This window comes from Thermobia domestica, chromosome 14, assembly GCF_964235325.1.
Source record: "Thermobia domestica chromosome 14, izTheDome1.hap1.1, whole genome shotgun sequence".
Taxonomy (NCBI): Eukaryota; Metazoa; Arthropoda; class Insecta; order Zygentoma; family Lepismatidae; genus Thermobia; species Thermobia domestica.
The window spans coordinates 130,635,929-130,708,017 of record NC_137467.1 but is presented as its reverse complement, the minus strand read 5'-3'; the positions used below and the strand labels follow the sequence as shown (position 1 = coordinate 130,708,017).

The window sequence follows — 72,089 nt, the reverse complement described above, 5'->3', positions numbered from 1 at the left end:
TGCAAAGACACAAAGTTGGATGATCCATGCTTTGTGTGTGGAGATAAAAATGGATCCCGTAAGTTTGATTTCCAGGATATTGACGGATTTATTAGTCACGTGCTAATAAGTCGGTCAATGTTCAAGAAGATCATAGTACTTTCTCATAATGGAAGTAACTATGACATGCAGTTCTGTGCAAGAACCTTAATAGAAAAACATGATCTCGTACCAAATGTAATAATGACGGGTCAAAAAATTGTGGAAATGAGACTTGGAAATAAAATTTATTTTCGTGACACATATTTGTATATGGGAGTCAAATTGTCCCGGCTCCCTGAAGCATTAGGTTTATCTGGCAATTTGCGCAAGGGATATTTCCCATATTTATTTAACACATCCGAAAATCAAAATTATGTAGGCAAAATTCCGTCTTTAGAGTATTTTGATGCAGACAGTCTCAGCCCGAAAGAACGGGGACAATTAATCGCCTGGCACCAAGAACGTGCGGAAAGTGGCGAGGAGTTTAACCTGCAGAAGGATATGTTGGCTTATTGTAAAAATGATGTTAGAATTCTAACAGAAGCGGTCATCAAGTTTAGCGATATTATTGAAGAGAAAACTGAGGGTTTGCAATGTTTCATAACATCATCAACCATTGCAAGTCTTGCAATGCGTACATATCGTACCTTGCACTTACCGGAAAATACTATTCCTATCATTCCCGCGTTGGGATTTCATCATAAGACCAAGTATAGTACAAAAGCTATGCAATGGCTTATGTATATGGAAGACCAATTAGGGATAGAAATCCAGCATGCTAGGAGAGGTGGGGAAAAGTATATTGGTAGGTACAAGGTCGATGGATGGCACGAAGGACTCAACGCTGCCTTCGAGTATTACGGATGTTTTTTCCATGCCTGTCGCCATTGCTTTCCCTTTAACCGTGACGCGGTTTTGCACGATGCACAAGACTCGTACAATACGATGAAAAAACGCTATGAGCAAACCATGCGCCGCCGTAAGTACCTGAAAAGTATAGGTGTAAACCTATATGAAATATGGGAATGTTCTTGGGATAATAAGATAAAGACGGACAAGGAAGTGCAAAAGTTTGTTCAAGAACGTTGTACTAATCTATTTGATTTTCTTATTCCTAAGAACTGTTACAACGGTGGTCGCACGGAGGTCTTTCGTTCTTACGTCAATTGTACGAGTGATGAGCGTATATCTTATGCCGATGTAACTAGCCTTTACCCATGGGTAATGGCGCGTAAACCTATGCCGGTTAAATCACCTAAGATTCACACGGGACCGGACTTTCCAGATGTGGAAAGTATTCACGGTGTAGTCAAATGCACAATTGTCCCTGCAAAGGACCTCTATTTTCCGATCTTACCATACGTTGCGGGAGGTCGATTACTTTTCGGCCTTTGCCGTACATGTATGGAAGAAGAAAACACTAATGAATGTACTCATAGTGACGCTGAGTGTGCTCTCACAGGAACATTTTGTACTCCAGAGTTACACCTTGCTCTTAAAAAAGGTTACAAAATAATCGATATACATGAGATATGGGAATTTGAACTCTTAGATCCTGAAGAGGGGAATTCAGGTGGGCTGTTCGGGACCTATGTGAATTCCTTCCTTCAGATGAAGCAGGAAGCCTCTGGTTTTCCTGCTTACTGTACCACTGAAGAAGACAAACATAAATATATCGAAGAATATTATGCCCATGAAGGCATACGATTAAATTATGATAATATTAGGACGAACCCTGGATTGAGGCAATGTGCAAAACTATACCTCAATTCATTGTATGGAAAGTGGGGGCAGCGCACAGATATGTCACAGAGTATAATCGTTAATGATGAGGTCACATTTCTTAGGTATTTAACTACGGCAAGGTATGAAATTCAAAGTGTGGTACCAATTGATGATGACCATCTCATTGTCACATACAGAGACATTGAAAACGAAAACGTTCCGTTAGCGTTTTCTAATGTGATACTAGCCGCATTTATTACTTCGTGGGCTAGACTTAGACTTTACGAACTACTGACGACTGTAGGACCTGACAGAGCAATTTACTGTGACACTGACAGTATCATGTATCTACAGAAAAAAGATGAGGAACCCTTGTTACCGCTCGGAAACTATTTGGGTGATCTTACAAATGAAATTCCTGAAGGTTGGGAGTTTACAACCTTTATAGGTCTTGGCTGTAAAAACTACGCCATGCGGCTAACAAATGCCCAAGGGGATGTTCGCGATATATTCAAAATTAGGGGGATAACACTAAACGATAGAACCTCTCAAAAAATTAATTTTGAGAGTTTCTATAAATTAGTGTCTGGACAATTAGAGTCCACAGTAATAGAAAACCCAAACAGTATTGTTCGTAGACCGGGGTTCCGGATCTTTAGCTGTAGAGAAACAAAGACACACCGTGAGGTCAACAAAAAACGAAAACGTATTGACGAACCTGACGTAACTGACGATGAACCAGTACAAAAACGTGCAAGTGTACCTTACGGTTATAGACCAACGAATGAATGAATGTGAGTTGTATGAATGTCTCTTTTTTTTTTTAAACCGGCTCGTATATTCTTTCTTTAAAATATTTAATTTATTCCTAATTTATTTTAATTTATTCATAATTTATTTTTTTTCATATACCAGTGATTTTTTTTTCATTTTCAAGCTTTAATTTTATATACCAGTGATTTTTTTTTCATTTCAAGCTTTAATTTTATATTCCAGTGATTTTTTATCCGTTTCATTAGTATGTATACTCCGAACAATCAACGATTGTGAAAATATTAAAATTCACATGTTCGAAAATATGTTAATGTATGAGTGTGAGTGTGTGTATATAAAGCAGAGTCTCTATTGTATGCATTCATTTGATTACAAGATGTTAAAGTTTCAACATCCCTCTACTATTTTAGTTGCTGGTCCTTCAAGGGCTGGTAAAACTTGTTTTGTAAATCGTTTACTTAATGAATGTGATCAAATGTTTAGTATAAAATTTAATGATATTGTTTGGTGTTATGGCGCAGTAATACCAAAATTAGATGCAAATGCAAAAATACGTTTTGTAGAGGGGATACCTGACATGAATAATTTTGAAATTAAAGAAAATTCATTATTAATACTTGATGATTTAATGTCGGAAACTAATGGCGATGTTGCTAATTTATTTACAAAGTATGCACATCATAAAAAGTTAACTGTAATATTTATTATTCAAAATTTATTTCCAAAAGGAAAACATGCACGTGATATTAGTTTAAATGCACATTATATTATAGTATTTAAAAATCCACGTGATAAATTACAAATACAATATTTAGCAAGGCAAATTATGCCTCGGTATAGTAAAGAAGTCGTGAGTGTGTTCGAAGAAGTAACACGGGAGCCTCACACTTATTTATTATTTGACTTGACACAAAAAACAAACGATGCATTGCGAATACGTACAAATATTTTTCCGAATGAAATCATGCATGTGTACGCTAACGTAAAAGACATGCATACAGAAATTTTTGTTTAGTCGGCATCAAGATGTTGAAGGTGAAACAACACTACAGCACGCTCCGTGCTCTGTGCAAATGCAAAAATGCAAAACGAAAACAAATTTTACAAAATGCTTCAGGGGATTTAATAAGAACAATATCTCAAGTAGCTAAAAACACAATAAAAGGAAACATTCCTTTAAATTCTCGTCAGAAGCAACGTTTACGTAGACATAAAAAGATCTTACGTGCTCTATCTCAGCAGCGTACTGCATTAAATAAAAAGAAGAAGTTGTTACTACAAAAAGGTGGTGCGCTTTTACCGTTAATCTTGGGACCACTTCTTGCAGCAGTAGGAAGTAGTATTTTCAGTCGTTAAATATGTCAGAATTACGTAAAATGATTTTAGTTCCTGAAAATGCTGTACATGAAATTCAATCAAATCTTAAATCCATAGATTCACATCAGTCACGTTTAGATGAAGAAATGAATAATATCTTAAAACGTCGTGATCTTAGTGTACAACAAAAGTGGAAATTATATCAACAAGCTTTGCATCGTTATTTACAGTATACATCTTCTTCTTCACATAAACCTATTACTTTACCTATCATTCAAGAAGAAGAAGAAGAAAAATTATCATCAAGTTCCAAACAAGATAGCAATACTTCTATTTTACCATTTGTATCAGACATTTTACAATCAGTACCGAAAACACTTCGTAGGAAAACAGATCTATTATTAAAACAGTTGACAAGTTCTGATAAAATTCAGTGGGATAAGTCTGGCATTGTACGTATTCAAGGAAAAACAATACCAGGTTCAAATATTATAGATTTAGTAAATGATGTTGTTCGTACAAGGAAATATTCAAGAAATCCTTTAGGTATTCATGAATTTAAAAATTTATTAGAAGATCTTAATGTTCCTAAAGAATTTATTGGTACACCTATTAGCACACCAGCATCAAAAGTAAATAGTAGTAGTAGTAGTAGTAGTAGACAACGTATTCGTAAAGTAAGAAAATCTACTAGTCCTGCAGTAGTTGCTAATTTATTTAAACAGTGGAAAGAATATAGTATGTAAAAATGACAAAATTATCAAAAATATATTATGATTATTCAAATCCTAATTCTTTATCAAGTATACAAACATTACAACGCAAAACAAAGTTATCTAAAAAGAAAATTAAAAATTGGTTAGCTTCTCAAGATGCTTATACATTACATGCGCCAGCTCGTAAAGTTTTTGAACGTAAAAAGTATTATGTTAGTGCACCAAATGAAACATTACAAATGGATTTAGCAGATATGCAAAATATTGCAAAGTATAATAATAATTATAAATATATATTATGTTGTATTGATATTTTTTCACGTTACGCATATTGTGTTCCGTTAAAAACAAAGAAAGGTCCGGAAATGGTAAAAGCAATAACAAAAATTTTTAAAAATTTCAAGTTACCCGTGTTTAACGTACAAACAGATTTAGGCGGTGAATTTTATAATCGTCATGTAAAACAATTGTTTAAAAAATATGAAATTAATCATTATAGTGTTCATTCCGAAATTAAATGCGCGTTAGCAGAACGTTTTATACGTACATTAAAAGAAAAATTGTATCGTTATTTTACTGCAAAGAATACTTATCGTTATATTAATGTATTAGATCAAATTGTAAAAAATTATAATCATTCATACCATTCAAGTATTAAAATGGCACCTGCACAAGTAAATGATTCCAATGTGAATCAAGTGTGGGAAACATTATACGGAAATAAAAATAATAAAAAGAATATAACATGTAAATTTAATGAGGGTGATTATGTACGTGTTAGTAAGTATAAACATGTATTAGAAAAAGGATATTTACCTAAATGGTCACAAGAAATATTTATTGTTGACAAATGTATTAAGTCAGATCCTGTCACTTACAAATTAAAAGATTGGAACGGTGAAGAAATTAAAGGAATATTTTATGCACAAGAATTACAAAAAGTAATTATAAATTCAAAGAAAACATATCTCATTGAAAAAGTATTAAAACGTAAAAAAGGGTGGATGTATGTAAAATGGTTAGGATATCCATCAAGTATGAATTCGTGGATTAGATCAGATTCTATTCAGTCTGCAAAATGAATTCAAACTTTACACACGACTTTTACGTTACTCTTCCTTCAAATGCAAGTAGCAATCTTTTTGAGAATAATACTACATCATCATTTCGAGTTAAATTGGCACAGCCTATTGATTTAAGTGATGGGGAATGGGGTGTTGCATTAACACAAATTAATATTCCGTGGAGTTTTTACAATGTTGGTGAAAATGAAGAAATTATAATTACTAGTGTTATCGATGATAAAGTTGAACGCTACCATGTTCCAATAACACCGGGATATTATTCATCAATTGAATCAATTCTACAATTAATTCCTGAAAATGTTCGTATGTTACACTATTTACAAAATAAAAATCAAGTTGTTATTAAACATTCTTTAAAATTAGAAGATCAATGTATGATTGGCGTTACACCGGGTTTACAACAAATTTTTGGATTTATTAATGAAAATACGCTTGATGTTAAAAATGTTATATACACAAAAGTTAAAAATGTTGATTTAATATTAGCACGTGGAAAATTTCCATGTGATTTAGATTATAATATTCCCAATACAATTAATGTTTGCATTGATATTGTAAAACAACAACAAAATATAGGTCCATTAGTTCGAAAACTTAGTGTATATAATGTACAACACGGTCATGTAAAATCTTTTGTATTTCACACACCACATTATGTTAAAGTTGAAAAGAAATATTTTGATACAATAGAAGTAAACTTAAAAGATGAACACGGGTTAAAATTACCATTTCGTTTTGGAACTTCAAACCTAACACTTCACTTTAAACGAAAATGATTTCTGAAAGTATTGATGATAGTTTTTACATTACATTAGTTTCAAATGCTAGTGCTGATGTATATCCTACAAATAGTCCAACACATTTTATTAATCAATTAAAAAATAATATTCGTTTATCAGAATCCGATTGGTATGTAGGATTAAGTGAAGTACATATTCCATTAACATGTTATAATGTTACCGCGGGTGAAAACGTTATATGGTACAAATTTAAAAATGCAGAACCTATGAAAAGTAAAATTCTTGTTGGATATTATCCATCCATTCATCATTTACTAGAAGAATTAAACGCTATATCGAGTTTTATAAAATTTAGTTTTTCAAATGTTGTACATGTTGAATGTGATGAACATGTAGAATCAGTTACATTGTCGCCTACATTAGCTTTACAATTAGGTTTTTCTGAAAAATCAGATCTTGTAAAAGAATCTCATGGATTCAAACAACCATACATAGATATCGGATATCCACATCAAATTTTTATTTATACAGATATTATACAATATCAATTTTTAGGTGATACAAAAGCACCATTATTACGTATAGCAACAATCTCTGATATTAAATATGGAAAAGTTCAAACAATTACATTTGAAGATATTCATTATATGCCACTTGCAAAATTTTGTTTTAATACAATTGAAATACTATTAAAAGATCATGCAGGGCGAAATTTGCCATTTCGTTCTGGGACACTGACCGTAACACTACATTTTAAACGCTCTCCGTCATCTTCTAAATAATAATAATAATAAAAATGAGAGCAAGACGTGTTACTTATCATCGTGGGCGCGGAATACCATATTTTTCAGGACCTGTATATCAAAGGGGACATGGTATAGGTAGTTTCTTTAAAGGATTATTCCGTTTTGCTTTACCATTTCTTAAACAAGGTGCAAAAACTGTAGGACGTCAAGCATTACAAACCGGTATGCAAGTTGCGGGTGATGTATTAGAAAATCGGCCATTTAAAGAATCGGTTCGTGCACGTGTAAAAGAAGCTGGTAATAGTTTAAAGACAAAAGCAATTAATAAAGTTGGACAGTTGCTAACTGGTAACGGCAAGAGACGGTCACGCAAGAGGAAAGCTCCTGCAATTGTAAAGTTTGGACCACCAACAAAACGTAAACATATACAGGACATCTTTTCATAATGGCGTTCCTAAATTCAAATAGTTTTGAATGTTGTACCAATGAATTTGATTTCTTTTCTATACCAATGACACAAACAGCTATTGAAGCAACTACAAATGCTGAATATCGTCCTATTTCCACATTAACCTCAGAAGGACCTATTGAATTTGTTATTCCGGGAGAAACAGGTGAATTTATTCATCCTGCATATCTATATCTTTATGTACGTTGTAAAATTACTAAAGCTGATGGTACAACTTTAGCTAACGATGATGTTGTCGCACCCGTAAATAATTTCTTACATTCTTTATTTAGTCAAATTGATATTTCGTTAAATGATAAATTAATTAGTTCTTCATCAGGATCTTATCCTTATCGTGCATACATTGAAACATTATTAAATTATTCTCATGATGCTTCTCAAACACATTTAGCATGTGCCATGTGGCATAAAGATACTGCAAAAAATTTTAATAAATTAGATAATACAAATGCTGGTTTTCAAAAACGTGCTAATAAGGTGAAAAATAGTAAATCTTTTGAAATGTATGGTCGTCTTCATACGGATATTGTAAGTTTAGATCGTATGCTTCCTAACAAAGTAAGTTTGCGTGTAAAACTACATCGTAGTAAAGATAATTTTTGCTTAATGTCTGCTGAAAATACAAGTTATAAAGTTGCACTTGAGGAAATTATTCTTCATGTACGACGTATTGATGTAGCTGCAGATTTAGCTATGCAATTAAATACACGAATGGGTTCGGAAACAGCCAAGTTACCTCTGACGAGAGTGGAAACAAGATCTTATACTATACCTGCACAAGTAAAGTCTTACAGCCTTGATAATCTTTTCCTGGGTAATGTTCCTAAAGGCCTGATTATTGGTTTCATCTCCAACACAGCCTTCAATGGGAAATCACATCTTAATCCCTTTGAATTTCGAAACTTTAACGTTAACAAACTGCAATTACAAGTCGGTTCAAAATCATTTCCTCCCAACCCCCTCACACCTGATTTTAATAATAATTTATACCTTCTAAGTTACTATACTTTGATTTCAGGTACTGGTATATATTATCAAAATTATTCACATACTGTTACTCTTGATGAGTATCCAAACGGATATGCTCTGTATGCATTTATTCTATCTCCAACAGGAACTTTAGATGATAACACGTGGGATGTAGTACGCGATTCCCCTGTAAATTTAAAAGTATCATTTTCAGAAACTTTAACTGAACCTGTTACATGCATTGTGTACGCACAATTCGATTCTTTAGCACAAATAGACAAAGACAGAAATATTTATACTGATAACACCTTCTAATTTATTTAGTTGAGTACAATGCGGGTTGTTGTTCACTTCTCGGCGTATCATGATAACGAAGATGAGTTTATTATAAAAGAGCTAGCCATTGTAAATCCTGACGTTCCCTTTTTTCAAAATTGGGTTTTTAAACCACCATTTCCTTTAAATAACTTATCTGAGCCAATCATAAGCACAAACAAATATCTAGGTGAAAATGTGTATGGCATTACCTGGCACGAAGGGGATGTAGAATATTCACATCTTAAGGAAATTCTTCAAACATATTGTTCAAATACTACAACCATATACACATACGGAATAAATAGAAAGTGTTTTCTTCAAGAAATTCTTCAAAGAGAAGTTACAAATTTGGAAGAAATAAACTGTCCAAAGTATACTGCATTAAGTTTTCACGTTCATCGGTGTGCACATAATAAGCATCGTTTCGGACAATATAGATGTACTGTTCATGAAGCATTACTGTATAGTGAATATGTGAAAGTGTATGATTATGTGTTACATGTGAATAACAGTGATAATTACATACCTACTACAATTAAAAATAATCTTTATCATGTATAGTGATGAATTATTAAAAGTGTTACTAACTGATAAAGTGACTGGTGCAAGTGTTACTGGAATTTACCCTATTGACAAACTTCCTGTAACGGTAAAACCTCCTGCAGCACTTGTGATTAATCTTGATACATCTGATTCTGCTGGTTCCCACTGGGTTGCAGTGTACATCAATAAGAAAAAACATGGATACTACTTTGATAGTCTTGCTATGGACATTCCCAAGGAAATAAAAAACTTTTTGTCGAAAAATACTAAAATGTACTTTACAAATATTCAACAATATCAACATGATAATTCTGTGTTATGTGGTTATTTTGTCTTATATTTTCTGCATCATATTATTCGCACTCAATCATTTGAAAAGTGTTTAAAATTGTTTAACAAGAAAATTTTGAAAAAGAATGATGCTATTGTTTATAAACATGTAAACAAATTTTTAAAAAGAAAACACAAATAATTTTTTTTTATTTTTTTTTTATTATTTTTTTTTAAAATTTACATTTTTAATTTACAATAAATTTTTTAAACTTACACCCATGCATTTTATTTACAATTCCTCATTACAATCTTGATAATGCATTAGTTAATGCTGTTGATCTTTCATATTTCCACCAATAATTCAACTGTTGTGCATTACGATATGCACATCCTGATTTCTTTACAATACTTGTGTGAAAAGAACAATATTCATTAAATGTATTTCCACATAATTCATTTAATGAAGGACAATGTTTTGTTTCTAAATCAATGACATTATCTAATGCAAATATTCTTTTAATCCAAAGAGATTTCTCTAAACCTTTACAATAAAAGGTTGAATTCTTTGCGCATAATTGATATACAAGGTTTCGTATGCATGATACAGTATATCCAGTTTTGCTATTCCATTTCAATCCATGCAAATTTAATGTTAACCAGTCAATTTGTTTTTGACATCCTAGTGATAATAAATTATATTCAACTGGTGATTTTACCAAGCAATGGAAATTTACTGTATCATCGCATGCAGTTAAACAAAACTCACGAATAATAAATTCGTTATCAGACATTTTAAAACCTTGAATATCAATAATATACTGATTTACACATGGTGAAATTTCATTTGAATGAAAAATAAAAAACGGAATTATCTGTCCAACAAATTCTGTATTTTGTAAAAGATCACACGTTTTATGCATAAAGCATCGAAATGAGATTTCACTATGTTCTTGTTCAAACACTTCAAAGAGTTCACTAAGAGTTTTGTCAAGAGATAAATACTTCACTGCAAATGATCCAGTATTATGAAAATGTCTACATTCATGAGGAAGATGTAACTTGCATTCCACGCATTCCAATGGATTATTGTTGTGTAAGTATACTTTTATAGTTTTTAATACACAGTTCACATTAATGTTTTCACCATTACATAACACACATAAAACACTAGCACTATTTGAATACATTTTTTCAATCTGAAATATTCGCTTTCCGTTTGTCTTTTCTTATGAAGATCTCTAGTAATTCCGGTAAATAGTCTGTATCACTTAATAAATCCACATAGGCGTCATAAAATTTTTCTCTTGTTAATAGTCCGATAATATGCGTGTTTGCGTACAAATAAAACACATCATCTTCAACACTAGGACTTGCTATAATACTCCAAGCGCGGGTTTCCAATAATTCTGGACGCGTGGTCATACAATCATGATCAAAATCATGATTAGATCCTGTCGTACAACCCTCACATATTAGTGTTTCATTAAAATTCCATTTTTCAATAGCCTTCTTTATACATTCGCGATCCACTTTTTCACTATTACAACAACAATCTAAAGCCCAAAATCGTGATGTTCTTGATAATACAATTGGAGATGCTGGCGGTGTTGGTGAAACTGTTAGCGCTGGTGAATCTATTGCATCAAAATCAAATTCTTCATCTGACGATGATTCGTATATTTCTGTTTCAGCATCAGATATTGCTTCAATATTGCTATTGCAAAGATCCTTCTTCTCATACGACTGCATGATGTATCTTTATATATTTTGTCTCTTATAACCTGTATTTAAAGTATTTTCATAACCGCAAGGTAATCACGTGTTCGGTATTCCCAACATTAAAGTTATTTTTATTAGTTTGTCCCCAATTTGTGATGTTTATCTCCCACGTCCGCAATCTTCCTTTTGTTCACCTACCGCGGCGCCAAAGTTATTTCTATCAGTCTGGCGGTATTCTGTAATGTTTACCAATCGTGTCAACGGTCTTCCTTTGTATTTGAATTCAAGTTTTAGCAAGGCTCTGCAAGCACACATCACCACTCTTACCCAACCGGGTTTCCAAAAAGCGCGGGAAAAGTTCAGTTCATGTCTTAAGTTCATCAGCAGCAAACGTACGGAAACCACGCTCTGTATATACACCATCATAGTGTATCATACCGTACACAAAGTTTTGCCACGTTCACAACATAGTTGCTTTTAGGAGTATGCTATGCATACAAACCAACAAATTAAAAAAGTCACGTATGAATAAATATTTCCCTCCCATCATACAGTATTCAGCTCCAATAATAAGGGTCCCGGGTTCGATTCCAGTGCGTATCACACATTATAAGTGTTCTGAGCTTCTAATAAAATGGTTTCCTCCCACTTTATGAGATTTCATAAAAATCAAACCGTTAAATGTATATTGTTCGTGTAATCTTTTATTCTCTCTCTCACATATTGTTCGTGTAATCTTTTATTCTCTCTCTCTCACATATTGTTCGTGTAATCTTTTATTCTCTCTCTCTCACATATTGTTCGTGTAATCTTTTATTCTCTCTCTCTCACATATTGTTCGTGTAATCTTTTATTCTCTCTCTCACATATTGTTCGTGTAATCTTTTATTCTCTCTCTCTCACATATTGTTCAACATGTTATACATGTGAACGAATAAAATATTCTCTCAGAATGACGTATCAACAGATTTAATTCAAATTTCCATTATTATTATTATTATTTTTAAAAATAGCCAGTGTAAAGTCTCTACAAACACGTATACAAACTCGAAAAAAGATCACATGACCTTTTACATGTCAGCACAACTAAAAACAGAAATATAACAACTTTCCAAATCCATGTCATCAACCCCTAATGACCTACCAATCCGTTTGACAACATCCATTAAGGAAACATGTTAGAACATCATTATTACGTAAAGTACCGCTAACATTCCAGCTTTCGGGTGTAGAAGTACGTCAACCACTACTGAGATATACAAAAATGATCGATATTAGTGTCGAATCCATAGTTTTCTGGGTCACTGAGATGAACAGTGACACTTTCGATACCGCTTAAATTCAAATTCAGCCCTGCAACCTGGGGAAGGAGGAGAGGAGAGAATTCCTTGCTCTCCCATGGCCAACTTCATGCGGCAATGTCTCGAGTTGGAAATCCCGAAAATTTAAATGTTCTGGTTGAAGAATGCAAGATAAAAAAAAAAAACATCGTCTACAGCAGCAAATACTTGTTCCATTTAGTTAATCACAGTTTTGACATGGAAAGTAGTCATGTCTTAGTCACAAACAAATTCCGTATCATTGAAGTTCGAAACAAGTTTTTTATTTTTTAAAACAGATATAAAGAAGGAAAATCAAGAAATAAAGACAAAGGAGCTAGTTGCACTGGAATTGCAAACTGATATATGGAGATTGAAGCTCGACATTGAATTCTATGGAAAGGATTATAATCTTTCCCCTGCAGGTATGTTTGTATTATCTTTCACTAACATAATAGATTGTTATTAAAGAAGAAAAAAAAACAGACACAATGAGATTGTATTTGTAGTGTTTAGGCCTTTCAGAGTGCGAGTGCCCTTTCCCTCCCTTTCATTGTTCATTAGGGGGTAGCATACTTTAAATCGATTTGTTCTTTCAACAGAAAGGGGGCTGAAAATGATGCCATTGTGCGGGGCGGCAAATTGCCTTCGACACTGGCTCCCACTTTCTTCATTCCACTATTTCATTCATTATCATAATACCCGCTGTCCTTTGCTTTTTTAAAAACATAAACACGAGATGTTATAGGCCTACTAAAAAAAATGACATTGTCTTAAATAGTGATTAACATTCCCTTACAGTACCAAGAGTTTATTATGGTACGGTTGTATATACTTTGTTATTATGCGACAGGACAGACTGCTTGTAGAATTCGAACAATTACTTGGAATTTTGTCTTATGGAAGTACCCTGCACGGGAACTGCATCTGTGATCTCCCGCGAAGAAACTACACAATTATCTAACTAGCCACGAAGGGATAGCGTGTTGGATATACAGTATGTTGAATTGTAGGCCTATCTATTCGTGTTTTTAAACATGGCTTAAATAACCCTCAAGCTTTCTTACGCTCATTTATGTATTTGTAAAAGTAAGTGAAGCAAGCATGTGCCGTACCTCACAGTTTCTACCTGGAAGTACATAAATTCTTAATATATTATACGGTATTTTCTTCGTGTGAATTTCTTATTTGCGTGTAACCAACTACGTGAATTTGGTTGTTTTTTACGTAATCACATGGAAACAAATAGCTATATAAATACGAGTTTCACAATTTTTTGAGAAATTCGTTCAAGTTAGCACGCAATTATATGTTTCAATATCGTATTTCCTTGTTCCTGTAGACGGATGAAATCTGCCACCAAGTCATGAAAAAAAAGAAAAAAAAAAAAGATTTTTCCACGATTCACACACGAATATCTTCAGACTACCAAAATGAGTGGTGAGACATCAAACCAGATGTTCACCTGTGTGTCTCCCTTAAAACATATTATCAAGGACTCTTCAGAAACCTTCAAGCATTCTTTCTTTGAAACTGAAATATTCGTGAATTCCATTTCCTTTCCACAACCTTGTCATTAATAAGCTTCCACGGAGTTCCCAAGCTAGACTTTCGTTTTCCGGAGTATCTAGCCTCAAACGAGGGTGCACAATCGTTGTTATACGACTGTATACGGCTTCCTATTCGTCATAGGTTTTCGTGGTACCTCGAAGCGAGGTTAGTTAGAGCTCCTTCTGTACAACGGGGCATCGACCGCCTTGGCGTGTCGCTACCTCGCAGGGGAGTGGTAGTTGTGAAGCCAACAGCACCAATACACTGCTAGGCCTTTCATCGTAACGCTGGTGATTCGCCGACCATTGGTGTACAATTTGCCGACCAATCATTGGGAAAGTGCTGTCGAAAATATCCAATGTAAGTCCACAAATTATCTAAGATCTCTACAGATCGAGTTTTTCGGAGTTTGCCGGCAAGATTTGATTGTTTTTGGTTGAATTTTAACTGGATTGATAGGTTTCGATCCATCTTGACGAGAAACAAAGCGAGGAAGCCATGTTTGTTATTAGAAGTCTGTATTTAGGGTTAGTAATGGCGTTTTCCAAATATTCAAGTAGGTCAGAATTTCCTTCTTCGCTATTAGCAGAATAATGTTATTATTCTGTCTGTGATTTTTCAGTTCGTGATTTTGATGTGTTAATTTTTGGTATGTTATTGTTCAGGGCAAAATTGATGTATACGACGTATTTTCTGATAACTGCTTATTGCATGAAATGTGTTCATTTTGTGGAAATTTCGAAGAAGCTTTGCCTCGACGTACATGAATAAATCGAGTACGTGTGCGACAAGCTTAAATTTGTGTGTGTGTGTGATGAAGAACAACTATGATTTTGATTAGACTTTGTTTGCTCTAGCATTCGAGTGATCCTAGAATTACGTGCCCGACTATTCGTATTCAGGAAGTGTTGCATGAAAACGTATTAGTGTAGTGTAGTGATGGCTGATACCATAGCTAGCGTAATAGTTGGTTAAAGTTATGAGCAAATCATACTGGTTATATCAATTTTGCTGTAATTACTTTATTTCTTAAAGGTATGTTTATTTACAACTCCATGTACTTACGTCGCAACGATAATCTGTAGCACGTCAGAGTTCCTAAATCTATAACACGAAGGTATGACTGTGTCCTGTAGACCTATAATACTAATTGAAACTATTGAACGAAGAAATATGTTCATCTGCCTCGTAATATTTGCAAATTATCCTAGAGTTAGCAGTCTTCTAGTAATAGTATGCTGCCCAGTAAGTAAATCTTGGTAACAATTCAAAAAAACAGTGAAATTTCCAACTGGTGCGTTACTGAATTAATACAGAATTTTGTGCTGTGGCGTGATTCCTATCATTCGGAACATATTTGTTCAAATTCTGATGATGCCAACAAAAAAACACTATTTTAATTCTATCTGCAGCAGAACCAAGAAGTTCTTAATGCAATACTGTATTATTGCGTGTTAAGTTTGGTATGTGGTAATTCCTTCCTCAAAAGTGAAGATGTAACAGGTGTTCAAGTTTCGCACACTATAGTTTGGAAAAGTTACAGGTAAAATTCAATACTCTGCATGAAAATTCATATTTACAAGCATCAAATTTCTGCAGGAGACAGAATTAAATAAGGTACAAAGGAATACAGCGGTATTGTATGTTTACAAGTGTAGGGGTACTAGCGTAAAATCATTGCAAATGCCTTACGATGGATAAATAAATGAGTTCATATGAAAGATGGCTGTAATAGATACTATTTTCCGCCGGTAGTGTACTTTATTTCTACACAGTGTACAGAACCTGTATTTTGTTTACATGTGCAGCGTTACTAATGCAAAATAATAAGTGTTACCGGAACTCGTATCGTTTTCACTACTTTCGCTTACGCGCTCCCTTCGGACGCACCCCCGCTCGCCTCCAACTTCATCTTGCGCTAAGTGGGTTAAATAGCCTTCGTGCTTTCGAGTGACCACTTAGCACAGGTTGGTTTGTGTTTTGGACCAGTTTTTAGGTCATGCATCCGGACACCGTACATATACATGAGTCGTAAAGAAATTAAAACTTTTCAACAAACTAAATGGGGTAATGCCATGCCACCAGCGCAGATCTTTTGAAGAACAATAAGGAAATGGAGAAAGGAGCAAGGATTTACTTTGACTCGGACAGTGACTTCAGCTGGTTCTTATAGGTTCAGTCACGTCCTGGAAGTGTTTGTGCCTCAGTCACTTGTTGGTATTGTTTGTGCCTTTGATGCTGTCACGTGGTATGTAGTCTGCTTTTCACACAGCTTTACGTTAGGAAACATAGCTGAGCGAGCGTTGGCGAGTGAAAGGGGTTAGAAGCCCCACAGGGCTCGTTTTATTCCACCTTTACCCCCATGTTAATACCACGTGACATTACGTCACGATCGGGTGGAGCAACTTCAATGTGACTCCTAAAATGCTCCGGGAACCGGGTCAGATGAATCTGTTGCAGTCACTGACCGAGTCAAGGTAAAAATTTGCCGAGAAAAAGTCATAATTTTTCAACAGCTATTTCCAGTGGTGCGTTTTCATAACTTGACCTGCACTATGTTAAATTACGGTCAGTGAGGGTAATTATGAGACAGATTTTACAAATTTTCCACGTTACTCGGCGTACATTGGATTTGAAAGCAGTTAACGTAGGCAGCAGTTTATGATGCCAATAGAATAACAATTTGCTGTCAAGAAATTTTCTTTTATCTCATAAGTTGAATATCAAATTTGTGCTGTCTCATAATTTCCCTCCAAAAGTGTAATATGAGACATCGGGTGGGTAATTATGAGACCTATTGTTCCCTTGTTTTGCTGAGTTGCAAGAAAATAACTAAAGAAAGTGAAAATAACTACTAATGTTATTCTAACATTTTTGTGAGTTGACTATAATAGGCCTATAGACTAGTAGGCTATATTGGGGAGAGAGTTTCACGTTACAGAACAGGCTTGTGAAACAGATTTAGACCAAGTTCTAGGCTGTTCACTAAAAAACAACTTAGGCTGCTGCTATTTCTTTAAAAAGCCCAAGGGACAAACTCAACTCAACTGCTGATATACCAGGCTTCCATTAACGTCTATTAATTTCACAATAGTGATATTACTGCACGAGCGGATATAAAAGTTAATGATGGGATTTCAAATTTTAAAACTTTTTTTTTTTAAATGAGTTTGTTAAAAAAAAAAAAATGTTACATCCAAACTTTTGTAAACAAACTTAAAAATGTAGACAGAGCATTGTGAAGAATGTTACTAAATGCTTGTGCTCTTATTTTTTATTTATCATACATGGCTGAAGATCACTGAGGGGGGTGTCTTTTAATTACCCTCCATAGGCAGTGTCTCATAATTACCCTGACACCCGACTTGTTTTGTGGGGGGCGCGGTAACTCAGTGGTAGAGCGTTCACCTCCGATGCTTGTGGTCCCTGGTTCGATCTCAGCTCGCGCCGTGTGGACTTTGTGGTGGACAAACACCGTGCTCTGGGTTTTCTCCCGTTCCCTCACTTCCTTCATTTCTAATCATTACCGTCTTCTTTAGCCTAACCGGCATAACTGTGGGACGTAAAACTAAAGATTTCATTTCATTTTTTTTTTCGATTTGTTTTGTACGTGTAGATGTTTTAAAATCAAGAAAGACTTGCTTTGAACAATATACGTTTTCACGTTATGCGCGCTAATGGCATTTCGCGTATTTTTTTTTTTTTTTATAGTTTAACGTCCTACGTTTATGTAGGAAGACGGTGATGGTGAGATGGAGTGAAGCAAGTGAAGGGAAACTGGACAATCCTGAGTAAGCTCACGTACATGATGGTTGTCCATGGGATTGAACGAGCGCACCAAAGATTAGGTCTGTACCACTGATCCACCGGGTCCCGTAACGCGTAAAATAATGTAATGGTCAATAGTTAAGAAACAAAATTAAAGGAAGTTCCCGAAACCTCACTAGAAAGCAAAAATGTTCGATCAGCGTGGCCAACTGTGAAATATAATTAGTAATGTAGTTGACAACATTGTCAAAACGCAATGTGATTTGTGCGAGAATGTTGAGTTATATATAGTTGTTCCCCCAATCTCCAGTGTTACTTCACAAACTATAGCTGAGCAAGTCACAGCGTTCGAGGAGGGTTAGAAGCCCCGCAGGACTCGTTGTCTTCTTTATTACAATTTAGACAAAAACTAAGTACTTGGTTCTAGAGCCATGAAACTAGTTGGGGGAGATGCTAAATGCCATCTGTTCGTGTAAATGCATTGTGATATATTGCGTGATAGCAACCAGGAGAATTTGAATAACTGTTTAGAAAACGCACTGTTCTTCTAATCTTGCACAATTGAGACCACCATTTACGAAACTGAACTTGCGCACGATACAAGGAGAACTGGCGGATTACTGAATAAGTACAAGAGTGATGCATATTATTCCTGATTTTTTGTGGTACTACAAATGTCAACATAAGAAGCATGATTTCTCCCCCCCTTTCCCGTACTACAAGTAAATAGTACGAGATGTGCGACATTTCACAGAAGGTTCTTGCATTTCTTAATGATTGCAAAGACTGAAACACTGCCTACTATAAAATTGATGGTATGTATTTGTTTTAAGATCTTCAACTATTTCCGTTGAAATATACAGGTATATGCAAGTTAAAACTTAAGAAGGCATAGAATTTAGCTTCATAAAATTTAATCGGGGGTTAACAGAGATAAAACATGAAACACGCTGGTCCTGTTCGCGGGAAGCATGGACGTTTAATGACTACTTATCATATATTGATGCCTCTATGCTTTTTTCCATATTTCTAAATTTTATCCTCTGTTAAATTTGATTATTCCTTGTACGAGGTTGTGTCATGATGTTCAGATAGAATTCTTGTACACGCCGAGTTGACCCGTAATTTGTGGATTTGTGTTTAGCATTATCATTCGTAAATGTGCTGCTTGCAGTTGCCTGTAAGTCGATAGCTCTCGTCAACCGATTGGCAATACTATTACGTTTCGAGAGTTGTCCCCTGGCGAACGTGCTAAGAGCCAAGCATGATTTACCCCCCCCCTTTTTTTTTTTAATACTTTGTGATACTAGTAGGAAATTCGACGAAAATAAATATATAAACTTTACTTTAGGATTAAAATTGGCATGAACGTATGGGATGGTCTACTTAAGTGGTCTGCTAAATTTAGTGAACGTTCTACTGATGAAATACCGCGAATTTATAAATGGCGTCATATCGAATACCGGTAAACTGAATAGGAGGATATGCATTCTCTGTTGTGGCAGTCAATTGACAACTAGTAAAGTTCGGTATCAGTGGCTTTTTTTTTTTTGGGAGGGGGGGGGGGGCTGTGGTAAGTGATAGCACTAATTGACTCAATAAATAAATAAATTATACTAAAATGTCCGGCTGTATGGAGTCGGATAGAGTGGTCTGATACCTCATGAGGTCTCACGATCTCTGAGAATGTATTAGTACAGCCTTCGATAGGATAACACGTGACGCTCTGAAACTTGGCAACCAGTGTTGCACGTGTAAAATGCAACTACACAAATTCTTTGTTCGATGTTCGTTTGTTTTTCAAGCAACCTGGAAGTATATAGTTGCTGCGAGAACGTGAGGAACACTTGTTAATTTGTCACAGTAAATTAACGTGTCACGTAAATGGAATTGTATACGTCGTCTTTGTGCATCCTGTATTTGTTAGCATTGGTTAGCTGATTGTATAATAACTTAACAATATTTCGGATTTTTCCCTGCTATTTATTGACGGAATCAATTCAGGATAACGTTCCGAGGACTTGTGTTGATAACTGCATTATGCGAATAGATAAAGTTTCATTTGGAGGTATAATTTGTAAACATGGTAAATGCAATATCCATATATTACTGATGATTCACTACTCAAACGCATGCATCAAATAACTGTAATGTAATTCCAAGTCTCAAGACGAGTATTCAAGACTTCATAAGATAGGAGTGCTTAGGTAAAATATCATAGTGTTCACATTCTGGAAAATCAGGGAAGTGAATTTTAGTTAGGGAAACCAAAGAAAATGCTTATAAAATCCGGGAAAATACAGTAGAATACGCTGAATCTCTTCAAAATTCCCTCTCAAGTCTTACATCAACGCATTTTATATGCAAAATCCGAAGAGAAAGTTGGACTTTCCCTTGGATTGCGTACGTGCTATCCAGTATCATGGATATTTTAGCTTATTGTTGTCTACCTCTACCTGCAACAAGAAGACTTCACTCTGTTTACGTTACATTCACTTCATACGCAAGAATTACACACTTACGTAAATTACACAATTTTATATTTAAACTCTGTTTTACTTTCATCCCAATTCCCGATGAGAACAGTCAGGACCTATGCTAAGAGTTCATGTTACATGTTTTGCTGATGGTAGTGGTAAAGCCAGTGGAAATATTGCTGGGATAAAAATACATATGCAAGCACGACGCAGAAACTCAAATAAGTTATTACCAAAAGTTGAGAACGGTAGTGATGAAAGAAGTTTACAGGGTTTAATGTATGTGTCAGCGTGTAACGTTGACTATTCGTTTACCTTTCATATCTGACTCGTTTATCAGAGCAGTTATAAAGAATAAGCCACAGAAATTATTACAGAATTTAAATTTATTGGATATTATCTTCGCGTAACTTAAGGTCTTCTGAAATAATAGCGAACACTAAGTTGTTTCACATAAATTCAAAGAGCGCGTTTGAGTATAAAACCAGTAATACTTACTTATGGAAACTATTTGATGCACATCTGTTATTACAAAAGATGTTCCTACCTTTTATCCGGAAGTTTATAAACTCATAACAGCATTCACTTTCAGGACATCATTGGACCCTTTCTATGCTATCATTGGACCTAGTCTATTATTACACCGCCCACTAAAATATGGTTGCAGGTTCTGTCCGTGTTTAAAAACCCATTCTTCAATATAAAACATTTGTAAAGAGGAAATAGTTGATTCAATCACACTACCGTTTTTAAAATTTATTGTGGTTAAAGATGTGAGCATTGTATCGCATATGGAAAGGAAACTTATATTCAGACTCACCTCTATATTTCATTGGGGAAACCTGATGTTCCGTACGTATTTTCGGAAATTGTACGTACCTGGAGATAGAATAAAGTTTACATCGAAAAGTGTCAAACGTAAACAGGTTTACCTTGGCATGCAACCAATCAGGAGTATTTACTAATGGATGCTATAGAATGCGAATTTGAATATTCGTTTATGTATTGCGTATTTTATAGCATCCTTTAGTAAATACTTTGGTTGCAAGCCAAGGCAACACTGTTTAAGGTTCAAACTCTTCACTGTAATGTTGAGTCTATCTAGGACATAAATTTCTTAAAATGAAAAGAACACGATTTTCTCAGGTACAGAGCTGAGTTTAAACATTCGTTTACTTTCCATGTGATCCAGTATTTACGTCTTTGACCAAAAAACTTCACATAGCGTTGGTTGATGCGATTTTTTTTCCTTTTTACAAAAGTTTTGTATTGAAGCATGGGTTTTTAAGGACGGGCAAAAACCTGTAACTGTGATTGTGGGCGGTGTAGTAGTAGTAGAAGATGCATTGAAAAAGATTCAATGAAGTCCCGAAATGGAATGCTGGTATGAGTTCATAAATATAAAGTTCGGGATGCAAGATATGAGCAGTTGTTCTAATAATAGAGTAAAAACTTTCGACATTCTTTTTAAATTTGTAGATCAGCAAAAGTTAAACCGAATGCAAAATATCTTCTGTAATGCTTATTTTCCAACCCATTATTTGTCAATGTTCTGGTACAGGTGAAATGCATTGAAATAAAAGCAGCGCAGCATGTACAGTCGATGTGAAAGTTTTAAAACAATATGAGTAACTTTTAATTCTTATTTTTTCAGTGGTTACTCGAAAGAGTTTCCAACTCGATGTAAGGTATTTGAGGGAAAGACAAAATGGAGCAACAGTTGGCAGCTTCTGGTGCAGGAGGAGGTGAAGGGCAAGTGGCCGTTATGCAGGCTGTTTCCGGAGCAGTTTCCGCATCTGGTGGCCAGCAAGTTCAGGTAAGAAAGAATTTCTATAGCTTGGAATAAGTGATACGTCTTGCTCTATGCCACGTTGATCAGTAACATAGGACTGTGTGTACCCTCGCAAATGACGAGAACGCGCTTCGATATTTTTCTTATTAATCTTGCTCAATTTTAGAAAAATTGAAAGGGTAATGCTTAGTTAATAATATTATAGTCAAATTTGAATACTGCTCATCTAGTTTTGGTACGTATAAGTTGAATAAAAGTGGTGCTCATTCCAGCTTTGCAACTACATCTGCATACTTCCAGAATAGTCTTGTGGAGTGAAGTGAAAGCTACGGAACTAAGATAGTAAATGATACATAGCAACTAGGGGTACTGTAGACCGTATCTGAGAAATGTTCCAAAGTCAGTTTTATTTAAATTTCTTAGTAGCAAGCACGTTTGAAAAATCATTAAATGTACTAAAATTCTAATTTCGTTATGTTAGATTTTAATAATACAATAATACTTTTTACAGAATTTAACTTCTCTCTTTATTCGAACTTTTAGAAACTCTTCTTATTTCTTTGCTAACATTTTCCATTTGTTCAGGATAATACAAGATACATACATGCTTAAGCTGTACTTAAATCATTGTTTTTCTCTGCTTATTTAAAGAGGACAAAAGTAATGTTTTGATATCGTATTCCTTGGATTTTAGCTATAATATATGGTCCTTGCGTTGTAATTACAGATGAAATAAATAAAAAAAATCATTAAAAACTAAATGCTTAATAGATCTCGCTCGTGCTACTGCGTTATAATTATTTCGTTTTCGCTGATCCAGTTTTAGAAAATATATATTTTTGCACAGTTTGTTCTTTTTTTCTAGTATGTTGTTCATGAATATTAACCCCTTACATGCGTAATTTTTGGAAAATTTTGTTGCAGGAGTGGCCTTACTTATATTACGCATGCTGTTTTCTAGGCACGTGGTGGTAACCCGTAATAAAACGAAAAACTTTGTTCGTTTCTTCTTGTGTTCTCCGTATAGCGTAAATTACTCAGGGGTTATACCATTTTCAAACTACGTTGATTTTTGCAGAAATAATAATAAAAAAAAAAAAGTTTTAGAAATGTGAAAAAAATTATGCCAATGAGGCAAAACTTTCTTCTGAAATACGGAGTTGACACAAGTTACAGGAGCCGGTATGTTTGCGGGTTACGCACGTAAGGGATTAAATTGAAAATAACTTCAGAATGTTAAAAAATTGAAATTCTTGTTATAGCTTTGTTATAATTCAGTTTTCTGAGCAATGTATGTACAATTATGAAAAAAAAAAAGCTTACTCGTAATATTTTTCGGACTAGAATTGTTGGTACCTTGACCTCTTAAATTGAACTGCAATATTAAAGGGAACATCTAAAAGTTTTTTTTTTTTTTTCTTATCGGGTAAGAAATTCGACACTGCACCAAATACTAGTCCATTCTACATGGACATGCCGTCTTGTCGATTTACTGGACCTGGAGCAAAAGTAAATTGCGAAGCTAATCGTGTAGGTGAGAATTCGAGATCCAGCATGAACAAATTTTGAGCCAACTTTGACACTCTTATATCAATGATAGTTAACTCACTATGAAAATCTTCACGAAAAACGCGTGTGCTAGCCACTAGATTGGCGTAGAGGGCCTAAATGAAATGATTAACATAACTGAGTCCACGAGAAATACATTTTTTCGTCTCGTCCCGTAATATTTTGTAGAAATAGTCTCGTCTCAGTTCTCCGAAATATTTTCTCGGAAAGTTCTTCGCCTCATTTTATAAATTTTTGTTCTAAATTTATGCCCCGATTTTTCTTTTAAGTTTATCTAGGTTATCAGACTCCTTCCGCGTCATGAAAAGTCTATGAAGGGATATGATATAGCAACCTTCAAATCGACTTTTGTATCTTTAAACTTTGATAAATACAGTCACTTTATCAGTTCATAACTTTATTATGTAAATCGTGCAACACCCATACACTGTTTGAGATCTAATACTTAAGTGAACTAGTGTTGCCCACAAGTCTATGAAGTTTATAGTCTCGAATATGAAAATGTATTTGTCTTCTCATTGGCAACACTATTCTTGGTTGTGTAGTATATTGTGTGAAGGCAATAACTGGAGTAAAGTATCAATGAATTCACCAAATTTGTTAATAGTGGTTTCAAGAAAAGTAGCGACTTATTTCACGAGGCTAAAATATACATGGCTTGGATTTGTTTCGGAACGCAGAATTTTTGATGTTTGTGCAGTGTTATTCGTAAACTGTAGAGCTATTTGAATTAGGAGATAGCGAACTCCGATGATGAATGAAGAAGAAAGAATGACGTTAAAGCCGAATGCGGTGATCACTTATCACCTACTTGAACATACACCATCTCATTCGCTCCTCGGGGCTGTAGCGGGAGAAAGTTCATTACGTTAATTATTCTGCAAGAAATAGTAAAGTATTAAGAAGAGAACTATACAGTTGAAAAACCTGCAGTGTGGTTTCAGTACTAAATGAGAATGAGGAATTAAAAACCTTTTCGATGTTGGTCTTATGTTACTACATTAATGCTGTATTTCAGTGCTTAACTGAAAATTGTGTTTATTTGTATTTAAAATCACTTTTAAATACTAGGTTGTGCAGGTGAGCCAAGGTCAAGTTCTTCAAAGTACAGGTGGTCAACAGATCATGGTACAAGCAATACCTCAGGGGGCACAGACCATTCAAGTTGCTGCACAAGGCGCTCAGGCATTGCAACAAATCCAGGTGGTTCCAGTATCCAGCCTCCAGGTAAGTGGCAACGGTTGTGCAATCTGTTTGTTATCGTAAATATAGACGAATTCCTTTTTTTTTTTTTTTTTTTTTCAATTAGGAGTCGGCTGGTAGACTTTTTGTTAGAAATAGCATTTCTCAAACTATGGCCCTCTTACATTACTGTTTAAGAAAAAGAGGCGAAAAAGCTGAATACAACTGAATTGCATATCATGCAATTACTAAGAGGTCACTTGCCACAATTGAAAAGTTTTTGTGCACCATGGCCTTCAGCGAACCTCTACATCTTTACTTACAATTTTGTGTAATACCGTCCATCAGTTGTAGCCTTTTTTCGCTCCATTCTTTTCTTCGTACTACCATACTTGACACGTTCCGTGTGATATAGTTCCATCTCAGTCAATGTCTTATCCAGTTTCTTTCTCTTTTTAGTTACTTCTAAATTGTTCTTTTCTCCCCAGCGATTTCTAACACCCTTTCAGTCATTTACCGTTCTTCCCAACTAGTCTCTCTATTCTTCTCGACACCTATATTTTGAAAACCTCCAGTATTTTTCATCGCCTTTGTGTAATGTTCATATCTCTACCCCATAGAGTACAACACTCCATACATTACGTTTTTATGAATCTTAACTGTCTATTCAAGGAACCACAAAACAATGCTCTTCCTCCCAAATACCCCTTTCGTCATTCGTATCATTCCATTTATTTCACTTTGCACTTCATGTCCTTACCAATACTTCCACGTATCAAAAACTAGTCACCACCTCGTACTCATTTTCTCTCCTCGTACTTTATATTTATAGAAGTCGATATAGATTATACAAATGATGAATTTAATAAAGAAAACATACACATTGTTAGTTATTGTACGTATATTATTAAAAAAATATTGTTGATAGCCGTTAATTATTCAGAAAAACTAATGGTATTTTTTCCTAATGGAGTTTTGATTAATGCTATCTTAAAGATATAAGTATAGTGGCATAACATTAAAAAAAAAAAAAAGAAAAGAAAAAGAAAAAAGTACGGTGGTAACTCGTAGAACATTTACTAATAAAAGTGGTCCCCTTTTGATAACTGTTCTAAGGCCACTATAAGGCTCACCAGCAAATTCAAACCTCTCTCTGAAATGAGTATTATATATTTCGTTATTATTAGTCTAAAAGGCAGAACTATAATACAGTACTTTATAGAAGGATTTTGTTTCGTATTGCGCTTACATGGAAATTCGCGCATGCACCTCCGTAGAAGACAAATGTTTCTTATAATTCCATAAAGAAGAGGCTTCTGTACGTGAGCAGCTAAACTCTGTTGTCATCTTCAAGGGTAAAGGAATAAATAGGGTTGATGCAAAAAAATGATATGATATTGTTTATTAATAATAAGATACAAATGTGCAAAATATATATACAATATAAAGATACATTTTTTTTTTTTTTTTTTTCAGAGTGGAGGTACAACACAGCAAATTGTTATCCAGCAGCCGCAACAAGCACAACTTATTCAAACTCCAGACGGACAGACTTTTATATATCAACCTGTTCAGATTGAAGGACAGAGTGGGGTTGTTCAACAGGCGCAACCAACAGGTAAGAGTTTTAAACATGTAAATTACTATTGGAATGCTATTCGTAATGTATTATTTCTTAAACCATGGTGTTGTTGTTTCCCTCTGTACTAGATACGCATGTAATTTTATTTATTTATTTTAATTGTTAGACACTTTTTTTTTTCTGAGTGCTGATCAATGGAAACAGTAATTCGAGTGTTTTAATTAACAATTTTTGAGGATATCGTGAACTGAAAGCCATTTACCTCGGGGGACGTTAAGCTGAAAGTTTTTTGTAAATTTCTATTCATTTGCAGATTTCGAACTTGGCAACTTATCTAAACAAACAATGTCTTCTGTACTTTTAAGGACTGGCAATTTAGCTTCTGTATAGGCCCTCATAGGATTTTCAGAGATCTTCCAAAAGCCAAGTTCGTAGCGAAAAGAAAACAAAAGTTATTTGTTCCATAATAGGGATGCAATATATATATATAATATGACCTCGTAATACACTAATACACGCTTAATCTAATCGTCTCGTCTAGCCTAATTTTTTTTCACTGCTTCTGAAGTTCCAGAACGCATTCTGTAAATATTATGACTTCTAAACTTTTTTTTAATAAAGTAAAATAGAGAAAAATTTACTTGAAACGGTCTAATCAAATTCTAAATTTTGGGAAGTTTCCTTTAGTTAAATTGAGCTACTTGTAATCCTCACTGAGGACAAAGAAACCCATATGAACACAGGTAATCCCATCTTTCTAGTTCGTAGACAGTGTTTTCCAACTTTATGGCACAAAATACATTTGAAGACAGCTTCGTGGTATCAAACTTATTTTGCAATTCTGATCCCATTTCTCTCGAACGCGTCAATATGTGACTTAGCAAATTTAGCACAGGTAACAAAAGTAGGTTAACCCGCGCGAATGAGTTGTCTATCGAAGAGTCTACTGTAATTACGATAAAAACTAATTAGTGTATTAAAGTGATGTAAACGCAGATTGCGAACCATCAGTGAATTTTCGTATCTTTCCAAGAGCCGCTATTGTCAAGCCGTGTTGTTAGTTGTTGAATAAAATTTATCTGAGTTTAGAGAAGTGCTAATGTAGATGGCGTCACTACTCTCTAAGCTATCTGTGTATTTTGAAGGGAATGGAAATATTCAAAATAATTCAATCAAACTCAACAGATGCAAACTTTGTCTAATAACAAGTTTAAGAAATAGTCAGAAAATAATTGTGCTGTTTCAGGTTTTTTTTCCCCCTTTCCTTTCATTGTTTCAATGAGTTCCATTCTTCGAGACATGCTTTCAAAGAAAGTGATTATATTGATCTGTATTATGAACTAATTTTGAGGACATTAATTTTATTTTGTGTAGTGGACTTAAAGAAGTGCATTTCGTTTCATTTCTGCGTTTTCTTTCATTTTACGTTACAATGGAATTTTATTCACTTTTGAACTTCCATCCGTGGGAATTACTGCGATAACGTATTCTCAAAGACTACTTATACGTCATGATAGTTCTTCAGCCAATGAGTATATGTGCAGACAAAATGAATAAAAATTTGTATGAATTGAGGGTTCCGAGGCTACATTTTACGCCTGAGTTCCAGACCTGTGGTCGTTGCTTCGTGAGAGAAACGGGAAGAGCAATACCTTATTTTACAAGATGGAGAAAGAGTTAAATAGATCTGCGTTGTGCTAGTTGTTTAGGGGGGCATACTACTGAATATTTTTCAAAGCTAACAATTTTTCTTTTGCCCGTTTTTCGTAAGTGAAAAGAGATAATGAAATGTAACTTACCATAATAATAGATAATGTTATTCTACACCCAACAATACAAATCAGAAGAATTTTCAGTGTTGCCATCCATAGAAATTGCTATGTGACCAGAATTTGAATTACCCAAAATTCTAGGTTAAAGCAGCAACCCAAAATTCTAGGTTAAAGCAGCAACTAGAAAAAAGAACCCATATGTATGGCAACTTTGAAAATTCTTCCGATTCGTATTTTTGGGTGTAGAATAACATTATCTATTATTGTGGTAAGTTACATTTCATTATCTCTTTTCACTTACGAAAAACAGACAAAAGAAAAATTGTTAGGTTTAAAAAAAATATTTAGTAGTCTGCCCCCTTAATTCTTCTATTATATTTATTTATTTTTTTTCATTCGACTTTTACTTTTTGTTAGCCTACAACAAATAATGTATGTAGCTGTTATAAACATCTCAAATACAATCAATTGAATTGAGAGTGCATTTGATTCAGTGACTTCCTCGTTGTTTGTTGTGTGCATAGTCTGCCTAGTATAAGCGAGCTCCTTCATGGCTAAGTGGTTAGCGTACGCACCTTTGTCGTGGGTGACCCGGGTTCGATTCCCGGCGAGAGCTCATGTTCGTTCCACGTTAATCAGTAGGTCCCGTCCCATATAGCCTCGTTGCTAGGAAGGGCGTTAAACTCAGTTCAATTTCGCCTACTACAAGTTTCTTTATACTATGTTAATCAAATTGCTGAAGTATATTGCTTTCAATATAACTCATAATTAGAGACTGGATATTTAGATATTAAAAACCTGGGAAATAGGCATTTAAAATTTTAAAAAAATAGTCATTAAAATGTAAGTCGAGATAATGAAGATAAATGCTCAATACAATAAAAGAATAAATTCAAGCCATAGATAATGTTCAAGAAATATAGAAACGTACCTGTTTGTTAGTATCTTTTTTTATTGTATATATAAAAAGTATGCTTGACATGTATTCCCATGTATATTTAGTAAATACATCCTTTACAGTACTTTACACAACACTTTACAGTACACACAACAGTCCAAAGTTTACAGCACTTTATTAGTACACATAGCGGTCCAAAGTTTTACAACATCTTATTACTACAAACAACACTTACATTTATCGGAAGAGGCAGAATACTTTATTGAAATACTAAATTATATATTTTCCCCCAATAAAATCTTATTTTGAAGAAAGTGCATAGAATAGGCAATATTAGGCACTAAAGCAATTATTTAGACAGGAATGAGCGAAATAGGCAAAATAAAATTGGCGTAAATTGAAACTGTAACTCCTCATATGAACTTTAAAACGTTATTTTTGATCATATCTTCAATATTAAAAGGATAGGCATTTTGCCTAACATCCGGTCTCGACTCATAATATTGTGGTTTATTGCGGTTGCTTATGGTGACGTTGAAACAAAACTTCGTTTTGTTCGAATCACATCACAATTTGTGTGCGGATAGCTTTGTTTGCATTCAGGTTGTTATTGACAAAGCTGCCAGTGCATGGGCGCTGGAGGGATTCGAAATTAGATTCCTGAGTTTGGTTATTACATTGGTATCCTTTGCCATCCACCGTAATCATGATATGCTTTCAGCAATGAAACAAAATATCCAAAAGTTGCGTGGATTATTCTCTGAATATTTATTCAGCTGTTTAGACAAAGTTTGAATATTCGTCTCATCAGTTCGATTGAATTATTTGGAAAATTCTCTCTCTTCAAAATATATGGAAAACAAACACATGCTGCCATCTATTGGTGTGTTAATTCTTTACACTTTTATTTTGTTCCTTCTACGTAGTGCATTCATTTTTTTAAAAGTGTTAATTCTGTAGTCAAACATAGTGATGTATTAATGTATAGATGCTTGCAGTTTCGTATATATATATATTTACTTTAAATTTTGCATGCTTTTTATTCAAAGCTCATAACAAAGCCTTTCTTCTTACTTGCACGAATTTTGTACCCCACGTTGTTTAGTTTTTTCTTGTTTCTAACCGTAAATAATTACTGGGGGCGAAGCTTGTAAGATAGCCTTCCATATCATGTCTTTACAGTGATCAACCTTTCAGGGAATATAGTACAACTAGCAGCAAGTCCTGCCAACACTGCCGCCTCCACAACAACGCAACCTAGTGCAAGCAGCCCAACCCCTTCAGGAACTGTTTCTGCGTCTCCGGTGACTGTACCACAAACTGTTGGTGTAAATGGCGCAAATATTGTAATGGTGAGTTGCATTTACATTGTAGCACATAGAATAAAGCAGCCAGCCAGCATCAGTGCAGTGCATCGTAAAATTTGTTTTTGTCAATTGAAACGTGGTATGTTAGTTGATGATGGAGCTATTACCCGTAGTTCTTTGTTACTGTACAAAGAAATATTCAGATGCTGATTATGAGGCAAATACTTGTGGCAAGTTAAAATAATATTGCAAAACAAAATGCTTTAAATAATACAAAACACAAGTTTAAACCTTTATAACAAACATTTTATGGTCTCTGCTCTTTTAGGAAATGCAAGAACGATAGTAAAAGGAAAAGCTATATTTTTTTAATCATAGTAGCTCCCGAAATTGAGGAATGAAAGAAAAGAAAATTAACTCTAATGTTATCTATATTTAACTGGTATAGTGCAAAAGTTTTGGATCTATATAACCCAAGTTCACTCGTAGTAGCAATGTTCTATCTCAAATTTTCGGTGAAACATAAGACTTTAAAAAATACTGAATGATTTAATGTACATTTGTTGCCGAATAGCATAACAATTTTCGAAAATAAAAATGTCTTTGTTATCAATAAGAGTAAGAAGCAGCTTTATTTTTGATGATGAAAACTACGGAGATTTAGTTCCTCCTTTCTGTGTATTTGAATTCGGTTATCCTTCCGAAAACTGAGATATCTCCCATACAGTATATGTATTTAAAGTATGAAAAAGCTGGAGTAATTAATCGACTTGCTTGTTGGGTCCTAGATCAATCTTATATATATTTGTTCGTCATTATTTAGTGTGTGTTATCTGCATTGTACCAGTAACTGAACTTTCAGTTAACTCTTTTAAAATGACAGATTTTTAAAGATAAGTTTAGACTTTTTTTAGAAAGTTGTTGCCCCTACTCCCGTAATTGCTGTAGATTCATGATTAATACACCATTATCTTTGGAAAAAATCATGCATTAGAATCAATCAACCACACACTGTGCAGATGTAAAATTCGGTCATTTTGCGGGAATTTTTTACAACTTTTTTTCCGGCATCCTATTTAAATTTTAGATTTTTAAAAGTTGTGTTATCTGATTCTTGTCCCTGCTTAAAGCTGGAGATTTAAAATGGGTTCGATGCTAGTTGATTGTGTAAGGTTTTCTTGTACGCACTTTCGTTTTTGAGTCTCGTTCGTAATAACACTTTAATATAAAAACACACAAGTTCATACCAACTGTTGGGTGGCCATTTAAAGATGACGAATTGACCAGATCATATTGACGCCATTATCTACGTAATCTGTCATCCGAGTACAATAATTCTTTTATATATACGTATAAAATTTCTAATGACCGTCCCCATGAGATATTCCTTAAAACGTGTTACATTTTTTGATATCTCCACTTCCAGTATGCGAGAATCGAGTTAACCAAAGCGAAATTTATCATACTCACAGTATATACGCCACACTAAAGCTTAGACTTTTTTTTTTTTTTTTTTTTTTTTTTTTTTTTTTTTTTTTTTAATGGCGCTATAAACTTTTTAAGACGAATTTCCAGTTCGAAGTTGTTCATCTTCCCGTAAATTGCTGTTATGGGTGGTGGATGAGCTGGACGACGTTGCATCATTATTTAAGTAACAGTCACTCGATTTCAGCAATGCTTATATCTGAAAGGTCGATAAATGTTCTTCAGTGTTTAGTTTGTATGGAACATCTACGCTAGTTCGTAAAGTTCGTGTACCGTAATGTTACCATGTGCAGAGTTGTGTTAATTGCTGTTTCTTTAAATTCTTGACAAGAGTTAATAAATAGGTTTTTAAATTACCACATTATTTTGAGCTATCGTAATTGAACCAGAATATCATTGTAATATTTATCTAGCGAAGAACAACAAACAAGCCTAGGTATTTTACTATAACTACTGTAACTGACAATTAAAATATAATTTTATCATAGAATTCTAGATTTATTTAACTGAGTGTTGAGAATCCAACTCATTACCTGAGTGTACAGACTAACAAGTACACTAAACTCCGGTGAGTTTAAGAATGGGACTTCAAAATCTAGTTCATTTCAAAGCGATCAGAAAAGTAATACATATGAACCAATAAGCTTAAAGTAGTAGTACTCAGCACCGTTAATTACTTTATATAGTCGTAAATATTAGTTTTAATGGGTGTGTTAATTTTTGCAGCCAAGGTGATACTTTCCTTATACGCATTTAGTCTGGTAATTTGCTCTTATAGACATTCATGGGTGCGGATGTTGCAGTTCGATGTGACTCCCCATTCATGTTTCATAGAATGATTATGCATTACAGATGGTTCCAGGTAGCGGCGGTGTTCCTCAGTTCCAGCGAATTCCACTCCCTGGGACGGAGTTTCTCGAAGAGGAGCCTCTGTATGTGAACGCTAAACAGTATAGGCGAATATTGAAGAGAAGGCAGGCACGGGCGAAGTTGGAAGCAGAAGGCAGAATACCAAAGGAAAGACCGGTAGGTTATCTTTCTATATTTTGACCAAGAAAATGCTTTGCACATCTCGTTTGAATTACATCCAAAATTAAGAGTTAAACGGAGAGAGAGAGAAATGGTAGGTTAATATGAGAAAATGAGACTAGAACTAAAAATGTACTGAACGCGCTTCCTAAGGTTAAGGACTAAAGTTTTTATGGGTATAAAGGATAATGATCGATAATAGAAACGTCAATTAAACATTAAATCGGGTCGATGATAGAAATGGCAATTAAGCATTAAATCGCGGCCAATGCTTTGTCTTACTAATGATGAAATGGGACTAAGACTAAAAGCATTGCGTTCTCTTTTTGAGGTTAAGGTCTAAAAATTTTATGGATATTAGAGAAGTGGCTTCTCGCAGCTAGTCCGTGTATTTTAGTCCAAATTCTTTCATTTTATTCCACAAATATTTTGTTTTTTTTCAGTTGCATTTTTTTTAACTTTTTCGTTAATAAGGCAATAACACGGAATTAAAAAGAAATTGCAGTTTGTCGAAGCATTGTTTGAGATGTTTTTTCGTGACGGTTATTGTATTTTCTTTTCACTGCCCTTGAAGATCAAAGAAATTTAACTGAGTCAGGGAAAACTCACGGAAATAGTTAAGAAATACCGTACATCAAAAGTCGTGGAAGTTACTGTATCTTTACAGAGGAGCCAGAGGATATATTTTTTTAGCTCTCTACAGAAGATGCGAAGAAGACCTCTTGGAGGCACGCTCAGTGGTAGAGCGATTACCTCTTGTGTGGTGTGCCTGGTTCGATCCTGGGCAAGTGAGGTGGTGGACAACATTGTGTCCGTAGGTTTTCTCGGGGTACTCCCGTTTCCTTCCACCTTCTCATTCCACCAATTCTTCCATCATTCACTTGCTTTAATTATAGTCTCCAGTAGCGTAAAGAGCATAATCGCGGGACGTTAAACTCAGTTTTAATTTCATTTACGAAGAAGACCAAAGAATCAAGACAGATTCGAAGTGAAGATAAGAGAAAGAAATTATCTTTAGAAATAAGGAAGCTTGAGGAGCTCCCAAAGGTGTTAAAACTTTAAGCTTTGAAAGAGCAACAAATCAAATCAAAAAAATTCAGATGCTACAGAAGAAGATAAGTTAGGCTTGTTGTTTGTACATAATCAGAGAGGTAAATCAGATTTTATATTTGCGTATGTTTGTGTTCAGATTGCCTATAGTATAATTACCGTTTGGTACTAGTGTTTTACTGTATTCTAAATACGCGAAGTTTTCACTCATTAGTATTTACGTAGTAAGAAAGTAAGTTTATACTTTATTTCCAAAATGAAAAGGAGAACATAAGAAGGCTATGAGGTTGGTGGAGCCCCCCCCCCAAAAAAAAAAAAAAAAAGTTAAACGTGACCTTAAATGATGATGTTCTCTGCGTCGATGGTCAGGGAGAATTTACTTATTCAGTCGCGGAAATCAATATGGAATATCAGTGCGAATTCTGTTTTAAGTCTTTATTCAATATCCAGCAACTAACTCTTTACTCCTAACTTGTTTAACATTTTATGATAACTACTGTAAGTATAATTTAACTCATAGATTTAGGTGTTGAACTGAATGTTGATTTCAGTGTGAGTCTATATATTTTCTAAGACTTCCAGCAAATTTTTTGAAAATGTAAAAATGTAAATTTTCACATTTCTTAGGAGGCATTCCGGGCAGTAAGAGTGAACTCAAAAAACAAAGGATTGTTTTTTGAAAAATACATTTTCAACCTTCTTAACAACAAACTCAGTAAAATGTTCCGATCTAAGTTGTTGTGGGTAAGAAGAGCAAACTACACACATTTCATGTACGTGCATGTGTTTTGGCTGCCGCATGTAGACAAATAATAGTAGTAATAATAAAAAAAATAACCAATGTTTAGTTCACCTTTACTATCAGGAACGCCTTATACGAAATCAGCAGAGCGTTTAGTCGTCTGCAGCTAACCGCACTTCTATAAGGGGTTGGGTTGTATAAGCAGCAGGTGGTCGATAATTAACTATGTAGTTAATATTACAATAAAACTAAGCAGGGTGTCGATCGGTCACGAAAATGTCACATCAAAAAACGGTCATGAAAGTTAAGAAAGTCTCGAAATTTAGCGTTTGGGTCACGATTTTTCTAATCGGTACAAAAAGAAGTATAGACTGGAAAATTTTGTTCTATAAAACGTCAAAATTCACCCCGAAAAAGGTCTATGGTCGGCTTTGGAGGCTACCAAATCGCAAGCAAAGCACGCTTCTATCAGGTGCATGAAAATTCGGCCCAAGTTGCACCTAAATTCGCTCTAGAGAATGTTACTAAATTTTATGGTTTGGGAAAGAAAAGGTCACGAAATATCATTTTGAAATTTTAGTAGACACCCTGAACAGCTACAGTGAAAATTACGTAAAAATGTATTGCCATCGGGTTAGTGTATCTGTGCTTGAAATTTAAATTGCAAGATTCATTCGACAAACACGAAAGTAACCTTACGAGTAAAATATGTAGTCATAAAAAAGTCTTCTATTTGATTTTTTTTTTTCAAGACACCTTTAATAGCTATGTAATCAGTATTTGTTACCTTTTTATTATGCCTATTGAATTAATTTTGAACTTTGTCCATAACTTAGGAACTAGAAGCCTGTGCAACGTATTTCACATGCTTTATATAGCAGGTCATCGTTTACCACCGTGCTAAGTTTAATGCATGAGTCGGATGAGTCGGGTTAAACTCATAAACATGTAGTGCCATTGATTTTTAAGTGAAAAGTAAATGAAGAACGATGAAAGCTGAAAAAAAAAAAAAAAAAAAAAAAACCAAGATACCGAAATTGAGGAGTTTTCTTTTTTCAAAAGGGAACATTTCCATAATTATTGTACAGTAAAAGTAAGAAACGAGGTGGATATGTTACCTTTTGGTAGAAACGACTAACTTTATATTGTGATAACTACCAAGAAAATTGTCATTTTCATAATCCGACAAAGTTCGTCCCCAAAACTTAGAAAAACCGTTAAAAAAAAAAAAAAAATCGCTCTTCAATTGTGGTTAACCTACTGTAACAAAAGAATCTTCCCACGTACTCCGAATCTATAGTATAGTATAAAACTTCAGTTTCAATAAACCAAATATGTACTTTTCTTCATTAATTATTATTATTATTATTTTCAGAAATACTTGCACGAGTCTCGTCATAGACATGCAATGAATCGCATTCGAGGAGAAGGAGGGCGCTTCCATTCGGGGTCTGTAAAGAAACGAAAGTAAGTGATCAATAATATTTAATACTGGTTTCAGCTGTTTGAATAAATAAATAAATAAATAAATAAAACAATTTTACTACGTACTCTATATTTTTATTCCAGAATGCTATTAAATAAAAGATGTAATGCTTTTGAGATGCATTTGCAAAGAAAGAAAATGTTTTTCAACCAATTATATAACACATATGGCTGGAGAATTTCTTAACTTAAAAGTATTATTCGTTTTTGTTGGTAGTTGTCTATAGGTATTAAGAAGTTGCTGAGTAAAAAGCGACATTATAGATTCTAATTAGTATCAATAAAAGTTCAGCACTTACATATAAATGCCCGAATGGAAACACTTCAGCGATAAATTATCGCATCTTCAGTGGATATTTCAATGAAATTCTACGTTGTTTGAAGTCCTGCTGTTTTGAAGAATCTTTTCTTTCTGATCAACGTCTTTCCTGCAGGAATGATGATAAAGGATTGTTCTTCGGTGTTCTAAACCTATAAAATCTTTCTACTTTTGAGATAATGCTTGAAGTAAAGAAACGTCGACTAATTGTGAATTTCTGCGCACAGATTTTTATGCATTATACAAAATCAGAAGGCTTAACTTCTAAGGAGTTCATGTGTATGAATTGATGTGGAAAATGAAATTATTCCTGTGATAAACGTTGACATTGGTTTTGCTACACGTATTGGCGTTAAGAAATGTCAACCACTGTCACCTTTGAATACTTCGGATTTTCGCCGGAATTGCGGAAATTTGTTCTTACTTTGAGAAATCATCTTTAAATTGTAAATTGACTGGAACTCTTTCGTGTTTAGATTTTAATATTTTCTTCAGAATCTATGAAGGGAATTGCATGAAGTCTCTTTTGACTGCATTAGTTGAAAATAATTGTGGAGCACGTCAAAGAGTTTTGTTCGAATAATCCGAAATGTAAAACAGTTATGTGTGAGTATTTTAGAACTGGTCAGCGTTTGGATGACTTTGAGGAAAAAAAAAGTATACTTCAGAGTTCAATGATTTAAAAGATGTTAAAATGATCTTGATTTTCTCGTGGAAATTCAGATCTAGAGAGAGGATTTTTCCTAGAGATGTGTCGTTAATATACCGCAACCAGTACAGTCTTGTTTAAATTTAAAATACATAAATAAATAAACGAAAAAAAAAAAAAAAGAAAGAATGGGTACCCACTTTCCTTTTTAAAAGCCCGAACTCTTTGCAGTTGGAATTAAATCAAACAAAAGTGGTTTTTTGGCCCAGTTCTTTGAGATCTTTATTCAGAGCCAAAGCACTAGAATTTTTTACGAACAGTTGCTGAAATATGATCTAAAGCAGCGTAAGGCTTACCCTTTTTCGATAACTGTCTTAGGATCTTTTCCTTTCATACGAGGTGTGGATCCCCCCCCCCAAAAAAAAAAAAACTTGGAATACTTACATTATTGGTTCCTATCGGTAGTGTCTTCAAAGTAGTCCTCCTTGAACATATCTAGATTCTCCACTTCCATTGTTTGTAACATTTCTAGAAATCTTTTGTAAGGGTCTTTAGTATATTTCCATTTTTTAAAACCTCATTAACGCAGGTAAAATGTGTTCCCGTTAGTTGAGATTTGATTTTCGGGAACACAAAAGTTATAAGATGCCAAATCAGGCGAGTACGCCGGGTGTTCTAACACTGCAATGTATTTTCTAGCCAAAAATTGCTGTACGATAGTGCCTTGTAAGCGAATGCATGGTCCTGATGGAAAATCCATCCACTTTCTCGCAAATGAGTCTTTTTGAACGTTTCCACGAAGTTTCCCAAACTGTAATGTTGATTTACAGTTTGTTCGTTAGGAACCCAGCATTACTATCGTACGAAAGTAAAAGAACATTAGTAACATTGCCTTAAATTTGGACTTTGACATTCGAGCCTTTTTGGACCCAGGGCAAAGTCTAGGCACTTCTACTGCATCGATTGTCACTTTGTTTCCGGGTCGTAGATGAAAATCCAAGTTTTATCGGCAGTTACAACCAAATTCAACAAATTTAAGTCGTCGTCAATCGTTTTCAAGATGGCCATACACAGTTCCTTTTGGCATTTTTTAAAAATTTTTTTAATAAATATTGTAAAAACACTTTGGGAACCACCTTCGCACAAATTTTTCTCACTTGCAATCCTTCCGTTAAGATGCATCTAACGGACCCCCTGTCAGAGTTCACAGACTCAGCATTTGCTCTAATACTCAGTCTGTTATTTCTCACAACACTACGAACATTTTCGATGTTTGTTTCAGTCACAAAAGAACGTGGATGACTTGGTCGTTCATCATCACAACTCTTTCTATCCTCTAGAAACCTTTAGTGCTACTCGAAAATTTGTCCTTGAGATGCATACTTCACCATAAACTTCTCAACATTTGAAATATTTCAGAAGCAGATTTTTGAAGTTTCACGAGAAACTTGATGTTTACTTTTTGTTTTACTTTCATGCTTGTCATTTTGCGGCAATGCACTGACACACGTGTTCATATAGTGACACTTATCTCACGATTGGCTAGGCTAGGTGAGTCCAATTCACGGTGCTAGGGAGGGCAGATATGGTAGTTTACCCCTGCAAAAGCAATACACATTAAGTTAATTATTTGTAATAATACAACCACAATCTTTTTTTGTTATACCTCATATAATGGCGAAACTTTCATGTGAATGAAGCTACAGATTAAATTTTCAGGGAAGACGCTTAATTTCTTGCTTTGTACAGGAATATTTTTTTTGAGAGTTCTATGATTTTATAAAATACATCGTATTTGTTTCGATGTACTCATTATTCTAGTTGATTAGGGGGGGAAAATATATATTACATATCATCGTTGCCAAGTTTTCTCGGCGTTTGTGTTTCCATCAACATGGTAAAAAGTCTGTATAGCTAATTACATATCAAGAAAAAATTCAAAGAAAGTTTCGGAAATCCTCCCCCGTGATTTTTGTCGCCACCCTGTTAGTGCACTGTGTACAGACGTAAATGTTTAAACTGCTTGCTTCCTTAAAATAAGTAAAAATGACATGTGGTCAAACTCGCGCAAGATGTTACACGGCGGTTGTATGTACACTCATGTCCAAAATTATTGTCGCATGTCTATAAATATGTTGTTGTAGGAATATAATTTGATAACTAATTTGCCCGTTATTTCTTATAATGCTAGTATGTTTATAATCGGTAAAGACATGTATATAGTAAATTCCATGTCAGAAGAGCAGTAAATAAAAACAATAAAACGAAAATAAAACTTTCTTGGCCATTTAGCAACATTTTGTTCTACTCATTCTAATTTTTTTATTTGTAATTCTTTACCTATTAAATTTATCACAAATATACATTTCCCGATTATATACATAGTATCAATATTAAACGTACCCTGCAAACGCATTATCAAATTATATTCTTACAAGATATGCGACAATCATTTTGGACATGAGTGTACCACTGGAAAACTTCCAGCGTAACTGTATTGTGTATTGAATACTTACAAAGGAAACAACTGTTAATATCACAAAGAAAGAGAGGGGAAAAAAAAAACTTCCAAGAAATATCTTTAACTTATTCATAACGTTGATTGGAAGTACCCTAAATTCGCAGATAAAAAATTGGAAACAATCTTCTGAACTAATGACAGATTCCGAAAAGATTTGACTGATCATGCTGATTCAGTTAAGCCATATGGCTGCCATGAGCTTTGATTTGTTGTAGTGGAAGGGAGTGGTGGGGAAATTTGCATATTTTATCAACTCTGTTAGAATTGCGTTGAGACAGTGAAAAATTTACTGACATTCTTTTTTCTCTTTCTTTCAGTATGCAACAAACAATAAACATTCCTGTAACATCATCAAGCGCACAAGTAGACACGGATAGCATTAGCACAGCGCTTGTTATTGAAGTAAGTATATTGGTTCAGAGAACGTTGTGATACATGAGAAATTAATAATTTTTTCATGAAAGATTGAGTGAAATATAAGAATAATGCAGTTTTCGTATTCTATATATATATATATATTTTTTTTTTTTCAAGTATTAAAAAATTTTGTAACGTTTTCTAGTATGTCGTGGACTTCAATTTTTTTCATTTTAAAAGATCTCCGTAAAGTTTATCTTGTATACGCATTGAAACACCCTATCAAATTAATTAGAACGTTTGTTGTTTATTCATGCAAGGCATTATTCTGGAGACCGTACTAACCAACTTTGAACGTAGAAGTTAGAATAACAGTGTTTTATTTTATCTGTTTTCTTGCGAAGTGTAAAAAAAATAAAGTAGGACTCGAGCAACTTTTCCAGACTACGGTATTTCTTCGTTTATAAGCCGTCGTACCGGAAGTCAGAACTACAATAGAGAATGAAAATATTGAAATAACTAACCATTATGCCACTTGTAAATAGTGCCCACTAGTACCCACGCTAGGATAAATTTCTAATTGCATTTTTTACACTACTTTGAGGATTCTTAATCCACTGAAACTATAAACATATCCGTCCACGGAGTCATGAGGGAAATAACCTCAAAGTTTGGATCTTCGAGGTACTGCTTATATAGGATGTTTCAAATTGAATATCAGGGTTTTCAACGCTTTGTAGTAGTTATTACATTTAACGTACAATTATAAATAATGCATCAAATAAAAGAGCATCTCAAACAGTTTTTGCTACAAGTGTTCAATTCCAATTTAATTTCAGTATAAGCTACAAAGACTATTCGTCACACGGCACACTTTGAGTTGATAGGCGAGAAAGGTCCATAAGCTTCCCGCTGGGATATGGCACAAAACATTCAATTTATTGGAGTCTTGTTGCAGCTGTACCATCTCGTGGGAATTTGTTAACCCCCAGATGCGAACATCGAGTGTTCACATCGCCATTTAAGTGAAATATCGATTCATCACTGAAGACTACACTATCCAGAAAAATCTTAATTGTTACAGCAATATTTTCATTTGCAAAATTAGCACGTAAACCGTAATCTGTAGGCTTTAGAGCTTGTAGCAACTTTAAACGATGAGGACGTAGTTCTAATCGTCTCCTTACAATTTTCCATACAGACGGTTGCACTGTAACAACACATTCAGTATTTGGAAAATGTAAAACACAAAAAGCTTTTGCTCACTAGTCGCAATCTTTGCTACTAGCGCTTTCTAACGGGAGACAGAGGAAACAGTGCATGAGCATGCGTCCGTACAAAACTGTTTGGATTGCTCTTGTACTTGATGTACAATTGTAAGTTAATTGTAATAAATACTACAAAGCCTTTAAAACCCCGATATTTATTTTGAAACACCCTGTACTGAAATTCCCCCAGAGCTCCCACCGACCTGGAAATAATAGAAAAGTTAGGGAATTCAGTTTATTAATAGGAAATTTCATGAAAAGCTAAAAGAACCAGAAAAAATCAGGTAATTTGAAATAAAAATTGTTATTTCTCAGAATCTATTTTTCTTTTTGCCTTACCCGCCTTTTTAGTAGGAGATATTTCGCAAAATAGGTTTGCAAAGTTTCTTTACCTACTCATTTACGATATACATATATATTTATAGTACATGAGGAACTCCCTGGTTGGAAAAAATATTTCTTTTTTACGTTATATATAGATCTCAAAAACCTGGGCAAGTCAGGGAATTTGTGCTCGTCAAATAAGTGGAAACAACGTTGCCCGCACTGACATTCCTAATTGTGCTCTTTAAGGTAATTTGAGGATCCTGAATCCAATGGAACTATTTTCAAACCTATCCATCCATGGAGTGTCGAGAAAAATTAGCTCAAAGTTAGGGCATTTATTTATACAGGGTGGCGCAGAGTCGACTGACACATTTCAAAGTTGAATATTGCACAGGCGCGATATCTTGGAGTGGATTGCGGCTGGGGGATGCAAAGTGGATGCTATTTCATAAGAACACCGCAACAGTTACAGTGGACCTTTAACGTAATGTCAGGGAACAATAAAATGTCCGAACAGTCACTACACTTCAATGACTGACTTCGTTTCGAAATAAGTACGAACACAGAAAACACATTGTTCAACGTTCTAGTGATGCCCATGGTAACTGTTACGGTATGGCTATAAAATGGCATCCTCTTCTCTTCCAATCTCCTACCCCACAACCCACTGCAAGCTATTGTGCCTGCACAGTATTCAACTCTGAAATGTGTCAGTCGGCTCCGCGCCACCCTGTACGAACTGAAGTAATATGTTCTGTGCTTCAGTGCTTCATTGCGACTGACCATATAACGTGGCATTCTGTCCTTTTTTTTTTTGGTTCTTACCCCGCTAACCAATATAAGCTATTACACCTGCGCAATAATAAAGTTTGAAATATGTTAGTCGGTTCGGGTCACTCTGTATCTAGATTTGAGGTAATTTTTCTCGTGACCCCAACGATGGATATGCTTAAAAAATATTTAATTGGAATTATCATTCTCAAATTAATATAAAGTGTACAATTGAAATTTATTGGAGCGTGGGTACTGTTTACTAATGGCATGATCGTTAGTTCTTTATTAGTAAAGCATGCAAGGTAGAAGGTAGGTATAGGTGTATATATATATATATATATATATATATATATATATATATATATATATATATATATATAACGGGTGTTTCAGTGAAAAAGCCGTGATTTTGAAGTGTAACAACGTATTTTATTGATGATCATAGTAAAAGAAATTTACATGGTGTGATAAGTGAAAGACTAAAGTTTAATATAACACTAAAGTTTAATGTAACACATGTTCGAAGTGTCCACCCTGACAATTGGACACTTCCTTGACCCTGATGCGCATGTTATCAAAACCCTTACCAAGGATGACGTGACTAACTGCTGCCGTACACTGCTCAATATTTGCTCTTAATTCCTTTAAATATCGGGGTTTAAGCTTGAATACCTACTGCTTCAGGTAATCCAATATAAAATCACAAGGGTTAATGTCTGGGCTGCATGGAGCCACTCTAAGCCTGTTCCATAAAACAATGGATAGCGATTAAAGATCACACGATTGCGGAATTTTGTGTGGTGGAAATTAAGGACAGGTTCTGCTGTATGCGGTTTAGCTCCATCCTGCTGGAACCATTTCCGACGAAGTGGACACCTTTTACGACGAAGACTAGGATAAAAGTAATGCTCAAGTATTTCCAAATAATTTTCTGATGTGACATAGCTATCAAAGAAGAAAGGTCCAATTATGCCACGTTTTGTTACAGCACACCAAACAGAAACATTTTCCGGATGCAGTGGTGAGTCTATCACTTCATGCGGATTTTCTGTTGCTCAAAATCTTACATTTTGTTTGTTTACTTCACCTGACTGACAAAAGTAAGCTTCATCTGTACACCACAAGTTTTCAATGATGTCTGGGTCATCAGCAATTAATTCACTGAACTGATTTGCAAAATGCAGACGCCTTATTTTTGCAATGTCTGTTAATTTTTGAAGCATCTTCATTTTGTAGGGGAACATTTGCAGGTCTTTTCGCAGAATACGCCAACATTATATTACGGATATTGCATTTTCTGCTGACAAACGTTGCAGAGATTTTTTTAGTCAGGCTATTCACAACAGATGCTCGCACTACTGCAATACGCTGTTCTGTACGCACAGTTGATCTGCATCTCCCCTCTTCGAAGTCCCGTAACATTACCAGTCTTATTCAACTGATCAACATAACGCCATATGGACTTGGTGGATGGTGCCCATGCACAATGATTCTCCAGTCGGAGCTGTCGTTGGAGAGCAACAAGGGAGCGTGATTCAATGAACCAAGGCACCAATGAGATCATCTGCTGCGACGTAAGTTTACGGTTTGCCATTATTATACTGGACTATGGAACCTTAAAAAAACATTGTAAAACAAAATTTATCCTTTTTCGCTGTGTATTTACATAGAAATATTACTATACTATTATTCAAATAAATTTTGTAGCCGCTAGAAATCACGGCTTTTTGGGTGAAACACCCTATATATATATATATATATATATATATATATATATATATATATATATATATATATATATATATATATATATATAATGTATATTAATTGCTAAATGCTAGTGGATAATATGGTAAATTTATGTTTCAGTCCTTCCTTGATTTAAAATAATAACTTGGCATCACGTACTTGTGCGGTTTCTGGTAATTTTTTTTTTAAAGAAGTTTTTGCTTTTTGCGTAGATAAACGGTGTTGTCTACTTTACCGGTCGTGTTAATTATACTTATTGTAAGCCGAGGGACATTTTTGAACCAGGATAAAATAAGAAAAGGTCGGTGTGCAATCTGATAAATGAGGATTATTATAAGAATAAAAATTAAAAAAAAAAAAAGGTTAAGTAAATAGATAATGAACTAAAAGTTGGTTTATTTAATTTAATTTTTTATTTTATTTTATTTTGTTTTATGGACTTAGAAAGTAAACAAGTAAGATGAATGACAATTTTAATTCTGTATGTTCTGTATCCAAAAGCATTGTTTTGATTGATTTATTTTATTTTTAGAGTTATATGAGACATGAATCGGCAGAATAACGTGGAAACCGAACCACGTTAACTAGGATTCGGGCACGGGTCTACTGCACTTAAGGTGAGGACGCTGGTCAGTTAGCTACGAATCAATGTTCGTGTTGTTTGTGGTAGTATTAGTTGACAAGGCACTTATACGTTTACGTAATGTTACTAAATAGGCTGTTATCTCAAGAGTTGCGCGAACGGTTGACGGTATGATTTAGTCAAACGTTCCAAAGCTCAGGAGGAAAATGTATTGCCGTACATTTCGTAAATCTCTAGAATTAAGTATCTAAAAGAGAGGATATTTTATTTTGCTCCAATGAATTTGAAACTAACTTTCGGTATTCGTTGATATCTTTTTCAGTGACTTGTGTATGTTGCTAAATCAGTGTCACGTGCGTGTGTGTGTATTCCTGCGTACTAGTAAACCGTACACAGAACAATGTACCATGGTTGAAATAGAGTAGTTCATCAATATCCAACTACTGCACAGTATAGAGTGTCGTCTCTTAATAGACTAAGTTTACTTCTTCGTATCTGTCAGTTACTTAAAACAAGTCTAAGAACATATACCAGATTCTATCTATGTAAAGTGAATCTTCTGTCATTGTTTGGTTATTCATTGCATAGTTAATACATAATTGTTGTCTCTGAAGACTTGATGTACGTACTTCTAACATGTGCACTGTAGGTTACTTTATATTCTTTCTACCTATTCCAATCAACGATTACACAGACTTGATGTATTAAATTTTAACATAAACAGCTATTATTTATCGACTTTTCATATTTCTCTTTCTTTCCATTAATCTTCAGAATTCAGTTTACTTTTAAGAACACTTTTAACTTATAAATCTACAAGTTGTCAGGCACCAACACACGCACAGAAGTCATATAACTCTGCGAATAAATTCAATGTGTTTTCTTCAAAAGATAAAACTCTTATGTTTTTATGCTGGCAGCACTGTAAGTCTTATCTCTTACATTATGTAACTTACGTGAGGGATCTCCTAAATAAGGTTTCTAATAATAATTGGATCGGAAGTTGTGGTCTCATACTATGGCTTGCAAGATCCCCTGATCTATCCCCATTGAATTTTAGCTTCGGGGATACATTAAGAACAATATTTGTTTATAGATCTTCCGTATCAGATTTGGTAGATTTGCACTGAGGAAATTGTTTTTGCTTATGAAACTACTACACAACAAATACTTGGAAACGCATGACGTGAGGTAGAATTTCGTTTGGGCGTTTGCAGGGCAAACACGTGGTGCACACTTGATTTACTGATCAGCATTAAAACTTGAGTTGCTTTGTCGTTTTGAAGAAACTGCATTGGAATACGTTTGTTACTTGCTAAGTTACGAGTTTTTTTTATTATTATTATTATTTATTATTATTTGTAGTGATAGTGCTAAACATGGTATTATCCCAACAAGAAGTAAATGGAATTAAGCTCTCAAAACTGTGTTGGACGTACAGCAATAGCCTCTTAAAAAAACACATTGCAAAGTTGACAGGTATTTTCACTCTTTTTGGAGGTTGCTGTATGTTCATGTACGTGTATTTTCTTCGGGCAGTCTTTCTTCTCTGTAATTAGTTTGCGATAAATTCCACTGGATTAGGAGCGAAGGATGCATGAAACGGTGATTAGTGCCTCGTCGTCTTCTAAGGATGTCACGCATTGGTTTGACAATGCATTGAATAGATGATAGTCCGAAAGCGCCAGGTCTGAGAAGAATTCTAGATGTGGTAAGACTTCTTCCAGCACCTGAATGACTGTTTTCGTCATGGTTGCAGTGTGAGATCTTGCATTGTCGACTTAAAGTATCACTGGACGGTGTCTTGCTAGTCGTTTCTCGCAATAGCTGCCTGAATCCGACGAATCCCCTGGAGCAGCTTAAAGTAAATTAGTTTTGCCCGGGTTACCCTGATTCGATTCTCAGCGGTTCGGATCCCAGGTTAAGCTGTATGTCCACGTCTCACGTAGCCTCGCTGCTAAAAGAGACGCTTATATCATATCGTCCTGTTAGATCGGTAACATGGTCTTCTTGAAAGAATGAAGTTCAGCATGCACACGAGGTATTGAGGTCCCATTCCCTTTGTATGTACCACTATTTCCCGTGTTGTGAAGTTGACGTAGAGGTACCATTTATCGTCATCGGTAACATTTCTGGAGAGAAAGGATTGATGATGGTTCTACCGACACCGCGCAGTTGTCTGCTGATTGCTTTATACCCAATTTTCGGATCGTTTGGTGTAAATTCTTATGGATTAACGCGTTCAAACAATTCTTCGTCCAGAACGTCGTTCACGCTGAATTCTTCTTGAAACTAGCATACCATCTTCGGGCAGTTCTCTTACTAATGGCTTTGTCTCCGTACAATAAACACAAATTTCCGGCCGCCTTCGAGGCAAGTACATTCGGATTAAACTCAAACATGCTGCTTCGTGGCTAATCGGTTAGCATCGCGCCTTTGGCGTGGTCGGGTTCGATTTCCGGCGGGAGCTCATGTGGTTCGGATTTCACGTTAATCTCATATAGCCTCGCTGCTGAAAAGGGACGATAAACTAAAAATCAACTCAACTAAATTCATACGTTATTAAGTTATTGTGTTTGTCTTAGAAATCAAGACTCACTTCCTGAACTTCGTAATATTAATTCTTTGTTGTTTGAAAAATGCTATAAAGTATTAGAGTTAAAATTCGGCCAGAATGTGATAGCTAGTGGAATGAATATTACTAAGCAAGATACCATTATGGTATGTAACATAGATGCACAATCCCCGCCAACTGTAGACAAAAACGATCATTCTCCCCTCCCCTACTCAAAAATCGTGAAAAGCGTCTGAAACTTTGCTTCAGCTGCTAAGTTAACCATTATATGATATATAAGATAATGAACTTCGCTACAAAATACAACTAATTTCGTACGACTGAGGGTCGTATCTTGCAAATCGAAGAGAAACCTCTTTCGTGTAACCGGCTGACGTTGATTCGCGGTTTTTGCCTTGAGATATTCAGCGTTATTCTCCGAGGTAGTTCAGATGCTTATTGAGCGTACCAATATGAGGACACCCTAATTTGAAACAATACTAGTCTTTTTATTCGCACTTCACTTTCGATATTGCATTAAGATAGCTAGACAGTATGCAGCGCCATCTGTCGGCACGTGCGGATGTGCTTAAAATGCAATTGAGTTAGCTCGCAGGGTACAAATATTGGTATTCATTTTATAGCCGGAAAGATTGACAGAGTATTTTATATGTATGAATGGTACAAAAAGGAAACTTAACTGTGACTGGTGCGAATTTGTTGTGGAAACAGATATAATATAAAAGGTAAGCTCGCGAGATATATTTTTAACGGGTTGAGTGGATCCCTTTTGTGATACGGCAGATACCTAAACGGCAATGAAGATTTTATTTGCCAAATTTTATCTGAAAATGACTCGAACAGCGGTTGCCGATGAAGTTCACGTATTCGAGCACTCAGTAAATCATCTTTGTCGCTAATGCCGCCATTTTGCACAGCAGCACCCCTAGTGGGGAATTTCGAAAATGGTGAATTCTTCAGTGTTGCCAATGAAACTTGAGAGCTTGCTTGTTATATTGGTTTTCTACAATAGTCATTATATCAATAATAAGTAACTCATTTTTATACTGATTTTGGATTACCGTGTATATCGATTTTGATTTCTATCCCATTTCTCTTGTAGTTTGCTGAGTTAGGTATCCAATGATTGCATTGATCTGGATCTTTTAGTATTGTGGATTCTATTAGTTTTATCCTGAGTGAATTTAAACACCGAAAGTTGTTGACTTTTTTACATTAATATTCCGTTTTGTGCGGGTGATGTACTTAATTGTTTGTACTTTCGTTATTTCAGAACGGAGGGACGACGTTACCAGATATGATGACAGATCCATTAGCAGTGGTATCTGCAGATGGACAATAATATTAAGACTCCTGTATATATCACATGAGACTCTCAACTTCGGTGAAGTACAACTGGTGTAAAGCTTTCCATTGTGTGCTTCAACGATGATATTGAAGGACGTTAACGACGTACCATCGACTTTGACAATTCTGGGAAGGGTTAACGGCAGGAACAATCTCGAGAAACAATTATTGTGATTAGTGGTTTTGTGCAAAGTGAATCTGCGCATTGCAGTTAATGTAGTGTTGGAAAACTTCAAATACGGGAACCCTGTGTACTTAAGTGAAGAAGAAACTTACACAGTGCAAACTGAATTCATACTTTGCATTGCATTTCAATATACGTGGAAACATTTCTTTCCAGACGCAACAGTACTGTTTGTTAACATTTTTCTTGAATGTTTTCGTCAGTCATATCACTGAGACATTTGTGTAAATATTGTCATTGCATTTTACCTTCCATGCAAGTAAAAGAGTTGTGACGTCAGGATATGTATAGTAATTTTTTCAGTGATTATCGTTTGCAGGTTCAACGGATTGTTACAAGATTGAATAAAAAAAAGTATATACTGTTGGGTTTAATATGCACCAGTGAATCTTAATTATCGTTAGGTTTTTTTTCTTTTCTTTCCTTTTTTTATATACATAAGTGTGTGATGATCGGTGATTTATTTGTATGTATGTGCTCTGTGTGTATGTAAAAGCATGAATGTGACGGATTGTATATTATTTTTATTAACTGCATGTTAATGCAGTAGTTGAAAATGGCGAAATGAATAAATTTGAGCTTAAACTTTTTTTTTTTTCTAAAGGAAGTAGAACAAAAAGGGCATTTCTATAGTGAATCCTATTAAACTAAGCCATAGTTTTTTGACAAAGTGGCCTTCATTTTTATATGTAGTACAAAAACCGTTCGAATATTTTATGTATATTGTGTAAAACAAATTCTTGGTTAATACTTTTCATATTACTATATTGTAGCTCAAATGATAGCACACGTAAGTTATTAAATTATAATTGGCGTTCATAATTGTATAAAAAATGATTAATTTTTATGCACTCAAATAAAAATTGCAGTTTTTTTTAGTACCGTTTTAATTGATAATAAAAAGGCTCAATAATATTACTTGGTATGTTTTCTTTGATTATATATTAGATAATCTTCGTGTGTGTTGTGTGTTCAGAGATGTTTTTGAAAAAATACATTCGTAATGGAGTTGTAATATATATTATTTGTCTGGGAGGAGAATCTAAAAACACGAAAAGCAGCAGCAGCAATTTCGAGAGATTTAACAACGTATTTTGCTTCTATAGTCTAAGATTTCTTCTACAAAATCCAACACGATGATTTAATTATTTTTATCTTCTGCAGGAAACAGGCGCTGAGGCCGTCGGAAGCCGCATAAAAACATGTCTTGCGGATAGTGTGAAAAGAGTAAATTTGGAGCAGGGTGTGTCGTAGTAAAGTTTTAAGTATGATTAAAAAAAAAAAAAAAAAAAAAAATCAGGAGACAGGGACTCTTCTGATTTGTAATAACACCTCTCTGTGTAGCCATCAGCCAGATTTACACATTTCTCGCATCGTTCGTTCATTTGACTAATACCGTTATTGTAGAAGTCTGCACATTGTGTTTTAAACCACTCGTCCACCTTGTGAATGACGTCGTCTGTTTTCAAACTGGTCACTCGGTTGAAATAGTGTAAAACGTTTTTTCAGGCCAGCCGCCCTGCATATGTGGTTTTCATGGGTTTTCCTCATTCACACCAGGTAAATGCCAGGGTGGTACCTAACTTATAGGTTCCAGGCCGCTTCCTTCCCTTTCCCCAAATAGTGTGCTCGCCGAGGGACGTCATCCCTCAAAACATGACGGGCGAAATGGCCATAGATGTCGAAAGCCCAGAAATTTAAATCCTAAATTCTGTTGTCAAAATTGCGACCACGCAATAAATTCTTCATTTCGAGAAACTAGAAAGTCACTGGGTGCGAGTTCGGGAGAATAAGGAGGATGCTGCAATACCTGCAAGCTGCATGCCTTTGCTTTGTCGACAGCAACTTGAGATGAATGAGCTAGTGCATTGTTAGCTAGAAGAAGAACTCCTTTCGTGAGTATGCCGCGGAGTTTAGTTTTCAGAGCATCGCACAATTTGCCAGGAGATTGCTGTAGTACTTCTAGTAACAGTTTGTCTTTATGCAAGGTAATTTGTGAGGATTTCCCCACGAGAACCCCCAAAAAACGGACAGCATGACCGTTCCCCCAATACTTTTGCACCTTTGCCTTTTTAGGAGGGGGAAGTCGGCATGCATCCTCATGGTTTTAGTTTCCAGATCATACTGATATATCCAAGTTTCATCCATGGTTACCAGCCCCCCGAAAAAGGTCCTCTTCTAACAGCGTCAACATCTGTTGGAAAACGTCACGCCGTGCTTGCTTCTGAAAAGGTGTCGGCATATGAATAACCCAGCACAGCTACCTTCGACGTGTGAAGTTCATCATGGATGATTTTCTACACACTACCATAACAGAGACCACTCTCATTCATAATCGTTTGGATGGTTACAAGGCTGTCTTCGAGGATTAAAAACTCCACTTTCGTCACAATTGCCGCATCGTCCGTCAGGGATTGCCTTTCACATCTTGGGTCGTCTGTAAGGGACATACGACCAGTTTGAAATTTCCTTTTCTACATTAGAATTGTGACATAAGATCATCGAAATACACAGCTTTAATCTAGTCATGAATTTTGTCTGGCGTTATTATCCTTCAAACACAGGAACTTTTATCACACTGCGAGTCTGTTTTATCCATCCTGCACTTTGGTCACTTTTGGTATACTTTAAACAAAACAACAAAAAAAAAAAGCTTATTTCCTTCATGCGTATAAGTACCAAACATAACACTGACGAAATTCATCATTAATATCGTAATTTCCTGGTGATAATTAAAACTTTACAACAGCAATTTACAATGCACTTTTTCAGTAGTTGAGAACTATTTTCACAACGTCGTCCCATTGAAAATTCACTTTCTTGAAGCGGTAATTCCTTTTATGCTTCCTTAAATACCCAGTGAGTCCAGAAAGGATTTGAACTTTTAACAGTGGTAGTATAAGGAGAGCCCTTGACAGCATTAACTGAATGTGATGCAGTTTTTATTCCGCTCTCAGATACAAGGTGTCCCAAAATCAATGTCTCTGTAAAATAACTGAATCTTTTTTAACTCATAACCTGCGTTAGTTACACGAAGTATCTTGAATACTTCTGTTGTATTTAGCACACAGGAAAAGTTCTTGATGTGAAATCATCCACAAATGTGGAGTCCAGAAGATGAAATACCTATATTTATCGTTGCTACCTGCCTGACCCATCACTGAAGAAATGCACAAACCTGAGGCATACAATTATATTCATAAGAATCAATACTAGAAATACTAAAAGCTGCGTTAGGTTTCGAACTGTCAATTCAATGCTTATTTTTAAAAAAGATCCCGAATTCAAGTCAAGAACATAGAACAGTTTGCATCATGCTAAAATGTGTAATGTTTTTCTCCGTGTATGGTGTAGCAAAATCCTCATTTTTTTTTTCTCTCAATAAGATTCAGAAATCGAAGATTAGATATAAATCTTCAACTACATTGATTTTTCTTTAACAAGAGAAGCTTGGTTATTGAAAATTGAGTATCTAGATTTTTGTGTCGCACCTAGATTCTTAAGGCCTTATGCAGAGTAGTTTTGACGTATGATTAGCGTCGTATTAAAAGCCTAACTACTGTAGGAAACGTTAGTCGAACTCCTTAGTATGGCACTAATCACGCGTCAAAACGACTCTGCGTAAGGCCCTTAATTTCTTCAATTCTTCTTTCAACTGATTACCAAATACAATTAAACTGGATACTGCTTAACAGTAACAATTGTTCCGTCAATGGGAATATCACACTTACTACCTGTATTAGTATTACTATTTTTTTTTTTTTTTTTTCAGGAAAAGATACCACTATAGTTAAAAATTATAGTTGAGAATTGTATCCTTTTGAGACGGAAAGTAAATCGGATATGCTTTCAACAAGGAAAGATTGTAACGGTTCTGTGACACACTATTCACTTCGTAAGTCCTCTAAGTCTTGCTTAAATCACGTTCAAATTCAATGCCTCTTCGCCTTTTCCTTCATCAAAAATTTTACATAGAACGTTAGTAGGCGATTGTGTGTGTTCGGATTTACATTGGGGGATTAATCTGTTCTGACTTGGCAACAAGACCTTGAGAATAAAAGTATTGAGTTGGAGTAACAAATCTGCATTTAGTTCGAATTACGAATATTCCTCCACATTCTGAACGTTTATTAAGGTGGATTACTAGGTGTTCTCGGTGCTATGCTAAACGCTGCTTGAATGGTGCGGCGTTGCCAGGTAGTGTCGAGTGTTTACTGATGTCAGATAATAAAGGAGTAATAATGGAATTCTGCTTGGATACTTACTGGTGAAATTAGATTTCGACTCTTACCGCAATTCAGAGGTAAGTCCCGCTTCTCGAACTGCAACGCTAGAATTCAGGAATTTTCTTATTGAGACTACCACAGTAAACGTACAAATTTGGCAACAATGCATTATGGCGTTCAGCGCAAGTTTCTTGTCAAAATCTATTTCCTTAAATGTAAACTAATATTTATATAAAATGAGAAAAATAACACGAAAAATGGTCAAACAATATGTCTATTTAAAATGATTTAACAGAATTGAATAATTTTTTATATATTTTATACGAGCAATGATCGGAAAAAAGGTTACGAAGATTATTATGGCTTATGTGGAGACGTAACTGGAAATCAACACACCTGGTGACAGAGGGCACTCAACATAGTTTGGTGAATAACCGGTGAAGAAAATTGTCTACTTTCTCTGCGTAACACTAGAATATTCAATGATGTTGCCATTCTGGCTGTCTTATGTTTCGTGAACACTGCCCGTTGCACCCATTTCACGCATACTTTCCCATGCTGAAGGATATCAACCACAATTTCCTGCACACCATATGGTAGACTCAGCTCAGTTGATATTGAGTGTAATGTTCTTCCGTTTATACAAGGGCAGTTCACATCAGTGGTTGAGGTGCTAAGTCTACCGTGTGTCCAGGGTTCAGTGTTGCCAATTTGGGGGGAAAAGTCGCTAAATCTAGGGGATTCGCCTTCCAGGATAGCGACAAAAAATATTTTTTCCGATTAGCGACTTCTTTGGTGATTTTGGAACGACGATTTGGCGACTTACCTACAAATCTAGCGACTTTTGTGCTGCGAACAACTTGTCCTAAAATAAGTACTATTAGCTCGAATCACTTCCGATATATGTATATTCCTTTTGCTTATTTGAATCAATGCAGATGTTGACGAGCTGGGAAAGTACATAACATTTATCTATATATTCCCACTTTGATTGCTATTATCTCTAACTTTCTCATGGGGACCAATCCCAGCTTTTAATGTCCTTTACTTTATAGAAGCGAGAGTAGAAGTGAAGTGTGTAAGGTTTTTTCCTAGACCTTTAATTTTGTTCGTTTTTCTAAACTCATTTTTGATTTCGCTGAAGCAAAATTGATCATAAAGTTAAAAAGGTATAAAAGTGAAATAATTATTAGTTATGTATGTCCTTCATATATGTTTTTGTAGCGTAGATAGTACTATGGTTTGAATTGATCACGTATCTTATACACACACACACACACACACACACACACACATATATATATATATATATATATATATATATATATATATATATATATATATATATATATAAAAGAGGCAAAATTCCACGAAATTTTTTTTTAGCGACTTTTCACCCAAAATTGGAGTCATTTCATCTCCTATTTAGCGACTTTTTGTATTAACTTGTTGGCAACACTGCCAGGGTTATCATTAACAATGCTGATCGTAGCTTTGAAGACACGAGATCATTTCGCTACATGTTGCTTTAAATTTGAACTCTTAACAATCTGCCTACGAATGTCAAGTGTAGTGTTTTACCCTTCTTCTTGAAAACACTTGTAATCTTTATTTGCCTTCTAACGTAAGAACTGTTGATGCATTAGATCAAAGCCAACGCTTTCACAATCATTGACAAGGAGGATACATTAACAAATTGAGCTCGAAAGCACATACCTTCCCCAAGTCAACAATCCACTTAATGATGTCATAACGAAGAATAATACAGCTTTGGAAGAATGTGTATTATCCCTTACTTCCCTTTAGGACCCCTTATTTTAGGCTGAAATTCCGTAACCTAGAGCGAAATGATTATCTTTATTTATTACTACTAATAATACCTCCAAATTTAAGCATGTAATTAAAAACAGTATGGAGATAATTTCTGACATAAAGTCACTGGTTAACGCAGATAATCTTAAATTAGCATTCATTGATATTACTGATATATTTCATTCTATTCCTGTTAAGCCTGCTATTTTCTTCACCCAGTAATTGTTAGATTAGATCAAATTAGACTTATTAATCACTATGTACACTATATTACATGTACGTTTGTACAAAATGATACATAGATCGTCAGTACTTAAAATAGACACAATACTTAAATAAATAAAATGCTCTGATTTCAACCACTTATAAAAAACACATAAACTCTTTTCAGAATATTCATAATAATGATATATATAAGAACTTAATCACTTACTGTTTCAATTACTGTACAGGGTTTTCATAAAGTCTGGACGGATTTAATTCGCTTATAATTTACATAAAAATGCTCATATTGAAATCAAATAAAGTGCAAACGGTAGCGGAAGGATTAAATTTTTACCTGTAATCTGCACCAGCTCAGTTCATTCACCGCCACACCTCCAACTGGGCGCCATTTACGTCCACACATTCGCGTGATTTTAGCTCTGCGTACCACAGAACACATTGCGCTTTCTCTTTCACCGACGCCATCTTTGATACGGTAAAAAAAATAGTCTTCTCAGAGGAGTTTTTCATTTATTTATTTCTTTAAAAGACACACACACCAATACAGCTTACAACTTACTTTTAACAGTCAACATTGAAAGAACAATGAAAACAACAATGGATGGAATTTGGTAAGAAACTGACCCTTGCCCTTCCTCTCCCTCTCCCTCTCTCAACGTGTTCAGAGTTGCCGCTTATCTAACAGTGTTGCCAAGTAAAAATTTAATCCTTCCGCTACCGTTTGCACTTTATTTGATTTCATTATGAGCATTTTTATGAAAATTATAAGCAAATTAAATCCGTCCAGACTTTATGAAAACCCTGTATATATGTTTATATTTACTATCTGATTTATACAATAGGTAATGTAACATTTTTTCTAAATTGCACAATGAGTTGCTTAGTTTGTCATCCTGTAGAAAGTGTGTTATTTAACAGCAGTTTGGGCATTGAGTTCACAGAGAAACTGTTTCTATTAGTATTGCTTTATATACCCAGGCAGCTTATTATAACACCCATATAGATATATGATTTCCATATGCAAATGTTCTATGATACACAGTAGATAAAATTTTTTCCATATGTAGGATAGTTGTGAGTATTACCATATCTTTTAGTATTATCCAAGTCATCTCAAAATAATTTTAAGAAGTTCAAATATATACAATGAAAAAACTGACATCGTATTCAATGGTTTAAGTAGTTTCTTACAATTTTTGCATTTTGGTGAATTTGTAATGATTCTCATGACACATTTTTGTTGTTTAAATGTATTTTGAAGTTTGACGAAGACACCCAGAAGACAATCTCGTATTTAATGTGAGGAAAGAATATGGCATAGTAGAGGGACAGAATTGATTGTAGATTCAGTATTGGGAATAGAGTTTGTCTTATGTACGTAGATTGGGCTATTTTTTGTTTAATTTGTCTACTTGTTCTTGCCATGAAAATTTATCATCTAGATATAACCTAAGAATTTTACGCATTAGTAAGCGTACATACTTCATGATTCATGGATATATGCAGTAGTTGGCGTGCTGTTCTGTGGGATAAGTGGTAATAGACACACTTTGTTTTATTTATATTCAGTTTTAATTTACATTACATTCATCTGATATATATATATAAAAGTAAATAAAACAATGTTTTTACTATACTTAAGGATAAATCATTAAGATACAGAAGAAAAAGCATAGGGTCTAAAACTGATTCCTGTGGAACACCTCTTCTACCTATGTGTTTATTGGAGTTCATTTTGCTCAGAGCTTTAGTTGTTTCAAACATAAAAATTTGCATGATTTCTTACGAGTGCACAAGTATTATTAGAATAATTCTAAAGCAATACCCCTAATACGAAATTCTCTTTTTTATCATTAAGTATATAATGAATGATCTTCACAATCAAATTCGTTTGAAATATCATTATTTATGTCTAGTTTATTTCTTAACCATCTTATGCTATGGTTACTTTGATATGTTTATATATAACAGTAATTTGTTTTTCATAAAACCATGCTGCTATGTTAAAATTAAGCTCGGTTTTTAGTGAAAATTAGCGGTCGTTTACATATTAGCTTTTCAATAAGTTTTTTAAAAAAGAGAGAAAGTGAAATTGTAGGTAATTTTTTATTCACTTTTTAAGTATTATTTGAATAAAATTTTGGCGGCCGAGAGTTTGAATGCAACCGGGAAGATTTCTTGAGAAAATGACTCATTAATAATGTCCGCTAATGTAGGCACGAGGTATTTTTGAGGTATTTTATGTATGATGACGATTTCCTGATTATTTACAAGGACAAAAATATTTTATTCTATCTACTGTTGGAATTTTAATTTCATCCATAAAAGACATAAAGATTAATTTGGAAGAAACCAGTCATAGGCCCAAATTTTTTCAATCTAAAGATTCACCGGTACAACAACAAATTCTTCACCCTACTGTATACGTAGGAAACGAAGTGTGATTATTTTGTACACAAAGATTCAGAGCATTCAAACCTAACAAAAACGAATGTTTGGAAGAATACTTTTGTACGTGCTCTCCGCGTCATTTCTTAAGGATTGAAACTGTGCCGATCAACAAACATTTACAGTTACTAGTTGATTTAGGTAAGGAAAATAGATTTGATGTTTACACCTTAGAAAAATGGAAGAAAGACGCATGGGAATTTCACAATAGGCAACAGAAATGCTCCTCTAGAAAGTTAAAAATTTATTTCTTTACCTCTATGGTTTGATGTTTCTGAAAAACTGTGCAAAGTTGAACCGAATACAATTTCCAAACTAAAAATCTAAAGATAAGTTAGCAACCTCGAATTTTTTATTTTATTTTATATTAATTAAATGTATTTGTTGTTTTATTTTTGTTCACACTCTAATTCTTATGTGGGTATGGTGAAAAGAAATATTTCAGCTAGAGTGAAAGAAACTTAGGAATTCAGGAATTGAGGACCTGCTCATTTCAGGTTTATCCAGGTACTTAAACGTAACAGAGAACCAGATTGATAGTGTTATGGTACTTCATCCTTATTATAGAACCTTTTTTTTTTTTTTTTTTTCATCCGGACAATAATTGCTACTCAATCCTGATAAGGGCAAACTGAACCATAAATGGAATGACATTAAAGGTATCTAGGGTGACCAGATTCTGACATGCGAAAAGTAGGACACAAATATAATACTATATGATAGTTCACTGCGTCGCAATGCGCATGTCCTTATTTCATTTAATATTAAAGTTAATCGTTAATTTTTGTTGAAAAGTACCAAATAAAAGTATTGAAGGAATTCAACACAACTCCAAATGTTTTGATGAATGACAAAGTGGTTTACTTTTATGAACGTACAGTAAAACTTAGTGTAGGGCTAAATGTTTTTCTTTTATCGATTTTTGGAGCGCGGGATTATTTTAAGTAATGAGGGAAAATTTAGATGGTACAAGGGAACTTCTTCTTAGTTGGTTAGCATCGCTGACGTAACTTGAAGAAGAAATCTTCTCTACATTACTAATATCTCAACAAGCCCTCCTCAGTAAAAACAATGCATTGCAAAACAATAGTTTGTTGATTGTTCTCCTTTCCTAATCTTTTGAGGAATGTTAAAAGCACAGCGGTTCATCATTCACCGCAAAAGAGTGCTTGCGATTCAAAATATCGAAAAACAATGAAACATTAAAATATTGGTAATAAGTTAACTAGGACATTTCGCAAAACATTTTAAAAAAGGACATTTCTAGGTTTTTTAGGCGTCTTCGCAATATGCAGGACAGCTCTATGAAAAACAGTACTGTACTGCGAAAATCAGTACGTCTGGTCATCCTATACCGTACTGATACCGTACGGTACAGGTATAGGTACCGTAAATGCTCAAATTATAAAAACTGCAAGTGTAAAATATTAAACATTTTATTTTTTTCAGTACATTACAAAATGTTTTTCCTTTGCATAAATAAATTTGTTTCTATTCACAGTATTGCGAGCGGCGATGATATTCAATGAATGTTAGCATTTTGTTTTTCTCATTAAATTTGTTTCTATTTCTTCTTGGATCCAAGATTCATTTGTATAACAGGAATAATAAACATATAAATGTCCCATATTAATGGCTATCTGAAACGTAAAGTGCTATGAGATAATTGGAACAAACTTGTATAATAACTTGCCTGAGACACTAGTGTTGCATTACAACTTGAATGTCGGGATAGAGATGAGAGGCATCTAAGAGGTGCGGGATAACAATATCAAATTTATTGCAATAAACCACATGTTAAATGGGGGCGTCTCCACCAAGAGTCTTAGGCGACTAGAACCATGAGCAAAATTAGACAGGGTAATGAATATGAATTTAGTCTTAAAATAATTTGAAAATAACCAATGCATTTTCATTAAGAATTGGTAACAATAAGGATGTTAAGAAATAGATGGTAGAGCAAAGGAATAGCAACTAATTTAGAACAGTCTCACGCTAATTCGAAGTAGTTTCAATCTCCTTTTTACTCATAGATGATCTTTAGGCCCTGTCCTCGAAGTTCCAGTGACTTGCAGGTCGGGATGTCTTGATGATAATCATGATGAAAACTTGTCCGACAAACGACCATGGCATTGAATGCCGGATTCAAAGCCAGGGAGACTTCGATGTGTCTCCCGTCGTGATTGAGATCCAAAGACCAAGATCGTGCTCTCTCAATTGCTTTTGATCTGACTGTACCTCTTACGTCAAAATGAGATGGTGGTGACCCCACAAGATTTCCTGAGCGTGGTCGATTACCCAAAACTAATATTGACTAATATAAGACCATGTTCCTACATGTCGTCGTCTCAACACAAAGTTCTCAAACTTCCTCCTGAGCTTGCTAACGTTGTCAGGTAAACGAACCAAAAGTAGACACCTGAGTCAAAGTACTTACTTCTATATTCATTACTTCCTTGTTGTAACATCGTGTCATGGTAAAGGAACGAAACAAACAATGTCTTGTAGTAGCCTGACTATGGGGATCCAATGAGGTCGAACCAATTGAGAGAAGCAATTGATTTAACAAAGCAAATTAAAAGTGTCGCGTGCGAGACTGTTAAAGAGTGAAGGTTCTAAAGGTCGCTACCACTGTTTATTACAAATTACTTACGAATACAAAGGCTTTCTCAATAACAGCAAAGCAATAGTTAATTTATCTTTCGATGTAAAGTCAGCTAGTAACGTACAACAGAATATTAGTGTTAATAACTTCAGGTAGTGAACTCTTGAAGGCTACTTGGCTTCCATTGATGGCTGATTGAATTTCCACGTGAAATAAAGATGTCCTAGTGGGTCCTTACTTCATATCCCTTAACACTAGCAAATAAACATGTAGATATATTTAAGAGTAAATTACCCAAATGTTGTTTTGCAATGCCCTTTTATCCTTTGCAGTTGACTGTTCAATACAGATGCAATACAGTGAATGATTTTGTAAACTGTGTTAATAATAGTTCATAACATACGTTATTATTGTCATTCATTTTATTTATTATCTTTTTGAACGCTTGTCTCAAACATTAATTACAGTTTATTATTTGTAATTTATATATAAGCACCACTAATTACAGCTTAGTGACAATAAATTGTTATTATTATTATTATTATTATTATTATTATTATTATTATTATTATTATTATTATTATTATTATTATTATTATTATTATTTATTCATTTTCGATGTTTTTCTTAGAGTACAAACAGCATTCTTTCCGAAACCAGACTACTAAAACAGTAAAATATTTGACAGTAAATGATTTTGTTAAAGAAAGTTTATTAACGAAGAATAGTGTACATTAAAAATTTTCACAGAGAAGTTCTTTTTAGTTCCTTTTGCAAGAAGATAGTGAATAGTAAGAAATGATTGATAAATATTTTTGAAATGTTCCGTTGGAGGAAGAACGTATGTGTACATTGCGCAAATTTTCTATCGTTATTAGGACATGCCAGTACATAATATTTTTACAATATAAATGTTTATAATTCTTTTTTCATGTATAAAAGCCCTACAATTAAGATGTGCGAAGTTCTATTGACTATACACAATTTAAAAATTCTTTTTTATATTCTTAATTTTGATGATTTAAGAATGTATCCTACAAATCAACAATAGGCATACTACTGGGAAAAGTTACTGATGAAAACTCCAGAAAATATTGAAATAATTTAATATTACATTTTTTTGTGGGGGGGTAGGGGATACAAGGTTACTACTTTTTGTGGGGGTAGAGATACAGTTTTCAAAAATTAAAAAAAAAAAATCCAAGCCCCAACTTAAATGGCCAATGACTTGGGACCCAAAGTTTTGCACAGAAAAATATTTCATATGCTTACTGCACCCGTGAAGGTCTACCTTAGTAGAAAGCTTGGTCCAGATTGAATAAGATCTGTACATCATGTACGATATACAGGGTGTTTCAAAACAACACCGACAACGTTTAAGAGGTAGTTCCTGACATCAAGATATGACCAAAAGTATAGACCACCCTGGGGGTGTAGACATTTTTTCTTTCGACTTTATGACCAGCCGACAATTTGTTGGAAAAAAGCAAAAACAGCCATAACTCGAGAACAAAAATGTCGGATCGAAATTGGGTAAAAGAAATGTCTAGATTCTCTTAATGCAGAATTGGATACTTAATGTTCAACGAAACTTAATGCTATAGAATTCCTGGGGTATTTTATTAAAAATTAAAAGAAGAAAATAAACAACAATCAAATATACTGTAATATCACAACGAATAAAAATGATAATATATTTGTTTAAGTTAGAGGAACATTGTTAGAATTCGAAAAGAGAGATACACATGTTTGATTGGTCTACTTTGTATCGGAGGAAAAACTTAAACAAACCCCAGTTTTAGCATCTCATTGTTATGCTTTTAGACTAATGAAGACGGATGATAAATGAAAGATAATTATTGTGAAAGAATTATTGTAATGGGAGTAAAGGAGAAATGGAAAATCCGAGCCTCACGGACACGATTTAGTCCATCATTAACTTTTATGGTCCTGGAACGAATGAGGAATTCATTGCACCAGAAATGAATACCTGTCTTTGAGTCTCCATGCCCCCAATTTGGAAGAACTATAATGTCGATAGATGTATCTATCGAATAAATACTATGTGTGATAAACCAATGTAAAAAAAAGGTACTGAATCTCAAAATGTGGAATTTGTCAAGCTTTCTTCTGTCGGAAACAATAAATACGTTTTCCTTGGTCAGTTTTTCTCAACTGGTGAGCAGCATCCCTCCATGGTTTCCGGACAGATTGCCAGTGGGTCACCGTTCAGATGGTTTTTAATACATTTTATAATTATTATTATTATATGTAAGGAAGAAAGGGTCATACAGCTAGCAGTGTTCAGAAGGTTGAGAACTACTCTTCTAGGTTAATTGTAAGAAATTGCAAATTGCATGAATAGCATATAAAGACATCAATTAAATTTGATTTACGAGCCTAATGCATTATTAGTCATATCATGGATAACGAAGTCACTCAGAGTATTCTAGTAGTAGAGAGATGAGCAAGTACATTACTACAATGCCGAAGTTCATAGGTTGATTTAGAATTTAGCGTCTGTACTAGAACTAAGACTATAGAGATGTGGACCTACAGCTTAACGTGGAACTTGAACTACATGAGCTTCTCTCTGGAATTCGAACCCGGTTCTCCCGCACCGAAGGAAATTACCCACAGATCTCATGATGTCGAAGTAAAGAAGCTAATAGCCAGATAAGTAAAACATGTTGTAGTGTCAGGGGACCACGTCAAGAAATAGTACAGGTAACTTCAACTCATATCTAATACTGCCTAGGCAATAAAATGAGATAATATTTGATGGACGCATTGCGTATGCAACATTACGGTGTGAAGCACTTAGCAGGAGTTTTAAATTTAATTTTACAAGACTTACGTAGTAAACAAAGTTGTACAGACTGTTTCATTGGATCACAATAACTACTTTTTAACGTGTAAAACAGTCAGTGAAAAACGTTCTAAATTAGGAAGAAATATAACTAGAGAATTCTCAACAGTAATGACTCCAGATTTAATTTCTTATGGGGGAAAGGCCAAGTGAAGAGAAAGAAAAAATTGTGCAGCAAATTTTTGAACACTGAAAAGGGAGTTTTGTATTACTTGACGTGTGTTACAACAGAACATATCCGGAAGGGGAGCCATCGTCATCGGACAGGACACTCGTTCTTCTTAGCCTCTCTGACGTTGTTACTAATATTTAACTGTTATACAATTGAGAGCATCAGATACATATTAGGGCATAAAAGTAGAAATGCACCGCGAGGAAATGAGATAATGAAATTAGGAGAACTTCAGGAGTAGGAGGGGAAAAGACAATCACGTATCACATGTAATAGTCATCATTATTATCATAGATGTTCTGCCATTATTGGCAGCTCACTTGCAGTAACTGAGAAGCTTCCATGCTCACAGCCTTCAGCCAACCATTGCATCTTCACGTATGACTTTTCTCTTTTGATATTGTCCATCAAGTGAAGTCTCGTTCGTCCCTTCCCTCTCTTTCCTGTCACCATACCCTCTAGCATGTTCCTCATGATACAGATACTTCTCAGTCAATATCCAAACCAGATTCTCTTCCTCTTTTCAATTACATCTAAAATTGTTCTATTCTCCACCACCATTTCTAACACCCTCTCATTTGTTTTCCGCTCGACCCAGCTAATTCTCCATTTTTCTCCTCACCCATATCTCAAAAGCTTCCAGTCTTTTTCATCACTTTGGCGCAGTATTCAGATATCTGCCTCATACAACACAGTACTCTAGATTAGTCATTTTATTAGTCTTCCTCTCTATTCGTTGAAATATTGTACTTGATTTTTTTTTTTTATTATTATTTTCCTCATTAATCCTTTGTGAAAATACCCTAAAAATTCTATAGTTTCTTTAGGGTTTATCGTTGTGCTGCCCACGCAACACATCCAATTGTGCTTTAATAGAATCTACAGCTAAAAATAATCATGGATATTCTATTTTATCCGCCTTCGATCTGACATTTTGTTATCGAGTTATGGTTGCTTTTGTGCTTTTACGATAAATTTTCAGTTAATCATAGCCCCGAAAAGAAGCATTTCGACACTTAGGTTGGTATATGCTTTTTGTCTTATCTTAGTGTCGGGAAATACCTCCCAATTGATTGTCGGTGTTGTTTTCAAACACACAATGGAAACTACAATACCTGCTTAATCAAGGTAGTCGCCATCTGCAATCACACACTTCTTCTATAGCTCTGCCAACGATTGGAATCCGTGGAAACAAATCTGAAGTCTTCGATATGAAGAAGTTCTCAACCGTACATTTGCGCTCGAACATCTGGAAAGGTCTTCCCTCGAAGAACTGCTCAAGATGCCGGAAGAGATGGTGATCGGTGAGAGAAAAGTCAGAAGAATAGGACGGATGAGGAAGGGTTTCATATTGAAATTCATGAAGAGTCTGCAGCATTCTTTGAGCTGTATTTATCCGTGCGCTGTCGTGCAACGTGAGAACACCTTCTCCTCTGAACATTCCTGGATGCTTGACTGGAAAAGTAGCGGTGCATTTTTGTAGAGTTCACCATTGTAACGTACCACAGTGATGGTTTCACCTCGATAGAGCAGTATATTAAGGATAAATTCCATCATAGATTGGCATACCAGAACATGATCTTGTACAGAATTTGGAAGCCATCTTGGAGAAAATCTAACCACTGTCATGACCGTTATAATTGACGTAGCACATCCATTTCTCTCCAAAAGTAACAATTTGATGCAGGAAACTTTCATGGTTATTCCTTAGACTGAGAGAACTGTACACCTTCTGATGGCTATTCTTGTTGGCTGGTGTCAACTAATGTTGCATCCATGAGTCCAAATATTTCACCTTACCAATTACACGGAGTCACTAAACGACAGTGGCATGGTGTATACCTAACTCATCTGTAATGGTACTAACACTTTTCCGAGGGTCTAGTTTTACAGTGTTTTCTGAGGAGCTCACCCGAATATGATGTTTATCGATGTCCACGCGTCCATTTTGTAATACTGAGTCATCAGAATGTTTTTACAAACTAATGGTGAATGATGCGTTTATTTTGTCATTCCTGGTCCAAATTTACAGTTTATGTGTTTTGCGGCTTCCTGTGTCCAAGTTTGAAGTCGTAATAACACAAATATTTAGTCGCAATTGTGTGTTCTCGATGGAGCATTTTCATATGACTCTGTTCAACTACATACTGCCTTCTAACTATCTAGCTATCTCAGCCATTTTGCTGGACGTGTATAGGGTTTATAACGTTAGATGTGTGACCATAGTCCATTCCTGTTTTGTGTTGTTGAAATGAGTTTCTCACCAAACGTCAAAGTGGACATTTCATTTGCACCAGTTTAATATAATTCAGAAAGTTTTAAAATACAGAATATTCGTCATATAAAGTGTGATAACTAATGAAAATGCTTTGATTTACAAGGAATAATCTGTATATTCCATCTTCACACCGTCCCAATTATAAAAACTAGCAGAATGAATATTCTAGCAAAATAAATATACTTAGAACTGAAAGTATAACATTTATGATACAGAAAGTACTTGAAATATATATATATATATATATATATATATATATATATATATATATATATATATATATATATATATATATATATATAGGTGTGTGTGTGTGTGTGTGTGAGTGTGTGTGTGTATGTGTGTATGTGTTGCGTGCCGAATAATTATATACAATTTAAAAGTTGTACGCCCAATCGTTTCAGATCTAACGAGCAGCAACAAAACTTTCAAGACCTTCTCTTATCCTTTACCGCGGTGATTGAATCTTGCAAAATTCCGTTTTATCTGCAATCTAGGGTACAAGAATATCAACTTTTCAAAATTTCAAAGTTCTACTTCATTTCAGAGACCCAGAGAACAAAAAAATTATCAAGCCCCTTCACCCTTTCTCAGAAACTCCCATCTTACATGCAATTTGGGTACAAGGAGATTATTTCAGCAAAACTTCAAGGTTCTACTGCATACAGTTTCGGAGATTTAGTAATGAATAAATCAGCAGCAATGAGAGAATTTTATAACTCTGAAAGGTTGAATTACGAATTTTCTTTCTTCATTCCAATACTATTATTGACTAGGAGCATTGTATCTATGACAGTTGTCGAATTTGAAGCAGGAAGCATAGAATTTAAAGGTTATTAAAGGTAAAATACATTGAGAGAAATGATATGCAAATTAAACGTTCTTCTGCCAAACTTTTTAATCTTTCCAAAAAAAAAAAAAAAAAAAAAAATGTTTTCTAAAGTCGACTTAAAATTTTGGAAATTTTACAACTCTATTTGGGGGTACGCTTCCTTACTGTTTACAGAGGTTGTTCAGCCTACGTTTGGCCGATTTCGTTCCTTCCCCCTCCCGGGCAGAATTGACTCACCCGACCTGACTCGTGGCGTCCTGCAGTGTTGTGCAGTGGCTTCCTGGGAACGGAATTGTTTTTCCGCGCGGACTACAATAACGCACAAAACAGGACCATTATAGTAAGTGTTGTGTTAAATTTGTTTCCAAGTGTGTGGGTTTCCGCTCTGTGACCAAAATGCCGCCCAAACTAAGCCGGTTTGGGGAATGTTATGTCGCAGCTCTTCATGACGCCCACTTTAGTGTTTCTGTCATTAGAAAACAGTGCAAGAAGAATGGTTGCAACATCAGTTTAATTGGAATAAAAAATGTTATTAAAAAGTACAAGGGCAACGAAACTCCACCATTTAGATCACCAACGAAGTTGCCTAGGAAGCGGAAATGCACCAAGGCAACCTCCACCATGCAGAGGAAACTTCGCAAAATGTCAATGCAAGAAAATCCGCCAACACAAAGGTGTATGGCTAATCGTCTTGGCGTGTCTTTGGGGACTGTGAGCCGGACGTTACACCATCATCTTTTCACGGATGCCCACTAAAGAAATTGAAGTGTGACGTCCGGAAGCTGTACGAACGGCATTTGGCAAAACGAAGGTGGATGTACGTCGTAACGCTCGATGAAACATGGCTTTACCTTTCCGACTGCGGCAAACCGAGAGCCATCATATACCGTAGAGGGGGGCTACTTAAACTTTGGAGGAAACTTTGACATTTTCGGTGATACTTTGACACCATGTTCTTCAAGATATTGTTAACTCATGTTCAAGCACACCGAGATAAAAAAGAAAAGGTTGTTGTAATAGGAGACAACTTGGGATCTCATTTCTCCCCAAATGTTGTAAAAGCTGCAGTGAAAGAAGGAATCTATTTCACTTGTCTGCCGCCTAACTCAACGCTTCTTCTGCAACCTTTAGATGTCGGAGTATTTGCCCCCCTCAAAAACACTGGAGACAGATCTTGGAAAAATGGAGGAAGGAATCGCGTCGGAAGGGAATCATACCTAAGGAGCAAGTTCACGTTATATTGAAAAGGCTCAAACATGCTTTGGCTGCTAAAGTTCCAAGCAATCTCCAAAGTGCTTTTAGAACAACTGGACTTTATCCCTTCGATAAGCAGTCTGTGCTCAAGAATCTTCCTGGCGGTGACAGTGGTATATCTGAAAGGATCTTGGATGAAAGCCTTTTGGAATTTCTGAAGGAAGGACGAGGTTTCAACCAAGAGAGAATCCGCCACAGAACAGGAAAGAAAGTGAACGTAGCACCTGGAGCACCAGTTACTTTGAAAAGCAACAAGAACAACAATCAACTCGAATCTGAAGAACTTCCAGAACTTGAAGTGCAAAGTGATGACTTCCCACTGGATGAGCCAGCGTGTTCGAATGTGGCCAAGAAAAGGAAAATAGACGACAATTTTTGTTCAATTTGTAAGTGCGATTTCGCCCATTACCGAGGAAGAGATTGGATCTGTTGTGTGCCATGCAAGTTGTGGGTCTGCGGGATATGTAACAAAGGATCCAGAGATCCGTTCTATGAATGCGAAAATTGCCAAGATGATATGTAATAGAACTCATTACTGTACCAAATTTCACAAAATTAAATCCCCACGTTAAGCGGGTTTGCATATCCAGGCTCCTAACTATGAAAACATTTACGCTCAGTCCAACCTCAATCATTTCACGAATTCAACCTGTTTTACGTATGTTATTAGGACATAATATCGATTGTGATTTATTCTAAAAACACTTTTATACATTGCAAGAGCTGTAACGTCCAAATATTTACTGAGAACTCATAGTCGTATCGGAATAAACAAAAGCGAGTATGGAACAGTAAACTAATTTCACAAAAGGAAAAAGAATATGTGCAAAAGGCCTGCAAAACGGTCGAGTTGTTTGGGTCGATACACTACCAATCACATGTTCGTGGGTTCAAACCCTGTAGCAAGTTGTTTCTTTTTTAAGTGTCTTCCTATTTTCATCCGGAGGCTGAAAATATTTCTTTGAGTAACTCATTGAAAACTTCTTTTGTTTCAAATTCGATTAGAACGGAACGTTATATGAATTGCGAATCTTAAATCCATAGCTAAAAAAATGAAGTATACTCACTTATACCATTATCCTCTGATTTGTAACGAAAAACTATTTATAAACAGTGGTGACTTCAGAAAATTATTCTCGGGGGGAATTTCAATATCCGGGTGGAGGGCAAACATTGGTAGTCCACATTGAGCACGATCGAATATATGGTCCTGAAGGCGGAAATTTCTTAGCTTGAGAGGGTCTCAAATTCTCCCTCAGATCACGTCCTGAAAGCATCATTGCTTAAAAGCTTTTCGTAACAAATATAATATTACACTTGTTTCTTGTTCTACATTTAGAATTGGTAAAATCATAACTTATAGAGGATTATAATAAAAGCATAAAAATTACAATACCGATCATGTATAAATTATCCTGTAAGTTACCAACTTTGGGTCAGATTAAAACTCAAATATTTGTTTTCGGATTGCACTTAGAAGTAAGTCCTCTCTATATAATCCTGATTGGAAAGCCATGTTTACCACTAATTAATTCATCAATATTTATACGAATATTTTTTTTTATTTTACTATTTTTACTATTCAATATTATATACACTTCATTTTCGAAATCAAAATCTCGAAAATGTATATTGTACGAGTGCAGACTCGCAAATAAATGATTATTTATCATATATATTCGTCTCTATTAGAATTCTATTTAATCGAATCCGACAAGAACACAGACAGAAACATCGAGAACAGGTGAAAAAAGAGAGAAAAAGACGTTGTACCCGGCGGGGTCTCGAAGTAAGTTCGAATGGTTCTTTATAAGCGAACGCCTTAGACCACTCGGCTATGGTAACAACCAGTGATTGTAGCAAAGGCTTCGAGTAGTAGTTCTTATTACAGAATAACATTTTCTATTGCCTAAAATTTAAACCTAATTTACTTTGATATAATATATCTATTAATTTGTTTCATGAACGTTTTCGTTACTTAGATGAATGATGTATGTTGTTGATATAGATTCTATTACACATTCTTTCGTAAATATTATAGAAAGTATCAGGGTTATTTATGATCTTTTATGGAAATTGACTGGCGCATGCGCAGTACACAGACAGTTCAATTGGAAGGCGAGGAATGAAACGCTTACACACTGTTACAATGTTTCCCTCGCAAGCAGTAGTTCCCAACCAAGGGACGGCGGGACGCACTTCCTCCTCCTGGGGTGGCGTGAAGGATTTACGAAGTCCCTTCGTTGTCTTAAATTTTTGAATGATTATACAGAATATCCAGTCACATCTACTACACATTTGGAAGTGATAAATCGTAATATAAATAAACCGTCCTCCACATACAATGATTGTTGCTTTTCCAAGATTATGAACTGAAACACTTTTTATTTCAATAGAATATAAAAGTTTCCATGGGAGGGGTTATAGCCCCCTCAACCCCCTGGGTCTTCAATATGTCACCGCCTAAACTGTAACTTTCAAGTTAGAATCGAAAAATGGAGACATGTGACCTACTAAATATATTTTTAGTTAATTATACATTTTCATAAATAAAATATCCACAATTACAATGACAGTAAATGCTAAGTAATTATTGTAAATCTTTGTACTTTCATTTTCCCTCTTTCTTCTCAAGTGAGCTTGAAAAATGTAAAAATGGGAGGTTAAGAACTTCAAATATTACGTATATTTTAGCGTATTACGAAATTATATTTAATAGAATCCGGTAGGATCACAAACAGAAACGTCAAGAAGAGGTAGAATCAAATTGTACTGTGGTGGGATTCGAACTACTCTTGAATGGTGCCTCAGAATCTCTAACCGAATGTCTTAGTCCACTCGGCTAATGTGACAAGTTGAAAATATAGTAAGCGTGTTTCATGTTCAATCTTTTGTTACCGTATGAAATTTATTTTCTTTCTCTGAAGTTTAAGCCTATTTTGGCCTGATTAATAGTCTGTTGAAATTGTTTTATGTTTACGGTATTCTTTACTTTGACGAATGATGTTGTTAATATAGGTTCTATTACGTATTCGTTCATAAATATTACATCAATTGTCAGGATTATTTATGATCTTTCATGAAAATTGACTGGTGCATGCGCAGTAGAAACAGAAAGATGCACTTTACCGACATTTGTCATACACGCCAGAACGCAAATTTCTAACAGGTTCTCAAAATGCCTCGCTCTAAAGGCTGTGGAGAACTGTCTGTTGCTCTGAGAGGAGAAATCATAGGCCGAGCAAAAATGGGACAAACTGTGCCTCAGATTGCTAGAGATCTGGGATGTGACAAGAAAACGGTCAAGAAATGGGTTCAGCGACATGAAGAAGGTGTGAATGGTTCAGGTCTCGGTCAAGAAGTGGAAGGCCAAAAGTGACAACTTCAGCTCAAGATCAAGCTTTAGTTACAGAATTAATCAACAGACCTCTATGCCACACGTCAATCCTCTTGGACAAAGCCAGAGAATATAATTGTTCTCACGAAACAATAAGAAGAAGATTATTGGGGGCTGGTGTACACTGTTCAAGACCCACTAGGAAGACTCTCCTGACTGAAACTCACAAGGCCAGACGAATGGAATGGGCACAGAATAACATAACCCAATCTCAGTCATATTGGGACTTAGTCATCTGGACCGACGAGAAGGTTTTCAAGTCTAACCAACAATTCAGAGTTATATTGTATAGACCGCGCGGAACAGGTATGCTGAACAAAATATTATCAGAACTTGTTGTTCAGGACGAATATCAGCACACTTTTGGGGATACATCACGGCTGCTGGTCCTGGAGATTTAGTTGCGGTGCCTGAGAGAATGAACAGCAATGTTTACATTAATATCCTCGAAAATACGTTGTTACCGTCCTTAGAAATAAACTTTCCCGAACAGGAAGAAGATATATTCATGCATAACAACAGTGCTGTTCACACTTCCCGGCAAACACGAGAGTGGCTAAATGAACATCCAGAGTTAATTTGTATTGAGTGGCCCCCTCTATCCCCAGATTTGAACCCAAATTAACTTCTGTGGGCCTACATGGTGCAAGAATGGGAAGAGAGACGTGAAGACAGAGACCAAACGTTTCTTCAAAATCATGTTATGGAACTGTGGCAACATTTTCGTGACACACCGTCGTATTGCTCGAGAAATGTATCTAGTATCCTCTCCAGACTTCAAGAAGTTATTGTTTCTGGAGGTGATTACCCGAAGTACTGGTGTGTTATTTTTTGTGTAAACATTTATTTAAGTTTCATTTATTTATTATATTTTTTCAAGAGCAATACTTTCGTT

General features: G+C 35.0%; 1 protein-coding gene across 6 annotated transcripts; it reads left to right on the top strand.

The window, feature by feature from the left end:
• The first annotated feature begins 14,486 nt into the window (after nucleotides 1-14,486).
• On the top strand, nucleotides 14,487-49,994 carry Nf-YA (nuclear factor Y-box A). 6 transcript variants are annotated; one of them, XR_014128262.1, is made up of 10 exons: nucleotides 14,487-14,645; nucleotides 22,185-22,346; nucleotides 24,963-25,118; nucleotides 26,550-26,691; nucleotides 30,508-30,677; nucleotides 32,952-33,143; nucleotides 36,314-36,405; nucleotides 40,230-40,314; nucleotides 44,920-45,004; nucleotides 48,819-49,994. XR_014128262.1 is itself a non-coding variant. In XM_081738824.1 (9 exons), the coding sequence occupies exons 2-9, from the start codon at nucleotides 22,239-22,241 to the stop codon at nucleotides 48,885-48,887; spliced, it is 999 nt and encodes a 332-aa protein (XP_081594950.1). In that variant the 5' UTR covers nucleotides 14,487-14,645; nucleotides 22,185-22,238; the 3' UTR covers nucleotides 48,888-49,994. The 6 variants fall into 6 exon arrangements, 5 of the variants coding, with proteins under 5 accessions (XP_081594950.1, XP_081594951.1, XP_081594947.1 ...); XM_081738824.1 differs by lacking the exon at nucleotides 44,920-45,004 and having other exon boundaries at nucleotides 30,523-30,677; XM_081738825.1 differs by lacking the exon at nucleotides 44,920-45,004 and having other exon boundaries at nucleotides 32,970-33,143.
• Nucleotides 49,995-72,089: the final 22,095 nt, after the last annotated feature.

Coding starts and splice junctions, on each gene's coding strand:
- Nf-YA (XM_081738821.1), top strand. CDS start 22,239: ATGGAGCAACAGTTGGCAGCTTCTGGTGCAGGAGGAGGTGAAGGGCAA. Junction 30,678..32,951: donor ATGGCGCAAATATTGTAATG/GTGAGTTGCATT, acceptor CATGTTTCATAG/AATGATTATGCATTACAGAT. Junction 33,144..36,313: donor GAATACCAAAGGAAAGACCG/GTAGGTTATCTT, acceptor TATTATTTTCAG/AAATACTTGCACGAGTCTCG.